We start from the raw sequence: 72,089 nt of genomic DNA on the forward strand, positions 1-72,089 counted from the left end.
CTAAATTCTTTGGAAAATTTTACATCTACTACTTACTAAAAACACCGACTAGCTATTTTAAATAAAAATCACAAAAGTTAGCACACGTTCTTTAGATAATCTTTAGCTAATAAATCCGCGCTACATATGAACATATAATTATCCTTGTTCTTTTCAGGGAGGGAGGGGACATTGGGCTGTTTATTACACTAGTCCCCAAAGTTTTATGATACTGTTTTCACATTCGTTGTTGGCTCAACAACTTTGAGTACTTTTATGAAATATCGATTGTTTTATTGAGTGTCCAAACGTTTCAACTAATTGTGACAGAATTTTGTGTATCATAATTGGAGATGTACCTCAACTCATCTGCCATTGTCTTATCCCTTTAAATCCATGGTTCTTTTACTGCGCCATCTCTGAGAAACCAAAAAACACGTATTAAATGATCAGGATCTAGTCCAAATACTTCAACCAAAGTGTGCATAACACAATAATAATAGTGTTTCCACAATCAACAAAACAAAATCAAAGAATAAAAGCGGGTCATGGAAAGAAAACGAAGTAGCGGGTTTCATCGTATTTTCACAGTAGCTTTTGAAAGGTTATTTTGGGTTAGGTTAGATTAAGTAAATGTTAATTATTGAAAAAAAGCTACTGTGAAAATCGACGAAACCCGCAACTCCGTTTTCTTTCCATGATCCATAAAAGCTAACAATTTAAAAAAAAAAATGTAATTCAGTTAAGATGCAAAACAAACAGTTAAAATAGTTTCAGACAGGCCTTGATTATGTAATAGCTGGAATGACAAAAAAAATTTTGAACAAAAGAAAAAAAACCAATATCTTATTTGCTATTTTGTAAGAGGGTCACAAAAATTGCGCTTGGAATTTTCCAATGATTTATAGATATCATTTTTACAAAGGTGTTTTAAAAACTTATTTGAGAATTAATTAATTAAACAAATAAGAGATATATAGCAATAAAAACCTGGCGTACTGTGTGTTTTTACTTTAAATAAGATTTTTTGTATATTTTTACTCTTATTTTATATGATTTATATAGTTTTTTGTTTTATGTCTACATATATACAGTTGAAATGTAGGTGCAAAGCGTTAACTAGTATTGGCAAAGAATAGCTTAAACAATCGGTGTTATCCTTTTAGGAATTTTTTTCCTAATTTGAAAATTTCTATATCCTCCTAACCCCAAGAGGTCCTTAAGTCTTTAAATTAAAAAAAAATATGTTAGGTTAGGTTATATGGCTAGAGAGCCGAGCGCTACGGCCATAGTCTTTACTTTGTAGACGAAGGGGGGGGGGGGGGGGGAGGGTATACAAAATTTAAAATTTTGAAGAAAAAAATTCTTTTAAAATACCCATCTGTAAGATATATTTCAGAGGTTTGACGCGCGGCGGCTTTTTTTATAATACAATAATAACTTTTTTCATAATTTCAAAATAATTATGATAAAAATTGTCATCAAAGCTTTCAGAGAAGCTTTCGATTGGTTCGGTGATGGTTTTAAGTTTTTTTTTGAAGGGTGTAAAAAAACAACGTTTTCAATGACAAAATAGAATAGGCTACCCCTATATTCCAAAGAACATCGGTAGAAATCTCTAGTTTTTAGAATGATACAAATCAAAGTTTAGGTACTATATTAACAAACTAGCAGCTACGCCCCTAGAGGCCTTTAGTGGCATTTATATTTTTTATTTATTTCAAATATCTAATTTGAGAAATAATTTGTCTATGGTCAATCAGCTGTTAAATTCATGTCTCTACGCAGCGCCACTATGCAGCGGTAATATTTCTTTATTTTTTTTTGATTTTATTGTGATTTCTCTTGAGAGGGTGGTGGTACCCTCCCCCAAAATAGTTATAAACCTTCTCAGGACCTATGAGAATCTACCCTGTTAAGGAGAACCCGAACGGTTCAGCGGTTAGCAAGATCCTTCGGTACAGACACACAGACAATCCTGTTACTTTAGTATAAGGATGTAATTTTTTTTTATTTGCTATTTAATTTTATCTGTATTATGTCCACAGTTGTTGAATGAAAAGCTGAAGAAAATCAGATTCACTGATAAAATAATACAGGTTTCTAAGTCAGGCCCCCAATAATATCAAATAATACAAATATACACTCTCATAGAATAATAATAATAGCAAATCAAAGAAAAAGTAAAATAAGACGAATTAAATAATTAATAAAACATTACATTGAATTTAACCCATTTAAATTGATAATAATTTCTCGGATCATACATTAGGAAGGGGATGGGTAGGTAAAAAAGACTTATATGATCCAAGATATTACAAAGCTTCCTATAAAAAGCACATCGCAATTGAGCCAGCTATTTCAAAGATATTTAGTTTGTCAAAAAATAGTCAAAAACCACCCCCAAGGCATCTATTAAGCTTCCTTGAAGAGTCTTTCCAATTGAGACCAGCAATTTCTGAGATCTTAAGTTTCAAATAAAAAAATCCTTACTTCTTTATATTATAGGATAAAAAAAATTCCAAATGTTATTAAAAAAAAGCATCCTAAGGTATGTTTAGTAAATGTAATGTTTGTGCTATGTGCATGGGCCTGGTGTACTGTAGATATGTTTATTATCAGTCTGCTATCTCCATGTGTTTCATAAGCTGAGTGATTATACAATGGAAATTAAAAAATAATTCTGTAAATAATGACAATTAATCAATCACTCCAACTCCAAGGAAAGTTGGGCGAGTGGTGGGGCAATATATTACATTTAGACTCAAGTTCGAGGAACCATAAGCCTCCAAAAATGTCTAAACCCGTAAAAAGTGCATGCTTCTAAAAATCAGGTACATTTCCTATCTCCATAAAAAAAATCTTGGTTGTCCCTATTGAATCTTCTAGTCAATATCAGATAATTAATACGTCCATTCAAACATACAACTAGAGAAGTAATTCCTTATAGGCGATTGAGCAAAATAATATCTCCATAATTACATCTAAATTAAATGTCAGGCCATTTATAATTTGGAATTTCAAGCTTTAAATTTTCTATGATTTTTAAAATATAAGGTGTATGACAAAGCAATTTATTTGAATTCAAAAAGTTTTTTTTAAGTAGTAACTACCTGAATTTTTGTCTATAATCATCTAAGAAAACAAAATATTGTCATAATATACATATATTTATGTTTTTCTCAGCCTATATTATGTTAGTGGCTACGCCTCCAGATGCTTCTAGTGGCATTTGAGGTGGGAGGAGGGAAGAAGTCGACCACCACCCCCCCCCCCCTATCTTTAATTATAGATATAACAAGGATGACAATATCCATAAAAGCGAAGCTCTGAAATGGAAGGAAAACGAACATTAACACTTGTAGATTGTCAGAACTGAATTAGCAAAATATTAATGCATCAGTACAAACAATATTGAAAATAAATTTGTTGCAAAATTGCATTAATAGATGATACTGTTTAAGGACATACTTACATTTTTGGGACTTGTTTATAGAGATGCTTTGCTTATAACATTCTACCTTGTTGTAATAGGAATCAGTTTTAAAAAAATCAGAAGAATTTTAACATACAAAAATTTGTTGTCAAAAAAGTTTGTGTTGGAATGATTTTCTTGTATTCCCTGGCAAGTTCGAACCCATTAATTCCCTTTTCCTTACACCAGAGAATGAGTGTGTTACGCGGCATTCCTAACTATCTCCGCGCTTCGCTTGTAAACAAACAAAGGCGCGCACATTTTTTCCTTGTTGATTCCCATGTGAAGAGCTACGTGAATAAAAATAATGTATTGGATGGATATACATGCGCTCTAATCCGTGGAAGATCTCAAATAAGCCTTCCTGCTTAGTTTGACATCATAATGTGGTAAGAATTTATCTTAATTCTTAATAATAAGTGTAGTATGGTATATTTTTACGAAGAAATTTAAAACATTAATTTTTCAACAAATAGACCATTTAACTGCTAACTTTTGACATACGAATATTTTCCTTAATTTTAATGATCATTTGAATCTAAAATTATCAATTTCTGATGCTATTTAATATGTTTCGTGCCAATTTAAAGTTTTTTAGAAATTTTATATTTTTAATTAAATTGAAATCACGCAACCTCGATATACAAAAATAATAAACCATTAATGCTATGTAATTAATCTTTATATTTTTGTTTTAGATTCACCGTTTTCATGGTAATAAATACACATTTGTAAACATTCACATGTTGGTCATTCGGAGGGCTTGGAGATTAAGATTTCGTGTACGGCAAGGCATGCGTACCGAAACAATGAAAACGAGACAGAACAGATGCGGCTAAGAAAATATCTGTGAAGTTTTGTAAATGTGTTGGTTGTGATACCTTACCACACACTATTATAATCGTAATCAGTACAGTTAATTATTGTGACAATCATGGGTCCTAAAAAGAATAAAGGCGCTCAACTGGGACTACGACTGCGCCCAGCCGTCGAGGCCCTAACCAGTGAACTAGATAAAGTGATGAAGTTGGTCAGTGAATCTTCAGAGCTTGATGTTAGACATTTCACTAAGGAGTCAATCCTTGTCCATGACAAGTTCGAGACATTCGATAGCATTATGGTCGGTTTTAGCAAGCTTGGTGTGAGAATCCAAGAGCTTGAGGAGTTTAGTGACATTTATTCTAATATAATTACTGTGCAAAAAGATTATAACGCTCTGAAAGATGCTCTAGATGCTATGGAGGAGCTTAGTGACATTCAAAGTGTTGTTGATTTAGTTGGTGATAATTTGCCTGACCATAAGGCTGAACTATATGATCGTTGCTTAAAGATTGTGAAGGTTATTAAAGGGTCATACTTTCCCTTACCAGAACCAATTATAAACACTTTGTCTGCTTTGATGAAACGGCTGGCCGAGGTTAAGCTTGAATCTGTGAAGCCGCCTACAACGACGGCGGGTGCTTCGACAGCATCGCCATTTGTGTCGCCGTTTGGCACACCACAGTTTGGCACCGGTTCTATGTTCACGCCAGGATATATGAATCGTGTCGACGAACGTCTTCTTCCAAGCTTTGACGGCTCAGAGTCAGCCTACGTAAGTTTCAAGGACAATTTTAAAAAGCTTACCGTAGGACAGGACCCGTCATATTTACAGTTATTGTTGAGCAGTGAAAAGGTCTGCAAAAATAAAGAGTTAAGACTTCAGTTAATTCAGATTCAATCACATGAATCTCAATGGGCTTACCTTGACGCACGTTTTAAGTCCAAAACACGTCAGATGCTCTGCCTTTTCAACCAATGGGAGAAGAAGCCTAAACCGTCGGACTCCAACCAGATTGTGACAGTCTTAGCAGAGTTTGGTGGTGCAGTTAGCCAGCTCGAGCAGCTGACTAAAGATGATGATGATGAGGAAGTCACCACAAGCCAGTGGTTGACCATTATTCTTTTGGAAATGTTATCCAAAAAGTTGCCACGTGATTTCCAGGACAAGCTCAACCTGGCGTTGGGCTCGATGGATACCCCAAATATTCCTAAGCTGTTGAAGATTATAGAGGAACAGCGTGGCGCCATTTTGATGAGGTGTTCAATCGATGTAGACACCCCCTCCAAGAAGAAAGGTAATCCTGCGGCCGCAGCTACAGCCGTTGGTAAACCTGGGTCTCCAGCTAAGACCAAGAAGAAACAGCCTTGCCCGTCGGAAGGTTGTAACTCTGATCACCTGTTGTTTAAGTGCTCCAAGTTTAGGGATATGTCTGTTCCTGAACGCAAAGTCTTCATCAAGAAGATAGGCGCCTGTTTGCTCTGCTTACAAAAAGGGCATCGGGTGGCCGATTGTCCCAGAGCCGATAAGCTTGGCAGCTGTACCATTGACAGTTGCAACCAGCCTCATAATTCATTATTACATGAATCAGTTGCTAGTGGACAAGTTGCGGCAGTGTATGAATCACAATTGTTTAGCAAGAACAATTTTATGCTGATGTTGCAGCAGGTCCCGGCGTTGGCGGCTGACAAACGTCAAGTCACCGTCAATGCCATGTGGGACAGTGGAGCAAATTTGACGTTGATTTCTAGAAGTATTGCCAAGAAGTTAGAGTTGCCATCAACTGGTCGCACAGCTACTATTTCTCTGGCAGATGGAAAGAGCCAAGCATGTCCTACAGTCAAGATTTGTTTGGTTGACCGCAACCGGAATTCACATATTCTGGAGGCGGCGGTAGTGCCCAGCATTGGTACTGAAGAAGGGTTGCGTTCTATTGATCCTACAGCCGCCGCCGACATTTTCAACATGAAGCCTGATAATTTTTCTATGGTCGACGGCAAGATTGATGTTTTAATCGGCCATTTAACACCAGCTATGTTCCCGTGTGCAGATAAAATGGTTGGTGACTCTAGACTGTACAGAAGCTTATTTGGTACAGGCTATTTAGTTGTGTCTGCAGATGGCAGGACTGTTGCTAATCCTGTCGCCTGTAAAGCTGTGAAGTTGGAGGTCAGCAAGATGGAGTTCCTGAGTACTGAGAGTTTGGGAATACAGCCGCCATCAATGTGCAGCGGTTGTAAGAACTGCCGTCATTGCGCCGCCATAGCCGCCGGGCAGTCCGCCTTGGACGTGCGTAAGCGGCAGCTGATTGAAGAAGGTCTGACATTAGATCTTGAAAACCATATTTGGACGGCCTCATATCCCTACAAGCAGCCGCCAAGTGTGTTATTTGACAATTCAGAGCAGGCCTATAAGATCTGCTTACGTGACCGGCAGAGAATGATTAAAAAAGGTGAATACAGCACCTTCTGCCAAGTGTTTCAAGAAGCTGTGTCTCGTGGAGTATATCAGAAAGCTTCGCCAGAAGACCTAGCTTATACTAAGCCCGTGTATTATTCGAGCCTAGTCTGCGCATATAAAGAGTCTATTTCCACGCCGTTGAGGATATGCGCTAATTCTAGCCTCTGCTGCAAGGGGCTAAGCCTCAATAGTATTATGATGGATGGCCCAGTTCCATTATATACTCTGATGCACAATCTTATCCGGTTCAGAAGTTATAAGTGTGCATTTGTGGCTGATATTCAGAAGTTCTATAATTCATTATTAGCTACCTATGAAGATTCTCAGCTGAAACGTGTTTTTTTCGCTGATACAGTTGATGGAGAGCCAGAGGTCTACCTTACCAAAACCATCAACTTTGGTGAGGCCTTGGCTGGAGATATGGCCGTGACCGCCCTCAGACTCACTGGTCGTATTTTTGGTGGACGTTCCCAGCAGGATGTTCAAGATGTTTATGGATCTGAGAAGATTAGAGGTTGTGACGTTGTAGCCCAGCAGGATGTGTGGAGAGATGTTCAGCAACCACTCAGTTCCGAATTTATTTTGTATCAAGATCCTCCATCGGTCAAATTGGAGACTTGTACTTACGTGGATGACTGTTTGAGCGGTCATAACAGCAAACCTGAAGCTGTCCAGCTGGTCCAAGAGCTGGAGGATATGATTGCACCTGGCAATTTCAAGTTTAAATCTGTTGTTTATTCTGGAGATGATGTTGACAGTGTAAAAGTTCTGGGCCTTGTATGGGACCCTAAACAGGATAAGTTGTTCCTACCTGTCAGAGCCAACCACGGCGAGAAGATTAAGGGTAGAAAGTTACTGGAGGATCTGGATCTGGAGGACCTCTGGAGAAGTCTACCTGAGTTGATAACTAAATGTGAAGTTTGGAGAATTGTGCAACAACTTTATGACCCAATGGGTCTAGCAGCGCCATTGCTGCTTAAATCCAAGCTTTGTCTACGCTCAGTTTGCATACATGGATGCAACTGGGATGATGTTATACCTGGAGAGTTGAGGTCGGAGCTCGTGTCCAGCCTCCAGGACCGTTCGGCACTTGGAAATGTGTCGTTCAGACGTTCGATGGTTCCTGATAAGCCGTTGGGGCTTCCAATGCTTGTTGGTTTCTGCGATGCATCTAACCAGGCCTATGCAGCCATCACCTACCTGAGATGGCCAGTTCCTGGAGGATATGATGTAGTTTTGTGTTGCGCCAAGTCACGTGTCGCACCAGTGAAGATTGAGTCTATACCAAGGTTAGAAATGCTTAGTTGTCTAATTTTGGCAAGGCTTGTGGATACTGTTGCCAGAGCCCTACCTTTCAACATTTCTGGCAAAGTGTTTTTTAGTGATAGCAGCTGCGCCCTAGCTCAGCTATCCAGTGACAGTGTTATGTTAAATGTTTTTAACAGTCATCGTGTTTCCGAGATACAACAGTTGACGAGCCCTGAAGATTGGAGATGGGTTCCAACCCAGCACAAAATTGCCGATCTGGCAACGCGTGGTTTGTGTACGATTGAGGATGTACAACCTGGATCTACATACCAGGAAGGTCCAAGCTGGTTGCGCCTGGAACAGGACCAGTGGCAGTTAAGACGGCGGGTGAGGTAAATGCATCCATTCCCGAGAGCGAGCTAAATCCCAAGATGGCGAAGCTCAAGGTAATGTTCACACAGGTAGTGGACAATGATTTTTGGAGGTCTCTGGCAAGAAGGACCTACAGGCAGGCAAGGAGGACTGTGGCCGCAGTTCTTAAGGCTGCCAACTGCTTTAAAACGCTGCTTATCAAGAAACGTGGCGTTGCAGCAAATGAGGATGGTGTTAGCAACAATGATAGTTCTAAGTATTATGAGAGCTATACTTTCACAAATACATACATGGATTCTGTTTGTGACCTGTTTTTGACTTCCTTCAACCAAGAGGAGGAGATGACCATGGACGCCGAGGGGAAATTTGACTCCCTTCAACCGTATCATCACAAGGTCCAGGTTTGTTGGCCCATTGTGGGTCATGATGGATGTTATCCTCTTAGGACATTTACAATATTGAAAATGTCCGGGAGAGGAGATGAGGCTCTTGAGGCCGCTGCTGGAGGCCCCAGGAAGATTATGAAGGACAGCCCAGGTGTTGTCTTGCTCAGCCGCCACAACAGGCTGGCGCGGCTCATCCTTCAACAGTCCCACGATGAATTGGGGCATGGAGGCCATCGTAAGACGTTAGCGCAAAGCCGCAGGTATGCATGGATCACACATGGCCGCATGGAGGCTATGAAAGTGGTCAAGAGTTGTGCTGCATGTTCCATTGAATATGCCAAGCGTTCGAGTCCCGCAATTGCTAATATTCTGCCAGATCGTGTCGAGCCCTCTGTGCCCTTCAAGGAGGTGCATATGGACCTTGCGGGGCCGATCGAAGTTATGAAGCCTGGCGTTGGTACCAGGAGTTCCAAGACCAAGTACAAAGTTTGGTTGTTGATTGTGGCCTGTAGATTTACACAGGCTGTGTTTGTTGATGTGTTGACTGATTATTCAACTGAAGCCGTGCTGGTCGGCTTGAGAAAACTTCAGGCGTTTTACAATATGCCTAGAAGGGTTACCACAGACAGAGGCACCAATATGGCCGGTGCCAAGCGAATTATGGATGAACTTTTGAAGGATACCCGAATGCATTTTGAATGGCATCTGGTGCCCACCGCAGCACACTCGTTCGTGGGTACTGTGGAGAGGCAGGTTGGGCTGGTCAAGCGTGTGTTGAACAAGAAGTTGGCTGGTGCTACTGTAACCTTCAATGATTTATTGGTATTGTGTGCTGAGACTGCAAAAGTCTTGAATTCTAAGCCATTGACCTATGCCACCCAAGGAGATGACGTCAATTGCTGGAGAATAATTTCACCTGCTGATCTGTTAGGCGGCAGGACCAACGATGCAATCTGCACCTTTGAGACAGGTTGTAAAGAGCCCATCACCAGGAGGCTGGAGAACTTGGAGGAGTTGACCCGTCAGTTCCATCAGGTGTACAAGGAGCAGCTCATGCCTGAGCTACTCAAGTCCGTCAAGTGGCGCAGCAACAAGGTGCTGCTCGAGCCGGGAGACGTGGTGCTGATCGACGATAGCACAAATTTGATGAAGAAGTTCAGATTGGGGCGTGTGGAAGAAGTGCGCCCAGGTGGGAGGACCGTGGTTTGCAAGTTCAAATTATCAGATGACGCAGCCGCCACGAGTAACGAGACTTCCGCAAGACGTCTGCTCAAGATCAATCTACCCAAAGTTTAGTATAAGTATCGTTCTTGTTTAACTTTGAATTTTATTTTTACGGTAGATTTATCAGATATTTTTTTCGAAAGACAAAAAACGCAAATTTTGACTCAATTTCGTTTAAACTTTCAAATCGACGCAAGATTTTTTCATTTGAAATGCAAACTTAAGTTATTTATACGTTTACGCAAGTTTTTTCAATGATTTAAGTCTTTCCGGGACCAGGGATTTTTTTCGCGGAAATTTTCCTAGGTACCTACGCAAATACGAACATTTTTATCCTTGTTTAATTGAAATTCGATATGATAAAAAGTAACACAATGAGATTTTTTACATCATACAAATATTTCTTTAAGATTTATTATAATCACATAGATAATTTAATATTACATATATATTAAAATTATTTCTATTTACCTCTTAACCGATGTACCTAAAGAAAAATGCAGATTTTTTTCGTCTTGAATTAAGTAGATTCTTTGAGTTCGAAGATTTAAGCTTAATAAGACCGCTCTATAGTGTATCTTAGCTCTGTTACCTCGGCCAGACATACTACAGAACGGCAAAACTAAAGCATAAGATAATTTTATTTTGATTGCTTTGATTGATGATTCTAAAGTTTCTTGAATTATTCATGATTCTTTTAATTTTTGATTTGATTTAAACATCACTAATTATGTTTATTTTCAGTTGATGGAGCCCTGCGCCAGAAATCCTGTCGGAAATTATGCAGTATCAAAAAATTGTGATGGAAAGACATAACGTCCGTCAGGATAGCTGGAACATGGCATTATTAATATTTGAAAGATTGGTTAGTTTGTATCTTGAGGGGTTCATTCTAACTGAGGCCCCAAATTGCCTTAATTTTGACTGTATGATTATGTACAAGTTGCTTTCTTCTTAAAACAGAGAGAAATTGCAAACTCAGCATTTTGAGAAGTTCTTTTCTTATAATTGAGCTTTTGTTTTATTTTTTGGTAATTTAATTTGCATATTTCAATTGCAATTTTATTTTACGCAATTTTGATTCACGAAGATTTAAAATTATGAAATTTTAATTTTCCGATGTTTGATGATTTTTTTTTACAGTCATATTTTATTTAGATTTAAGTATCTATTTTATTAAACATGTTAGATTTAAGGATTTACCTATTTTATCTAAGAATGTCTAGATGTAAGCCCGAGTATTTTTCCGCTGGAGAAAATGCTTAATTTTGAGAAGTTTTTTATGAAATTTTTACTTTTCTTTTTTAGCAAAAAGATTCAGTAGAAAAAATGTCATTATTTAATCTTTCTTTCTTTTGATCAAAAGTTTGAGTTGATTATTTAATTATTGATGCGATTTTTAATATAAAAATCATTTGCCTATTATTATGTAGGTACCTAATCAAAGTTTAGGTACTATTGATTATTAATTCATGTATTCGCAATTACATGGTCTGTAATTCTAACTTTAATTGAGATTATGAGGCCATGATATAATGAGATGTGTGAGTGGTAAATGTGCATTTCATGAATGTTGAATGCTTTTCCCATTCCTTATTCCTATCCTTATGTGGTAGTGGAGTCGGTTTGAGTTATTGTGGTGTTCGTAAGTTACCATAATTAATTTTAGGCCTGATGGCCATGCCATTTTAAACTCTTGTAATTTATGCGTTATGAGATTGTGATTTGTGGACACTGTCTGCACGCATGATGTTAAGATGAGTTATCATGTTCGATTCCCAGTGACTAGACGGGTGTGTGTTGGAATGATTTTCTTGTATTCCCTGGCAAGTTCGAACCCATTAATTCCCTTTTCCTTACACCAGAGAATGAGTGTGTTACGCGGCATTCCTAACTATCTCCGCGCTTCGCTTGTAAACAAACAAAGGCGCGCACATTTTTTCCTTGTTGATTCCCATGTGAAGAGCTACGTGAATAAAAATAATGTATTGGATGGATATACATGCGCTCTAATCCGTGGAAGATCTCAAATAAGCCTTCCTGCTTAGTTTGACATCATAATGTGGTAAGAATTTATCTTAATTCTTAATAATAAGTGTAGTATGGTATATTTTTACGAAGAAATTTAAAACATTAATTTTTCAACAAATAGACCATTTAACTGCTAACTTTTGACATACGAATATTTTCCTTAATTTTAATGATCATTTGAATCTAAAATTATCAATTTCTGATGCTATTTAATATGTTTCGTGCCAATTTAAAGTTTTTTAGAAATTTTATATTTTTAATTAAATTGAAATCACGCAACCTCGATATACAAAAATAATAAACCATTAATGCTATGTAATTAATCTTTATATTTTTGTTTTAGATTCACCGTTTTCATGGTAATAAATACACATTTGTAAACATTCACATGTTGGTCATTCGGAGGGCTTGGAGATTAAGATTTCGTGTACGGCAAGGCATGCGTACCAAAACAAAGTTAAAAATCGACATGTTTCAAATGGACGTACGGACATTCTGGTATTGAATATAGAGTTGCTACGCTTTCTAAAAAGTACTTTACTTCTACAGGAATCATGCAAAGTTTGGAATCGATAGGACAATTCTAACCTGTTTAAATTAACGAATTGAGTCGATTTCTCTTGAGGGGAAAGTAGTAGTATACTCCTCTTAAATAGTTATAAACCTTCCAGGATCTTCTAGAAGTTACACTTTAATGGGGAAAATATCGGTTCAGCGGTTAGCAAAATCCTTAAGTACAGACATACAGACATTCTTAGACAAATTATTAAATCTTAAAATCTTAATGATTTGATTATGTAAAACAAAATTGGTCCTCATTTCCAATCCTTAGCATGTATTAAATAACATATCTTATATGGAGTTTTCATGTTACTAGGGGCTTGGCGATTGAATAAAATGTCAATACCAAAATGTATCTTTCCCAACAGCGAATCGTACTTAATTTTCATAACTAGCAGCCACGCCCCTAGAGGCCTCTTAAAGGAAAGGGGCGGGGTGATTCGATCCTTATCTTTTACCTTTAGTTTTTAAAAGAAAAATAAGATCCAATGTAAAAATAGAAAATATACAGTCGAGATTTTAGGTTACAGACATAAAATGTAGAGTTTCAATCTGTTCAGCGGTTACCGATATTTTAAGCTTCAGATAGACAGATAGACGGACAAAAGGACAGATAGACATCTTTATACTTTGTGTCATACATAAAATATCCAATGTCGTTTTGTTTGAACAACAAAAAATCAAAAGTTGACTAAAATTCAACTTTTTATATTCTAGTAAAATCAATCTCAAAAATACTTTTAATATATTAGACCTCATAGCTTTATTTTTAACTATTAAAAAAGTCTCTTGCGAATTTTATAATCTATCTGTAGAAGCAGTCTTTTGTAGCCGGAGCCGTAATTTTCTTTAAATAACGGCTCCGGACTAGATAAATAAAGAGATACTTTATAAATTATAATTTGGTAACTCTGTTTTGTCATGTGCAAATGCCCTTTTTAAGTTTTTAAAGTATTTTTTTTATCAAAAATTGAACTTTTAAAACCTTCAAAAGTCAAAAATAAAAAATATTTTTATGGGGAAAAAAAATATGTCGAGTTTTTCTTGATTCTAGGTCGGAGCCGGAGCCGCCATCATCACAGACGGCTCCGGGGAGCCGGAGTCGGAGCCGCACCAAAATCAAACGGCTCCGAAACGCTGTGTAGAAGAAAAAGAGAAAATAACATTTATCCACAAAAATATTATGTGCCAAAGAGTATTACAGACGGACTGACGGACAAAGTGATTTAAATGTATTTAGATGAATATTGGTCATGAGAATCTTCACAAAAAAAATCCTCATTAATTTGTGTAATTATAAGTGCATTGTAGGGTAATTTTGCTTTCAAATTGGATATAGTATTTCATCTTTACAAAGTAAAAATTTTGTACATAGATCTATAATACAAAGTAGCTTGATGTCTGTGCGTCTGTCTGTCTTTTTTTAATTATTTTTAAATTACCTCATGGGGCAAAGCCCCTAGAGGCTATGGGCGTAGCGGATACTACCCAAGTGGCATTAAGGGGAAAATTGTTATAATTCTTCCCTGGACCTATGAGAAGCTACATTGTAAAGGAGAACCTTATTGGTTCAGTGGTGAGAAAAATCCTTTGGTACATACAGATACACATCCTGTTACTTTTATATAAGGATTTAAATTAATAGGTCTGATGTTATAGTTGTGTCACGTTAAATCCAGCATTCAATAAAAATGACTGCATTTAAAGTACAACAGAAAATGAAGATTTATTTCATATGATTATGCATTATCTATATTTTTACATGCAGTTGCTACTCTACAAGCATTTTTGAATGTTTGTAAAAAGAGTTTGCAAGTGTAATTTTAAACACAACTTCAAATTCAAGAAATATCCAACTTTTTTCTAATAATTTGCTGTTTTTATTTGATTAAATTTAGGATTTTGCCTTCAAATGTAGCTTATTCAAACACCAAAATTAATTCTGATTTTCAGCTTCCGTTGGGATGCAACACATAGTAGAATTGACGACTTTTTTATCCGACCCCCCCCCCCCCCCCCAAATATTAGTTTAGATTTATTTCGCTTGTTGGCTATACCTTTTTCTTATGCTAATTAATATTTATAAGCGGCGTTTCTTAAGTTCAGCGAAAGTTAAAAACTGGAATTTTGGCGGCAGTGAAGGCTCTATTATATCTTTTCTCATAACTTTTTAACTTCTGTATGCAGTCATCCTCGTTTTATTTTGATTAGCATAAAAATATAAAATTATGTCACCTCCGTTTATGATTTATTAGATTATTCGCAATCTTTTTTAAGGAAAACTTTTCTAGAAGTTGTCCACAATTCCGTGTGCACAAACTTTTATCGTTATTAGTGGCTTGTTAGTATTGTCCCTTTGAAATCAAACTTAGCATTATGGTTCCTATAACAAATGGGTAGAATTTAGAAAACTCTAGTCGTTTTTAAAAACTTCGTCGATCCATTTAAACCTTCTATATTATGACAATTTTCACTGGATATAATAATCTTATTTATCTGATTTTTAAAATCAAGATTTCTGGAGCGATAGGGCAATTTGTTATATAAAAAAAACATCTCTATAATGCATCATACAGAAAATCAGAAAACGCATAAAATATACCAGAATAATTATTTCAATTTAAGTAAAACTAGTGCATATTAAAAGACTTTTTCAAGGACAAATTTCTTAGAAATTTATTTTTTATCAGAATGAAAAATTTAAATGAATATAAAAAAACAATAACAAGTCTATTTATAAACAATATCATAATATTAAATCTTCAGTTGCCAGGCAATTATGCATAATGCTAATTATCCCTTTTAATAGTAATTTAATTTTAAAGATATCCTTCGTCCTTTCAATCATATCCGTCCCTCCGCTCCCTCACATAAAAAATTCATTTTGAAAGAGAAGCTTTTCTATATTAAGATTACTACATTAATATATTTATTTTTTATTATGATTCATGCAACAATTTAGAAACGTAGCACATCTGCCTTGAAGTGTAAATGGAAAACAAAAAAGGTCTGCCCTATAAGGAGAAAACAAAAGTTTTAGACATTTATATCAAGATTAAATCCTGATTTTTATCCCCTACGAGTTACAGCATTATCTTGACAAAAAAGCAAAGATTATTTATTTAAATTTTTGAACAACTTTGCTTTTATGAAGTCTTTCATAAAACTTCTCTATATAAGATTTATTTAAGGCTGAATTTCCGTGACCTTAGCAAAGCAACTGATAAAAATTGACACCATGGAATCTGTCCCGATTTTGTATAACTTTTGCGGAACATGTTCCAGTTACGTCATATTTTTCTTTCCCGAAAAAGGGAAGGGGGAAAGAAAAAAAAGGGAAGGGGGGAAGAAAAAAGAGATGGGAGAAAAGGGGTTTTCCCCATCTCTTTTGAAGAGATTTTCTTCCCCCCTTCCCTTTTTCGGGAAAGAAAAATATGACGTAACTGGAACATGTTCCGCAAAAGTTATACAAAATCGGGACAGGTTCCATGGTGTCATAAAAATGGCCATTAATTAACTCCCTTCAGGAGTGGTTTTATGAAGAACTTTATAAATGCAAACTTGTTCAAAATTTTAAATAAATAATCTTTGCTTTTCTTGTCATGATTATACGATAATTCCTAGGGGATGAAAATTGAACTTGAAATTTTCAAACCTAATTTTCTCAATAAACCCTCGTTAGAATATTTGAAAATTTCAGGATTTAATTTTAATATAAATGTCTAAAACTTTTGTTTTCTTCTTATAGGGCAGACATTTTTTGTTTTCCATTTACACTTCAAGACAGATGTGGTAGCAACTCTACAATCATTACCAGAAAGTATTTCATCCATTTCATATTTGACTTCTTTGACATAAATTTATAATTAACTTGAAATTGGAATGGTAATTCCTATAAAGATAAGGTACATTTTAGATGCGAATCTATTTTGTAAATATTAACAATAAATTTTGTAATCATTTTAAGATAATATTTTAGTTTTTCCGTCTGTGTTATGTTGCGCTTAGCTTATTTGGTGAATGTTGCCATCCTTGTCTTATATTTAGTTAATGAGATAAATGAAACATTATATGCAATTAACAATTTTTTAATGACTTACCTCTATGAAGTCTTCAAAATAATTGAACTGCAAGATGTAAATAAATTTAGAAGAAACCTAAATAAAAGTCAAGATTATACTAATTCTGTACAAGTGTTTTTTGATCTACATTCTTAAACGTTTTTCTTCTAATTATCATATCAAATTTTAAAGTATGTATTTCATATAAAATGGCCTTCAAATTTTATAAAAATAAGACAAAATAGACAATAGCTAATATTCTCTACAGTATAGATATCCATCTGAATGGGAGGCGTATTTTCCCGGCTTCTATCTAAGAACTTTTTTCTCGTATTCATTCGAATCCGGTGGATAGGAACTGGTTCTCAACCATACGAAAAAACCATGTCTAGCATCGTATTATAACCAGCTTTCTACGAATATAAAAATGTACAATCATAAGATTAAAACTAGTTTTTTAGCCGGTGCCTTCGGCACCACGGGGCTAAAAAAACTAGTTTTAATCTTATAATTGTACATTCTATATCCGCGGAAAGCCGTTTATAATACGATGCGAGAAATAACTATTAACATTCCCCCCACTAATTTGCAGAAGCAAATTAGTTTATTTTAGTGTTTTTTTGTGTATGTTGTCATCCTTGTTAATTAACTACGTTTGTATACAACAAATAGTTAGAAGTATTTAATAGTTATTCTCGCATCGTATTATAAACGGCTTTCCGCGGATATAGAATGTACAATTATAAGATAAAAACGAGTATTTTAGCCCCGTGGTGCCGATTGCACGGGCTAAAACAACTGGTTTTAATCTTATGATTGTACATTTTTATATTCGTAGAAAGCTGGATATAATACGATGCTAGACATAGTTTTTTCGTATGGATGAGAACCCGTTCCTATCCACCGGATTCGAATGAATACGAGAAAAATAATTATAATCATAATCAAGTTTAATGACAAAAACGAATGGAATAACTATAATGAGACGAACGGACAGTTTGACTCTGGTTAAAAAGCAGCTGCGCTTCTTAAAGAATCATAATAATGGAATTACAAAAATACATAATTATTTTATCTTTTTTGACAATTTTTTTTATCTTTTAAAGCATAGATAATTGAGAACAGTAATAACAGTACAATGTTGAATAAAACATTTATTGGTACTAATTTTAATTTTATACAATGTACATATAAAGATATATTTTTTTATTTTTGGGGCTTTTGAAGGAAGGGATGGTGCAAGTCGCCCCCTTCACTTTCAATCTTATAGTTATAAAAAGACAAAGTAAATTTTTTTGTGGGGGTGGGAAGTGATATGTTTTCCAGGAGCGATTTCTCTTGGGAGGGTAGAGATATTCAACCCAAAAAATATTTACGAATCTCCCTTTAATATACATAAAGGACACTGTAAAGAAGAACCATATCGGTTCAGCAGTAATCGAGATCTTAAGCTGCTGACACTTTTTTTTTATAAAAAATTGACTTTTACTGTAAATTAGAAAAAAATCTTAATCAAAATTATAAAGTGGGGATAAGAAATTTCATTCAATTACAATTTATATAGAAAATTTGGTTACTTGGTGGTGGTTAAACTTGGGTTCCAAACAATGATACTGGAAATGAGGGCGAATAGTTCTTACAGCTTCATTTATTTCTATCTCTGCTTTAAATCTGATAAAAATCATTTTGTTTTCAACTTTTCGCATGTAAAATGAATGTTAAAGACTTGATTCGCTGCATGCTTAAATAGTTATTAATAAAATTAAATATAGGGTAATATAAAAGGAAATATTTTGTGATTTCCATAATATTTTTGTGTGCTAGTTATCCTGTTCGGATTAGCCGCTGGTTATCCTGGAATAGTCGATGAACGAGGAGCTCTAACTCATTGGACTGATTATCTACATCTTGATGTTGCTAGGTTAGAATATGATCATTTATTATTGATGAACACCCTGTAGCGGTGTAGATATATCGTTTTATATTAATTTTTTAGAAGCATATTCATGGATACCCTATAGAAATATTATTTAAATTATATAATTATTTTTATGGTACAGAGATTATATATTATATTCAGAGTATATAATTATGTTTAGAAGTACAGAGATTATTAAAGGACACCCTGTAGATATTATATTCAGATTATATGATTGTTTTTAGGAACACAGAGATTATTTTTGGACACCCTGTAGATAGTATAATCAGATCATGTGTATAACTATCTTTAAAGTACAGAGATTATTTATGGACACCGTGTAAAATATTATCTAAATATTTTTAGATTCATTAAAGGACACCCTGTAGATATTATACATATAATAATTTTTAGAAGCACAGAGATTATTGATGGCCACCCTGTAGACATAATATTCAGATTGGCAAATTATACAGATATTTTGGACTCTGATTCTGATAAAAGATGCAGGTATGATGTAGGAGCAATATAATTCCAATTAAATATCAACATAATTTAAAATATGAAATGATAAGCTCTATTTGAATAGAATGGAGATATGTGGAATGATATATGAAGTAACTAATAGTTCTGTAATTGATCAAAATGGTAAAAGTTATTACTTTATTTGCTTTGGTCATATTCAACATATAAGGTAGACCTAAAAATAATTCATGAAAACAAAATTAGTTAAAATTAAAAAATTACTAAACCACTTCTTAATTGTGTCTATTAAAATTTCTTATTAAATCACTTTGTCTGTTTGTCCGTCAATCAGTCAATAACGCTATAGGAAAAATGTGGTTTTCTCGGCTTCTACCTAAGATAAACTGCTGATTTTTTTCAAAAGAGCATACAGTATACTACCCACTTGGTCCGTCGGTCTGTTGTCAATGCTAAGAAAAATTATTATATAAATATATTTTTGTACAAAGGTTTCGTGATTTTCTACTTTCATGTCCTTCGTTTTTCTACTTTATTATTTACTAGCGGCTTCGCCCCTAGCCTCTAGGGGCTTTGCCTCAAGAGGTTTAATCAAACCAATTTTTCGTATTTAAGATTTAATTTTTTTTTTTGGGGGGGGGTAGTCGACCTCACTATTTTAATTTTAGTTTTAACAAGATTTTTTTTTTTTTTTGGGGGGGGGGAGGTATTTTTCATTTTTTGGGGGGGTTGGGGGTGTCCCACCCCTAAGAAAATAGTTATAAACCTTCTCGGGACCTATGAGAAGCTACCCTGTAAAGGAGAACCAGATCGGTTCAGCGGTTAGCGAGATCCTTCGCTACAAACAGACATCGTTCTTCTTTGTATTATAGATGGAAGTTGCATTTCTACAACATCATTTTAGGTAATCTAGCAGAAGGAATAACTGCACACTGGCAAAATATGTTCCCATATATTTGTGGTGTTTCTGTTCAGAGCTATAATTCAGGAATCAAAAATTTTAACCATAAATTCATAATAGTTATTTCTTTCATCGTATTATAAACCGCTTTCCGCGAATATAGAATGTACAATTATAAGATTAAAACTAGTTTTTTTTAGCCCCGAGTCGCCGAAGGCACGGGCTAAAAAAACTGGTTTTAATCTTATGATTGTACATTTCTATGTTCGTAGAAAGCTGAATATAATACGATGCTAGACATAGTTTTTTTGTATGGATGAGAACCGGTTCCTATCCACCGGATTCGAATGAATACGAGAAAATTCATTCCTAATTTTGTTACAATGTTTTACTGGTAATACATAATATATTATTAGTTTTATTATTTTTCTGCTAGGATTTTATGATTACTCACAGAGGATAAACTGCATATGAGATATTTAGACTATGAAAATGTAATCAGTTACAACTTTTTTGCTTCTATCTGTTGAAATTTAAAAAATCAGGATTAAAAAATGTTTAAATTTTTTCTCGTATTCATTCGAATCCGGTGGATAGAAACCGGTTCTCATCCACATGAAAAAGCTATGTCTAGCATTGTATTATATTCAGCTTTCTACGAATATAAAAATGTACAATCATAAGATTAAAACCAGTTTTTTTAGCCAGTGCTTTCGGCACCTCAGGGCTTAAAAAACTAGTTTTAATCTTATAATTGCACATTCTATATCCGCGGAAAGCCGTTTATAATACGATGCGAGAAATAACTATTAACTCCCTAAATTTTAGACATGTATGTATATAGTATTATTTTGAAATTAATTCCCTAAAATGTCATTTTAAAATGTCGATAACTTTTGTTGTTGAAGCTAGAGGCTTTCAATTAGATTATTTGGTCTAAATATGGCAGTCTTTCAGCAGTTAAAGCATTGCATTGTATTATCTGTAACCTTCTTTTGATTTTAAAATTTTGAATTTTTTGAACATTAGAAGTGTTTGCTGATTATGGTTATACTGTCAAAGCAAAATTTGATGAACAAAAAGGTAGATTATACAATCTATGGTACTTTTTAGCAGGGCAGTCGATGTTTTGATTCAACAAAAATGAATTTAATGTGGTTAATGGATATTATGACAGGAGAAAAATGTTGCCAATATAGATTGCTAACATGAAACTCGTTTATTGGTCAGTCCGTTCATCGATCAGGGGATGGGGTAAAGTGGGTGGATGGAGGTATCGTTATTTTAGCCCGCTGCAAGTTTAATTTATTAAGAGAACATTAAAAGCTGCTGTAAGATTCAAGTAAAAGTATATACATTACAGCAAAGTGGTTTAAAAAGGTCGTTAAAATTAAGTGGATTGGCTTAGTCAGCGAATAATTAAATTACCGACAGCTGCGGCTGAGATTAAATTGACAATTAGTTTTATGCTTGGATCTAAATGGACAAGACAATGGAAGATAAATTGATGTACATCCCTGTTATTCCTGTTATTGTATAGTCTTTAGATTTAAGATTTTAAAACTTTATTCAGATCAATTAATTAAAAGTGTATAAATCCGTTTTTTTCAGTGTTTGGTTTTGTATCATTGGAAGATGAAGTCACTTCAGGTCTCAGACTATCCGAAAATGTTTTTCCTGCAAGGTATATTAGACAATATCCTATAAAATTACCCAGGTCATCTTGCAAAATTATTTATCATTACAAAGATATAAAGGAAAATGAAAGACATATGAAACTCTTTTAAATATTTTGTTATAAAAGGGAAAAGTAGGTTGCGCTAAAAATTCGTAGGTTGTTAGTTTTAAGTTAAAAACAGTATTAGAACGATAAAAATGTATGTTAACTTTTTTTAAAATTATCTATAGTTCTTTTCAATAAGAAATACACATATTTAGTGAATATTATCGTTCTAATACTATTTTACGCCTTTACGGATTTTTAGTACAACCTACTCCTCCCTTTGTCCAATTAATGCTGCTGTGTTGTGTTGTCTACAGTGTACATGAAAAAAGTCATGGATTTGGAGAGCAGGGGAATTGTGATAGTTTAATTAATTTACAACCCTCATTTCCCCCCTAAAACTTACTAAAGGCAGAATTTCATATACATATAACCATTTTATTGTCTATTTTATAACCCCTGAACACCTAAATATGGTAGACTTTCTTATCAATAATCCAGTCGAGTTGTTCCTTCATTGTGTTTCTATTGGCTAAATTAAGTGATAGTTCATCTACAGTTTATATATTTATGGCGCCCTTCTAATTCTACATCACAATGGATATAGTATATATTGACAGGGGAAAATTTGTAGTCAATTTAGCTTGCTAATAGTACTATGGACCTCATTTATTGGTCAGTTTCTTCAGGAGTGTAGGGAATTGGGTTAAGAGGGTGGATGGGGGTTATCGTAATTTTAGCCAGCTACGAGTATCACTATACCAGAGTAGATTGCAATCTGGTGCAACCTCCAAGTAATAATATTTAGATTTGCATCATGAAAATATTTTTATTTTTGAAGATTTGAATAGAATCTTAACGATTGTGATCTTATATAAAAATTCTTGTTATAATAACTAAAATATTATTGTTTCTAGGCAAGCTGTGTTTATAAACCCAGATTATTCATCTGGATTTGATAATTATGGAATTGCTATGAAATACACTGGCAGAACAGTGATTAATGTAACTATTATAGAAGAACCTCAGGTAATAGTTATTTATCGCATCATATTATAGACAGCTTTCCGCAGATATACAAATTGAAATTTTAAGATTAAAACCAGTTTTGTTAGACTCGAAGGGCCGGGGGCCCGGGCTAACAACTTTACGATTTTCATATCAATATTCGTGGAATATACAATTATACAAGATTTTTCAGTATGGCTGAGAGAACCGGTTCTTATCCAACGGTTATTATTCGGTTTCGAAGCCATACTGTAAAAAAGTTTTATCGTATATTTTGAACAAGGATGCAACATCAGTGGCTTGTCATAGGGTTTTGCTAGGGGGATGATGCACCAATCTTAAATCATAATCAAAGTGTGAATAGGCGGATGTAATAAAGACAACAAAGGGGAAGTATGGGAAGTGGATACACCCCCTAGGTGTTAATCTCTCTACAAAATCAACATAAAAAGTCCTTTGATTTATAACAATATTTAAAAGTTGTAAAATATAAAAGTTAAATTTTTTTATTCAATCTACCCCCACTTGATTTAATATCTAAATTCAGCCTTTTTTCTAGGAGTGCATTATTGTTCAAGCAGATGAAATGCAAATTAATGATTATAGAATTTCCGGTAAGAAATACTTTTATTTTCACCAAAATGTTTTTAAAAAATTTTGTTATATTCGTATTTTATATTTAGTTACAAGAATAAAGTTTTGACGGATAAAGTAAAAGGGGTATAGTCCCTTTTCTTCATATTTTCACTGTAGCTTGTCTTCTATTTCTATTTCTGCGGAGGGCTCTAACCCTGCGGGGCTAATATTACCCTCAACATCATGTTTAATTCACCAGCATGAAATAATTAAGGTTTTGAGAATTTGACAGTTGGATTGGATTTTCAGAGAACTTTTGTTTATATTTGTCCAGATAATGAACAACTTTCTCCAGGAGAATATCAGGTGTCTGTTTTGTTTATATTTTAGGTTATATCTACTTTTACAATAGATGCTTACGTCTTTATCTATTTAATAATGGTCGTACGAACTTTTAGGCAACAATTGTAGAGTAGCTACTCCTATTTTAATATAATATTCTTAACAGTTTTTAAGACTTCTCATATCAGATTTTTAACCCTTAACGTGCGGGAAGGGGGTGGGGGCATCGAATTCTCCACCACCTCCGGTATTTTCTGGTTCATTTTTTGTGTGCTTAATAAATTATTGGGAGTAATAAGACACATGTGGGAATTGTAATCCTTTGAATATCACAATCCTGGCGGACACAGTATGTCAGCAAACCTGGCAGGTTCATCCACCTCAAGAGCAAATATATTTTGACAAGGATTAACTTGTTTATTTGTGGAAAAATTTAACATTTGTAAACATTTTGCAAATGACGTACATACCTTTTTATTGAAATTTGAATTTTTTTCTCTTGGACAGTTAGGACTTTCAGATAAAGGTTTGATTTAATGTACTGGTTGTCTGATAGGAATTGGGCTTATTATTTCTGTTTTCTGTTCCAAGTTACTTAGCAAATTTTGCTTTAGCAATATAATTGAATAGTTTGCAGTAGTAAATACTTTTAGGGAACATTTGTTGTGCAATGTAAATGATCTTCTTTTTAATCTTGAACATTTACTTTTTTAGTTAACCCTTAATTTTACTGTGGACACTGGATTATTTCCAAGGAATTCATCTTTCTATCAATATGGTCTCTACTATAAACCTTGCACATCAGGTACAAATTGGTAATTAGATGTTAACTCTGTAAAACTTTGTAACAGGATGTTGGTATGTCTGTCTGACTATCTGAAGTTTAAAAACTCAGTTGCAGCTTGTATTAAAAAATAACTAATTTGGTGCTTTATTTTTAACCTAAAGGAACAACCAAAAAAAGGAAAAATATCTCCCCCCTCCCCCCCCCCCCCTCATTGTTTTTAATTTATTTTAAAAATAAGGGTTTTGGGGGAATTAGACTGAAGGCACGTTGAAGAAAACGCCTATAATTCTCATACATAATGTATTACTTTACTAGTGTACTTATTCCATTTTATACAAAAAAAAAGATATTTTTAGATGAATATGAAGAAAATGTATGTTGGTATACCCAAGGAGAGTCAACAATAGCTAGAAACATCATGCCTTGCTTTGATGAACCTAAATTTAAAGTAACCAATAAGTTTAGAACTTTCAATACTTTATATTATCTCATATGTACAGGGTGTCCCACGTAAACTGTTTTTTTTTAAACGCTTATTACATCCTTGATATTTGAGCTATCTTAGTAAAATAAAAAGTATTTCGCAGCCTACTACTGACCATTTTATAGGATAATGATAAAAAATCCACAAAATAAACAGGAAAAAATCTATGAGGTATTACATAAGAGGTTCATTTTATTGAATTTAGACTAACCCACAAGAAAATATTTGTTTTGTAAACTTTAAGATTAGTTTGGGTCCAAACTGCTGGTCGCTCAGACTTTCTTTGCACAAAAAAAGAACAATCTTGACATGGCATACTAGAAATTCTCAATATTCAAGAATCAGAAGTATAATATAAGTGAACAATATGTAAAAATAGGCATAATATTGATCTTCTTTGTTAATTTTTCATGTGAGCTCGCTTTAAATGCACACAAGAACCTGAAATATACCAGATTTTTTAATTAGACTACAATGCCAGTTCTTATAATGTCAGAGTAAGTCTTTGTGATCCAACGTTTGACCACCAGCTGCTTTAAAAGTTAACTAAGGCATATTTTTCTAGTGGATTAGTCTTATATTCACTAAAATCAGCTTGTTATGTATTACCTTGTAGATTTTTATCTGTTAACTTTGTGGATTTTTCATCACTATATCATTAAATGGTCAGTAGTTTGCTGCCAAATACTTTTTATTTTACGAAGATAGCTCAAATATTAAGGGAGTAATAAGCGTTTTAAAAAAACAGTTTACGTGGGACACCCTGTATTAGCGTCCCCTTATCTTTTGGAAGCTCTTCACTAAATCTCATAATAGTAAGGTTTTTATTTGAAGCTAAAGATTTTGAAAATGCTGTTCCGAAACTATTCAACTTTTCAGGGATGTTTAATAAATATTTATAGTGGGTTTTAGGCTATTTGGTTTTGTTGTGTCTGTCACTTGTATTGAGTTATTTTAGGCACCTTTCAGAACATCTGTAGCAAAACCCCCAGAAGGTTTTAGAATTCTGTCTAATATGCCTCTAGATGGGAAAGTACAAATAGATGATCAAGAATTCTGGATTTTCCAGGTATAGATAATAAAAATAAACATAAATTACTATATATTGATTTTACAATAAATTTGGTCGCCTTTTCTCAATGCGACTGTCGAGCATCCCTTCAACCCCCCCACCCATTCTTTAAATTTTCAAAATTAAGGGATGGGGTGAATTAATTTTCCATGCACCTAAAGCCTGAAGGGGTCCAAATCCTGTGAGGCTACCTAGTACCAAATTTAATTTAACCTAACCTGGCCCCTAAAATAAGGGATTTGGGGGCTTTTGTGCTTATCTGGGCACTTTATTCAAATTGTTAAATATTAAAACCCGTCAATAATGTACTCTTGAATATGGCAAAGCATTTGATGAGGTTTAGGAAGAAAATATACATTAAGTCGTATAAAGTTTTTATTATTTCTTATAGATAAGCAATAGGGAAAAAATAACATTTAGTGTTAATTCAAATACTTTCAAAAAATTAAGAAATTATTCTCTTACATTCAAGTATATTGATTATAAGAATAAATCTATACACATAATTTGGGTATAGTCATTTTTGATCGCCCCTTTCAAGGAGCCATTACATCGCCCCTTACGACAAGGGGTGATCAATTAAAATAATCGCCCCTTAAGGTGCGTTGCCACGAAAGGGACAATTAATCCTAAAAACTGTGACCATAATTAAGAGAACAACAGAAATATAATGAGCTAAACAATCAGTTCATAGTCAATAAAACTCCTCACCATTTTATTGTTTTCAGGAGACACCATTCATGTCAGCTTATTTGTTTGCCCTGGCTATAACAAACTATGCTCATGTGGACTCTACTGATAGACAAGTATTATAGTTTTTATAATCAAGGCTTATTGCAATTAAAGTTGAACGTCAGCTTATTTGAACTATTTCAAACAATTACTTTAAAAGTCGTAATTATTCAGGTATTTTTTTCTGATATGAAGGAAGGGGTACCTGTATAATTTACAGTCAAATGTTCCCTTTCTCCCTTTAGTTAATTTTTAGTTAGGATGTAAAATTTCTTTTCTTCATTACTCTTGAGTAAGTTACCCTTTACTTTTCCACAAAGCTTTAAAAAGCTTAAAATTCTGCACAGCAGTAAAATTTATGTATTTGTGAGGAGGCCTGATCATTTTTTTTAGCTTTAACAAACATATCAACTTTTTTATTTTAGGATATAAATATCTGGTGTTCAGAGGAAGATATTAGAAATGGGCGGGCAGATTATCCAGCTAATATTTCTGGAAGGTAATTTTACAATTTTTGACATAAAAATGCCATAAAACATAATTTTTTAAAATGAAGAAATACTTTTATATACTTTATGTAAAAAAAATATACCTATAACTATATCTTTTAGATATAATTCTAACTTTAAAATATACAATATACATCCTTAGACAATGTTTTAGACTTATGAATTTTTACGAGGAATATTTTGGAATCAAATATACTTTACCAAAATTTGATATGGTATCTGAAGAAAAGGTAAAATTTTTTAATTTAATTTACAACAAAATGAAGGGTAATTTTGGTATTGTAGAATACTTTTTTCACATTTATATTGTTATTTGATATTTTAGTACAAAGGGGCTTTGCTTTAGAAGTGGTTGTGAGGGTGCAAAAAATAGCTTCAAACCGTCCTGAGATATCACTCTATAAAAAAACTTAAAAATATAATTCAAGAACTCAATTGGTTCAGAAAAACCTTACTTAATAATGTAACATGTTTGATTTTAGAAATTTACTGCTATGGAAAACTGGGGTTTGGCTTTATTTGATCCGGATACTTTGCTCTTAGATCCTAATCAAGCAGGAACACAATCACAAAATTTGAAGTCCATTCTAAAGATTATCATTTGTCAAGATATCTTTTTTAGTAGTCAAGCTACTATTTTATTGTTTTTGTATGTCTTTCTGTCTGTAATTCCTTTTCCTTCACCCACCCATCAGTAGAGTTACATTAATTTTCCCTTTTTGCGTATATATAATTTCAAATAGCTTCGTTATTATTGGACGTGGTTGTCCTTGTTTAAATGTTAATTTGATTGTGCTTGATTTAGAGGGAATTTCGGATGTCAGGTATAATTTAAAAAAAAACTTATATTGAATCAAATTTATAGTTGATATTAATTGGTTTAATATTATTACCATTAATGGTTACTATATATACTATATACTATAGATGGAGAGTATCAACTTACATAGCACACGAAATTGTCCACCAATGGTTTGGTAATCTGGGTAAAATTAGATTAACTCTACTTTTGTACTAAAAACTATCAATAAGAATTTAATATTTAAGACTTTTAGCCCATATATAGATTTTCTCACATAACTGCTAAAAAATTGAAAAAAAAACATTGAATTATTAATTTTTTTTGTTTGTTTATTTAAAAATGAATCAGTTATAAAATCGTAAAATGCCCAAATTTTATTATCATATTTTCAAATTACAATTTTACAGTATTTTAAAGTTGCAACAGAATTTAAACGAAAAAAACTTTTCTCAGCACATATGTAGTCTTAGGTCGCACTTAGGTTCCATTTAGTGCGGATCAGTAAATAAAATCTCTTTGTGAACTCGATACTTTTGTACTTAATTAAATGTAAAGCCTTTCATTCTATTATTGGTTTTATAGTAACACTTTTAGGGACTATACCCACACTTTTTAGTAGCGAAGCTACTCTATAATTTGAAATGTCCATATGTCTTATGGAAACGTTTTGGGGGAAACGTGATTTTCTCGGCTCCTTTTCAAGTGATTCCCAGATTCCAACATTATCAATCATGAAAAGTTTCGTGATTTTATTTCAATATTTTTTTATATAAATACTTTATAGTTTATTTTGTATGTTCATCCTTTATTTTTGAGCTTCGCTACTTATGGATGTTGTCATCCTTGTTTCTATTACTTTTAGTAACCTTAAGCTGGTGGGATCAACTTTGGTTAAACGAAGGTATAAACTAATTTTAGATCTGGTTATTGAGATAATTCATGCACTATTCATGCATTTTTGGTTTCAATCTAATTGTCCATTTTAAAAAAGATTGATAGGACATCTTTACATAAATATCGAAAAAAACGTTTTAAAAATTAGATCAGCATTTATAATATAGGCATACAGGGTTGATTTTATAAATAGTTAACTGAAAGAATAAATAAAAGAGTAAGAGGAAAGGCACCTTGATAGAGTTTTCAAATTACATTTATCTCTGCAGGTTTTGCAAAGTATCTATCTATCCTTGGTGCTGAACTAGTAGATTCTACCAACCTACCATGGGCTAGATTTATCGCAGGTTTTAATTATTTGTTTTTTACTTTTAATTTGAATTAGGATTTAAAACTGAAAGTGCTGAGTGTTACTGCCATGTTTTTTTTTACTTGTATATTTTTAGCATAGTTTTATGCAGAGTTGTTAGCAAATGCATGATCAGATTTATTTTTATTTATGATTCGTCCTTGAATAGTAATAAGGCACCTGACAAAATGTATGTTCCTTACCTTGTAAACTAGTTAAAAGCAATTAAAAAAACATTAAAAACGTTAATTTTATTAATAGCTTTATAATCTATGCATATTTCTATTTTCTATTATCTTACAACTCTAAATATCCATATTTCTTAGAGGAAATGCAAACTGCTTTACTAGCAGATTCCGATACAGAACACCACTGGGCTCTTAGTGGCCCTGTAACATCCAGGTAAAAAAACACTATCTAACAGAAATAATATTATAGGCTGCTAGGACAAAAATTACACAAAACAAAATCCACGCAAAATGCACAAAGCAGTAAAATTTTATAGTTATGGGCATTGAGTGAGCTATGAGCATCTACACACACATAAAAAAAATCTGATCTTATTATACTTTCAATCAACCCCTTATTTACTAACTATATTTGCGATTACTTTTATTTAATGAAATCTTCTAATTTTTAACATGTACAAAATGGCCTGCTGTATTGCATCAAGATCCATGACAGATCTATATAGGAAATAAACGTCTATAATCAAGCTCGAATTCTCCAAGTAAAGAATGTTAAAAACTCATAGTGCTCCAATAATCCCTATTAAATTCTCATTGACCAAAACGATAAAACCCATTATTCTACTTTTAGCATCATTAATTCAGTTTTTTGAATTTATGTTGCTATTTGAATATCATTGAAGTATTTGATTTCTATTTATAACACAGAAAATTTAAATTTATAATATAGTAAATCTAAGAAAACTTAGTTTTGATATAAATTGATTCGTGCGACACTCCCGTAATGTGGTCTGATATTAAACTAAACATTTTAACCCTTTCAGGACGAAAATTTGAAATGAAAAATATTAGGTGTATCTTCTTTAAAAAATGTTAAAAAAATGAGGCAAAACGTTATATCGTGTATTGTTACATTAAATATAGATAAAACAAAAAAATACTGAATAAATCAGTTAAACAGATATTATAAAATAAGATGTTAAAGTCGTAATCTTTATGTGCAACTTAATATTTTTAAAAGAAAGAGAGAGAACGGGTCGAAAGAGAGAGAGGTAGAGAGAGAGAGAACGAGGGGATAGAGAAAAGAGAGAGAGAGAGAACGGGGGGATATATATATAGAGAGAGAACAGGGGGATAGAGGGAGGGAGAGGGAGAGAGAGAGAGAGAGAGAGAGAGAAAGAAAGAGAGAGAACGAGAGAGAATTAGGGGATAGAGAGAGAGAGAGAGAGAGAGAGAGAGAGAGAACGGGGGGATAGAGAGAGAGAAAGAAAGAGAGATAACGAGAGAGTATTAGGGGATAGAGAGAGAGATGACAAAATCCATAACTATAGAAGCTCTTGAATTAAAAAAATAAAAGGCAAAGCAAATGAAAGCAAAAAGGGTGCACAAAAGACAGACATACTGAGTAATGATACTTAGTGGTATTTGAATCTTTACACAAAAATATCTTCGATAAAAGCTGGGAAAATTATTTAAGAGCATTACCGATAGACCGACAGACAATATTATTCTTAGAGTATACATGCATTGGTCAGCAAACATAAAATAAGCCTTCTGTCTTAACCCTGAATTCTTAATACATCGGATTTTATACCTTAATATTTGCATCAGCCATCTACCTTTCCAGTACGGATATTTAATATTCTCAAGAACATTACAGACCAGTGAACAACGTGAGCTGTAGGCTAGTTGTAATATACTCTTGTTGTATTGTTAATTCATTTTAAAGGAATGATGTTCATAGAAAATTTGGAGTCTTCACTTACTCGAAGGTAATTAATCAAATCAGTAAACATTTATGAAAACATCAACAACAAAATAATAGGTTTAACCTTAAAGAATTAATTTAAGATTTTTTTATAATCTAAATAAATATACATATAGAAAAAACATTTAATTAAAAAAAATATAAATCTACATATATTTTAGGGTGGAAGTTTGATCAGAATGATGAAAGCCATTCTAACTGAACCAGTCATAAAACAGGTAAACGTTACAATGTTTTTTAGAAAAATTTCGTTAGTGTGGAGGGTGGCAGGTGTGTTATTTTTTAGATCTCTCTAACCCCGCCTTTAAAAATCTGATCCAAAAATAGTAAATATCACTTAACTTTGATTCACTTTTTCTAATGTTTTTGCAGGGAATGACCAACTACCTAAATGCATTTGCCTATGAGTCAACAACAGAAGACGACATTTTCTTCTACCTGGAGGCAGCTGCCAAAATGGCGGGAACTTGGCCAGGGATGTTCATTTACAAAATTTGAATTTTTAGGAAAAATATCATATAATAATATATTCTATTTAGTAGCATATACACTACTTTTCTTGGATTAAAAGTGAATTAGTAATTGGGAAAACTGGACAGTAAACAAAAAACAAAAATTAGATTATGTGTTTTATCTCAAATTTGGAATAAAATTAAAATTGTAGTTTAACTTTCTGATTGAAGAAGTGATTTACAAGTTATTGCGTATAATTTTGTCTTCTTTGAACACTTCAATCAGGATCATATGGAGGCTCTAAAACATTTACAGAGGTCATGGAACTTTGGACAAATCAGGTATGTTGTATATACAAAATAAATACATTATTGTTCAGTATTAAATGTAATCATAACTCGAGACTCTAGCGTAACACGACCCAAACCCTGACGTATAACTAAAATTTATAAAAGTTGTTCCTGGTGCTACCATGTTAAATGCTCGACATTGATAATAAATTTATGGGGAAGGTCTTTGCAATAAGCAGGCGCAACTGCAAATTTTTGACAGTTAGAATCTCCAGACATTTGTGGGATATCTGCAATAGGTCTCACCATACATTGTTATTAACCATCTCAAGAGGTAATAATCAGGTAGAATTAATCATCCACAAGTTTTAATTCATAAATTGTATTCAAGGCTGGATATCCTATCATAACTGCTGTAATAGATTGTGAAAATCCCTCCATCAAATGTCAAGCACATTTAAGGTTTGTGTTTTTCATAAAAATATACTTTCTACATTTAGGGTATGTCTATTTTTAATTATTCTCAATGCATCCTGTAGTGTACCGATAGACTAACATACCAAGAGATTAATTATATATGTACTACATTCTCATTGGTATTAGAATCTTCACAAAAAAAATCAAAATTCCCGTTTCTAAGAGACATACACAAGAACCGACTTACGGACATTTGAAATTACAAAGAAGCTTCGCTACAAAACTAATTACTACCCAAAAATTAATATTAAACTTTGTTAATTTAGCCAGACAATGTATGTGACCTCTGGACCCAATGCTCCTGACAGAACCTGGATTGTACCTGTATTTTCCAGCAATATACGACCTGCAGGATTGGTTACTCAGTCTCTTTTCTGGTTAGACCCAACTAAAACAGGAATTACACTTTTAAATAAAAACTTTGCTTACTGATAGACAGGCGGACAAAGGGAGTTATTAAGCAGAAGTTCAATTGCCAAACGATAACGATAACAATAAATACATTTTCCTACAGAAGTTTGATGTCCTCCAATGCATATAGACCAACTAAACAAAACATGTTTTAGAGTAAAATAAAATTTTTTTAAGCAATTGAGCCAACTATCTCTGTTAACAAACAAGTAAATCAAATATTTTTCATGTCTTTCAGAGTATGAATGACTGACATCGGACCACCTCCTAGATGTTCATTGGTAAGAGCAATATCCCACCAACTGTATTTTGAAAGGTGCTAGCGTAAAAGTTTCTTTCTAGATCATAAAAATGTAATCAATGTATAGTTGAAACAATCGATATTAGTAGCTTATACACCGGTTCTAATACAACTGAGGGACTTATTCTTTTCAATGCTCAATCTTATGGTTATTACAGGTTATCCATTAATATTCAAAAAATGTATTCATGATACCTATACAATAAACAGATTTTATTATGTTTTTTGACAAATATCTTATGTAAAAGTAACAGGATGACTGTCTATTTTTGTATACCAAAGGATCATGCTGACTGCTGATGTGATATGGTTCTAATTAACCGTGAATCTTCTCATAGGTCCAGGGAAGGTGTAGAACTATTTAAGTCGGAGGATACCACCACCCTCCAAAGAAATATCGTTCATAGGAAACAATATTTTTACTTTTTCTTATTGTAATCAAAAATGTAAACGGTCGCCATTAAAGGCCTCTAGAGGCCTTTAGTGGCGAAGCTACTAGTAATATTGATAAGTTGATAATAATAATTGATTGTATTTATTTATTTTTAACAGAGTAGTGTATGATACTAAACATTGGATGAAAATTGCAGATACCATCTCAAGAAATAAGGTATTTTTATAATTGATACTGAATTTTGTTTCATAAACCAAGTTTTTATAACTAAGTATTTGAATTTATGTTTTTGTTTATGTAGATTTAGGAAGGAAGGAACAATTTGCTTTTGATGGGAAGGACAATTCCTATTTATATATGGATCTTATTGATTTAGAAAAACTTTTGATGATTTATGTTGGTATCTATAAAAGACCAGTTAAAACTAATATCATTTTTGTAAAACTTAGTTTGAACTATGAAGTTGAGCATAAAACCATACCTGAAACCTTTTTGTTTGTTACTTTATGTTAGGTATTATTGGGTTCTTGGTAGCCCCGGAGGATTAGGTTCCTCTGCAGTGGTTAGGCATAGGAGAAGAAATGCCCTAGATTATTATTTTAAGTATGACTAGGGGGGCTTTAGTGCTTAACACTTTGAGGGAAAGCACCGTCTAAATAGACCACATCTAATGGATCTATTCGAAATCATATTGTAGACTAATAAAGAAATCTAAATCAGGCAAAAGAATAACAGTGGAGTAACAACTCAGTCATACTATTTGTTAGAAAGTGTACGGATTATAGTGAGAAAGAGTGGTTAGTTTTTCATCTCATTTTCAAAATGAGTCAGACATAAATAGTTGAATTACTTAGAATAGAGCGTTGCTAGTTTAAATTAAATCTATTTCTAGACTGAAGTACCAATTCTATCAAGACAAGCCATCCTGTGTGATTTGATTAATTTTTATAAAAATGGTTGGATTGGAGAGGAGCTATATGACCATGTGTTGTCTGCATGGAAGGTAATCCTTATAAAAAAAGTAATAGGATGTTTTTTGTGTTTGTCTGTCTGTCTATCTCAACCAAAGGATATCGCTAACCCTTGAACTGATATTGAACTCCTTTACAGTGTAGCTTCTCATAGGTACTGAGGAGGTTTATTATTATTTTGGGAAAGACAGCGTAAAGTTGCACCAAAAAAATGATGTCATACAATAAAATAAGCAATAAGAGGCAAGTATAAATATTACCATTGGTCAATTACAGTGTATACTGGCCTCTCATTGATCAACTTTATTGTATGAATTCATTTTTTGGTGCCACTTTACGATGTCTATTTTGGGGGATACCGAATAAAACGGAAAGAAGGATGTTTTCGCCACCCCTCCCCCGATCTTTAAGGGTTAATGACTGCAGCAAAAAACTTTTATTCTTTTTGATATTTCAGGAAGAATATACTCAAGAAGAACTTTGGACAATAAACAAATGTTAAATGTGTTCATTTTTTACTAAATAATTTGTTTTATTAGATAAAATTAATTAAAATTTCTTTTGGATTTAATGCAGAACTCAAATCAACAGAAAAGTAGGATATTTTTTTAATGTGTCACAATTAGTTATTAATTTTAAAATAGAAGGTTGACATAATCTACTCCTTCCCTCTTTAAAATGAAAGGTAAAATACAAAAATTAAAAATATGCACATAATACATTTATTGGAACTTTAGATTATTACAATATAGTTATAATTTAGATAAAAACTTAAAACAGTTTCACAATATAAACTTGACTAGAATATACTATAAATATTTTTTTAAAAACAATGAAATTTTAGTTTAAATTCTTTTGCTAATAAGTCTTGCAAGCCTCGTTACTGCTTCAACTACGTTCGTCCTAAAAAATATTTATTATTATATATAATTACTTGGATCTTACACCAGATTTTCATGTTCTCTAATAAAGAGAAACTTGCAGCGGGCTTAAATAACGATTACCTCCTTTCACCCCCTTTATCCCCTCCCCTCCATCTGGATGAACGAACTGACCAATAAACGAGTTCCAATAAACCAAGAATCTAAATAACTCATAAATAACTACAAACCTTGCAACTGGTAGGATCCATTTCTTTGGCAATAAAAATCCCCGGTCTTTGCCAGGAAGCTCAAATAGATATACATATCTGAAGAAAAAGATATATATTACCAGCATTAGCATATATTAGCATTAAATTAGGGGTTGGATTTTATAGCTGTTTATGGTCAGCAGGACATTTAGTTATCAGGTAATTCTGGTGCAAGGTACGGTTTTTCCCAGGTTCAAATGCAGCTTTAGTATGCTAAGCTTATCATCACTGTTTCTTTGTTATTTGAGAAAAAAAATATGATATAATAAATTTATGCCACTTCAAATGCCTTCCCCTCCCCTCTTCGGAATAGGGTAAAATTTTAATGAATATGAATTACCCTTGAAATAAAATTATTAATATATTAAAAGAAACTTACTTAATGCCCATAGAACCTCTCGCCCAATCAATAGAGGTTCCTACAGCAAAACAAAAAATCTATTAAATTCATTTTCGAAAATTCGGTAATCAAGTTTGGTAACACTTTGTACCCTTTTCCCATCTTTTGAAAGGCCTCTTTATATTTAGAATTTATTAAGATTTAACTAACAACATTTATAAGTTAATTATTTTGGTAGCATTCCATATTGAATAGATATTTGGTAAGGTTGTTAAATTTCTTTACACAAATTATTATTTTTTATAATTTAAAAAAAAGTGTGGAAGGTTTAATAAGATTTAGGAGATTTTGGACATCATTTTGAGCAATTCCTACCAAAAATAATTGATTCCGGCCACCCTATTGAATTTCTTGAATTTAACCCTTAGGGTTTTATTATACTAACCTACAGCCGTGTAGAGGTTCTTCCCAGAGGGCCCAACGTCATAAATATCTTCTCCGCCAGACGCGTGACGTATGCTTTTTGCTGGGTAAAGTCAAATTAAATTACTAGTTTCTAATTTTTGTATAGTGGTCTGTCATATTTCTTTTGAAAAAAAATTATTAAAAATTGGTGCTTTTTGCCCATACGATTAGTGATTCCCTCAGATTTAAGGCATAGAAAAAAACTGCATGCCCCTCCCCCACTTAAATTCATCTTAATAATTTGGGGAGATTCTGTAATCGCCAAGCATTTTAGGGGAAAACAATAAGCTCTTTAATTGTTTTGTGAGGGCATTGCTTAACTTTTTTTCACCAATATAAAAGAATAAAGAAATAAACCTTTTTTACTCAATTAAATTTATTTGACTATAACCTAAGTATTTGCCTATGTTGTCTAATTCTTTTCTATCTTTTATCTAAAATAAATATAATAAGAATTTTTTCATAATTTTATCATAATAGATGCATGAATAAGAATCTGCTATACTTTTTACTGCAGTATTTTGCCCATTGCCAGTTAGGGAATCTTCATGTAAGCCCCTCATCAATTACAAAACTTCTAAATGCTAAGAGACAGCAACGGTTCCACGCCAAACGTCAGAGTAGATAAACTCAGGATTTTTGGGACAAACGTTGGAATGGACAAACACAGGAGTTCAAAAAAAATTTCAATTTTGAATTTTTTTTATACAATCACCACCCCCCCCCCCCACTCTTCGGTCCCGTTATTTTTCTTAGTTAGGTTAGGTTAGGTTATAGGCCAGGGGGCCGAGCGCTGCGGCTAGGCAGGCTATTAGGGCCGAGCGCGCCGGCCATAGTCATTATTTTGTAGACAGGGGTATAAAAAATTTCAAAATTGTCATATTATTTACTTAAGCAATGTCCACTCCGACGTTTGGGACTCCTTCGTTTGGGGTAGAACCGAAGCAACTAGTAAGACCTATAATGCAGCTTTACTACTAAAACAACACACCTCCTTTGTATCAGTATATGACCAAGGGTAAAGGATCTTATTTCCAAAACTATGAAAAGCCAGGTATGATACAAATTTGCCAGGATTCGCCTCTATGAAATCTCTAATAGCCTAAAAACAAAATGTTCGTATATTTAATCTAATAGGAAAATCTTTTAATAGTTATTTCTCGCATCGTATTATAAACAGCTTTCCGTGGATATAAAATGTACAATTATAAGATTAAAACCAGTTTTTTTAGCCCCGAGGTGCTGAATGCACGGGCTAAAAAAACTGGTTTTGATCTTATGATTGTACTTTTTATATTCGTAGAAAACTGGATATAATACGATGCTTGACATAGTTTTATGTATGGATGAGAACCGGTTCTAATCAACCGGATATTAAAAAGTTTTCAAATGAATACGAGAAAATCCTTTCCTTAGTCTTATAAATATCTCATAGTATTTTCTTTAGATCATAGCCAGGGATTTTACGGGATCAGACAACTAACAATAAATGTAATTGTACAACACCAAATACGAGATTAAAATATATAAAAAATAATATGAGAACAGACAAAGTTATTGGGAGGGGGTGTTTTAACCTCCACAAAAATATAATAGAGTTTCACAAAATTATGCATTTTAATTAAATTTCAGTATAAGGTCTATGTAATTAAAAATTGTATAAATTAATATATAAAAGAGCTAATCCCATATCATATTTTAAGACGATATAGCTTAGAATTGAAGCTTCTTTATAATAAACAAGCGGCTACGGCCCTGGAGGTATCAGGGGAACTTGAAGTTAAGTCGCCCATCAACTTTTCATTTCAGTTTTAGATTCTCTTGGAAGCGTGAGATACCTTCCTCCAAATAGTTGTAAACCTTCCCTGGACTAGAAAACCTCACTTAAAGAGAACCATGTCGTTCCAGTAGTTGGGGAGATCTTAAGCTACAGAAACACAGACAGAGACACACATCCTGTTACTTTTATTTAAGACTGAAAAATACCTGCGATTCTCTGTCAGAAAATGGACGTTCACCTATGTATGTCTCTAAACAAGAGATAGGAGACCCAACCTTAAAAGTAGATAAAAATAAAGAAATAGAGAGAAACATATAAAAGACTAAAATATTCAAAAATTATGACAAAATCCAATTAGCGAAGAACAAACAAACTGGTCAAATTAATTTAACGAGCAAACGGTCAGTGGTCAAAATCCAAGAAAATATGTATAAAAAATCACTAAATCACATGTTTTTTTTATATTTTTGTTTTTTTGAAACATGACTCTCAGACATAAAAAATCAAGATCAAGATTATCCTTCAAATTGCCAGCAATCACAAAAATCCCTACCATTATTTTTTTTTTAAAGTAAGAGAAGTTAGTTTTTTCAAGCCCTTACCACGCCTTGCTTTAACCTACTCTGACTTATTAAAATCAAACACAAAACAACAAAAAACTACCCTACCCCTTATTTTAAATTCATTTCAAAACAAAGAAAGGTTTCTGTGCTCGAATAGGCACTTTGATGGAAATCGCCGTAGATTACCTTTTTATGAGTAAATAACCCAATTTCGCCCCATTTGAAACCAAAATTCCTATTCAAATCTGTTCCTCTGAGTTATAATCATATTATAGATGGATAGATGGATAGATAGATAGATAGATAGATAGATAGATAGATAGATAGATAGATAGATAGATAGATAGATAGATAGATAGATAGATAGATAGATAGATAGATAGATAGATAGATAGATAGATAGATAGATAGATAGATAGATAGATAGATAGATAGATAGATAGATAGATAGATAGATAGATAGATAGATAAATAGATAGATAGATAAATAGATAGATAGATAAATAGATAGATAGATAGATAGATAGATAGATAGATAGATAGATAGATAGATAGATAGATAGATAGATAGATAGATAGATAGATAGATAGATAGATAGATAGATAGATAGATAGATAGATAGATATATAGATAGATAGATAGATAGATAGATAGATAGATAGATAGATAGATAGATAGATAGATAGATAGATAGATAGATAGATAGATAGATAGATAGATAGATAGATAGATAGATAGATAGATAGATAGATAGATAGATAGATAGATAGATAGATAGATAGATAGATAGATAGATAGATAGATAGATAGATAGATAGATAGATAGATAGATAGATAGATAGATAGATAGATAGATAGATAGATAGATAGATAAATAGATAGATAGATAGATAGATAGATAGATAGATAGATAGATAGATAGATAGATAGATAGATAGATAGATAGATATGATTCCTGCATCCAAGTAGTTGAGAGGAGAGAGATTCATCTTTGGCTCTAAGTTCAATATTTTAAGATATCCGTATATTGTTTTGTACGAATTACTAGTTCTTTGAAATGGTTTAATTTTATGTAATTGACTTTTTGCAACAAAACAAAAAACAAGGAAAACTTTTACACAAGTTCGCAAATTGTGATGAGGTCATAATATAAATAATAATATCAGTTTTGTTATATCGGGCCTTCGGTTTTGATCTTATAATTTTTCATTTTAATATTCGCGGAAAGCTTTCTATAAATAAATTTTTATATAATTATTTTGTAATATTCCTGTTTTTTCTCCACAGCCTGTCCGAGTTGAAAGAATGGTAATATCTGAAATTATATATAAATAATCACAAAACCTAACTAGTTATTTCTTAGTAAGGAAAATTTCAAAAATGAAGATATATGATTTTTTTGTCTTTTCTGTTATGTTATTAAGGGGGGGGGGGGGGGGTAAAATGTAAAGAGATTAGAAAATTAAAGTAAGCATTACCAATTTATTTCAATTTCAAATAACTTTTTTTCAATTTTCATATCTCTTGTTTATGCATATCTCAGAGGAGGGATGGGGGAAAAAAAGCTCCACCAAACCTTTAATAGGGGGTAAGTACCCATAAGATTTTCCATGGATAGTAATATAATCTTTGTCTACCCTCTTAAACTTACCCATCAGGATTGACCACTGGCACAATATAGAAATCAAATCTTTGAACAAGATCTTCCATGTTTTCATTATAAACTGAATAATTAAACACTTCAAATTTTGATAATGCACCTATCGCTGACAAAGCCCAAATTGTGTTAAAATTGTGTCAAAAATGATCCATGTGACATAATAGAAATGAGGGATTATCCATCTCTTCTTTAGGGGGTTTCTTTCCCACTTCTCCTCTCACCCCCTCATTTTATTACGTCACGTGGATTATTTTTTACACAATTTGGGCTTTGTCCTATCGCTGACTATATTGACCCGCTTAACACGCAGCGCATCCACCACATGTCGAGGTAGAGGTGATGAGTTCGAATATCGGCTCAACATCGCGTTATAACTAAAGAAGTTAAAAATGGTTCCTTTCCTACTATTATGTCAGATGCGCGACATTAATAGACAGAGTATGGGGAATGCTTTGGTCCAAAACAGGCGCAACTCATTACCATGCACACAATTAAAACTTCCAGACAAAGGACGTGTAATCAAAGAGTTGGGTTTCTCTTGAATGTTATATAACCCAATACCTGGATTTGGACAGACAAAGAGAGGTTTGGTTTCCTACGGCTCCTCAAGGCTAAAAAACTTGTTTCAATCTTGTAGTTTTTTCATTTTATTATTCTCGGAAAGCTGTCCATAATGCAATGCGATAAAAAAACTAATGGAAATATGTCAAAAGGCTTAAACATTAAATTAAACGAATAAGAAAAAAATTGTTGAAATGATTTCCTAGTTCATTGATGAGGTAGGTAACACTAGCTGGACTAATCCATTCTCTAAAATTTTAAAATTAATTATATAATCACCTATATCAGGTATTGATACTTTTTTGGCCAGATACCTGGCCAACGTTCGATATCCGATAAATTACCGGATATCCGGCATTAGAAATCAGCCGTATATTCGGTGTCCGGATAGTTTCAATATCGGTATCCAGCCAGATATTGAAAATCTTTTCAATTAGTTAAACAGAAAAATCAGTTAATTATATAGAATAGATAGGCAGACATAAAGACCAAAATAAGACAAATATACTACATATTAGAAGATTATTAAAGTCCCTCAACAGATTATGACGTAATACGATAAAATAACCAAAGAGAGGCCAGCATAAATTTTACCATTGGTCAATTACAGTGTATACTGGCCTCTCATTGGCTATTCTATCATATGACGTCATAATCTGTTGAGGGACTTTAATCATCTTCATACTAATAGATAGGTAGACAAAAGCTAAATAGATATACAAACTGAAAAGACATAAGACACAGTAAGATAGATAGATAGATAGATAGACAGAAAGATAGATTGATTAATAGTCATACAGACAGACAGTTAAAAAGACAGATAAAGAGAAGGTAGATAGATAAATAGATATCTATTCAGGACCAAAATAATAGAAATATACCTAGCGTGTATTCCACCTTCAATAAATATTCCAGGTTTATTTATTTCATACCCATATCCAATCTAAAATAAGAAAGAATGTAAAATCCCTAAGCCAAAACAGAAGTGGAAGGGGTTAAATAACTGTATGTCCCCACTCCGTGGACCCTGTGCTGACTTTCATATGGGTCTTTGAATATCAGCCAATTGCATCATAAATATTAACACAGCCAAGTCGCTACAAAAGAGCAAAAGCGATTTGTTAGCAAACGAAAAAGATCCCCAAAACTGGGGCCAGGTAGTTGTCTACCAACTATCAAAAATCATTGATAATGTCAAAAACCCATGGGTAAATAAAATCGCAGCGCTGTACTGAAACTTTTTTTTTTTAAAATATCTGATTAATTGCTTTTTTGTTGGCGTTGAATGGATGTTCTTGGGCCTTTCAATAAAGTATTAATTTATTTAATCCAATCATTTTGCAAAAAACATTTTTTACTCAACGAGAATCAGACTTCATAATCCTAGTATACAAAGAAGTAAGCTCTTATTCTGTAGTGAAGGATCTTGATAACCGCTGAACTGATATGGGCCTCCTTTACAGTGAAGCTTCTTATGGTTCAAGGGTAGGTTTTTATGTATTTTGGGGAAGGGAATCTCCACCCTCCCAATAAAAAATTAATCCCCCCCCCCCTCCCAAAAAAATCTTTTTTTTTTAAACCTAAATTAAAAATGAACGATGGTCGACTTTTCCCCCTCTCACCTTCATTGCCCCTTTATGGCTTCTAGGGGCGTAGCCATTAGTTAAAAGAAAAATTATTTTAAATGTATGCCTTACCTTTAATAGAAATATGGGTCTGTTATGAATTGTTCTTCCTATTTCTAATAAAGAAACTTTGTTCCTAAATAATACAATATCAAATTATATTCACACTAAGCGCAGCAAAAACAAGCTATAACATAACAAGTTTTTTCTTACAGTAATAAAAACATTATCAAGGATAAATTTTTCAAGACAGAGTGAAAAAACCACGCAACTTTAAAACATCAATAAAGAATAAACTTTTTTCAAACCTTGAAACTCACATAGCATATTGCTATATACGATTTTGTTATTAGGTATCATATTTTTTCAGGCAATTTTAGCTTTCCAAAAAAGGTTGTTAAAATTCTTATGGTTGAACTTAATCTGATTTTGTGCTCTACAACGTACATACGATCATAGCTAAGCTTCTAATGGTCAAATAAATTTCATTTAACTTGTTAGCAAAGTTACTCCATAGTTGTAAGTTGGGTAGTCAAAACAAAATATTGTATATTCAAAATGGCTGTGTCAATAGTTCTAAATAAGAAAAAAAATAGAATTTACCTATTTTCAGCTGCAAGCCTATGAAGCCAACCATATATCACTTCTAAACTAAGAAAAAAATACACTATTTTTTCTCACATTATTATTTTAAAACTCTTTATATTGCCTATAAAGATTAGGTCATTCAATACAAATGACCAATGATAGGCCAATACCTAAACTAAATTACATACTGCTGGCAAGTATACATTTTAATTGACCAGTAGGTCTATATGACATAATTTCTTACAAGCACCATAAAAAGCTATAATAATGATTTCTTGTAATTTTGAAATTTAAAATAAAGGATGTTTTTTGCGAATATTTAGAGTTATTCAAGAAACATTTTAAAATGAAAATCAACTTTGCCCTAGGCGTTTTTTTGTGTCTTTAATAGCAAATATATTTAAAAACACCAATTGCAAAATTACATGACAAACTGATAAATTGAGAAAAAAAACATTCAAAAAAAAACTATACCTTTGATACTCTCTCCAATTCATATGCCCAATAATATTATCTAAATGAATCACATGAAAATAAAAATTATGCATATCCTAAATAAGTGTACCTAAGTACATTTGACAAAAGTACAGTAGATGTATTTTTGCCATTGCAATTTTAAAAAGTATGGATGTATTTTTGGCAAACTGAATTTTATCTGTATAAATTGCAAAAATATATTATTCAATTCATCCTGCCAATAATACATCAATAACTGGCAATTACATATCTGCATAATCTAAACACATGTCAGATATACATCCAACACTGACATTTTTACATCCATAGAAAGTATATATCACTATATCAGGCGTATGACATTATATATGTTACGGGGATTCACATGTTCAAAAACAGGCTCAACTCATGCACAATTAAGGACTTCCAGACAAATTCATGCAATCAAATAGTCTGTGGGTTGAAGGAAGGGAGGGGATATGTCCAGACTATAAATTATACTAGTACCCAATGTTTTATTATCATGTGCTCGCATTCGCTGTCTTGATGATTATATACCTTTGCAAAGAAAGAGGTGACAATTGGCTGTTTATTCTAGTCCTCAAAGTTTTACAATATCATTTTCTTATTCGTTGGCTTAACAAATATTGGGACTTTTGATTGGTTGGTTAATTAAGTTGAGTTTTTAAACCTTACAACCACTAATTTTAATCTACAGAGGAGGTAATTTTGTGCATCATCATTGGGGATATATATCAATTTATCGGCCATTGTCTTATCCCTGAAGATCCCTGATACCTTTGTCTGAAACTTTTCTAGCTCCTTGTTGACTCCCAAATGTGCTGTAAACATAATCCAATATTCCTCTTTTAATCAATCTAGAATAAAATATGAAGATGTGAGTTTATTTGTTTGTTGCTTAAAATCTCTAAATATGCTAGATCAAAGCTTCTGAAAATAAGATATTATGAATTTGGACGGTTAAATTTCTAAATAATATTTATCAAATGCTACATAAAAGTCTAAGTGATAATTAGTTTTTAGATTGTAACTTATTGATTCACTACTAAAAATTGAGAAGTTTAAAAATTACAAGGGCAAAAAACAATGAATTGCCGTTAAATTAATAGTTGGTTTTAAAAATATCATTTCTGCATATTAAAAACCTTGAAAAAATATTGACAAAAATCGGATTGAAAAAGCGTTTCATCTAAAAAAATGTCATATGTGTATTGTTTACCTTTTTTCATCTACACAGTTTTCTTCGTCTATTGCTTTTTGTAAGTCGTGAATTTTTATATCATAATTGATACCCTAGAACAAAAATATTTTTAAGTGCATCTTAAATTCAATAAAGATATTTTAACTTCTCTAATTACATTTAGTTTAATCAAAAACTTTGGGGACTTTGATTAAATCTTCGTAATTTTAGGGTAACCATAAAATTGTAGTTCTTTGTCAGTCCTGTATTATCTAAATGAAATAGTTGCTTATAATCAAAAAATAGCATTGAACTCAAATGCAAAAATCACCAATAAAATTGTTTAATGAAAACGATTGCTTAAATTTTAAAAATATAAACACAGTCATAAAATGTTTTATTAATAAGAAACAAGTGTAATTAATAAACTTTATTGCCAAAAATTTTCCTTTAAGATACAATTAGTAAGCCTCAAAAAAAAGTTTTTAAATTATACATGTGTGTCCAAAAAAAAACTTATACAAACGTTTTATCATTCGTTGGCTTAACAACCTTGGGGACTTTTAATGAATTTTGATTGGTTGGTTCATTTAGTTGAGTTTCCAAACGTTTTAATTACTAATCATAATCCACAGAAGGGATAATTTTGTATGTCATCATCGGGGATATATGAATGAATGAATATGTATTTCGAATCTACATGAAACAGATTACAATGTTTTAGAATTATCATCAATTTTTCTGCAATTGTCTTAACTCTTATTAAAAACATCTCAAATGAATTGTAATAATCAAAAATGGAGTTATTATTACTTGGATCTGACAATAAAGTGAAACTTTTATTTCATCCTTGTTAGATAATTAAGTAAATGACACTAATTTAAATTGAAATTGAGTACATACCTGGTGTTTTAAGTAGTTAAATACTCTTGATCTAAAACATAAATATTACTTTAATTTCGGATGGAAAATAGGTAATGCAGTCGTATATGAAATCGGAGTGCATATAAAATGAATCAGCTGTAGTAGTTAATTTTACTAGTCCCCAAAGTTCTTATTTGTTGGGTTGACAACTTTGGGGACTTTTATTGAATTTTTATTGTTTGATTTATTAACTTGAGTGTTCTAACGTTTCAACCATTAATTGTATCTACAAATCCCGTTACTTTATTATAAGGATAATTGATAAGTAATTAAATTTATGCTATACATATGGCTAAAGGCTTAATTAGCTGATTTTATTTCTTATTTCACCGTGAAAAAAAAACTTTTTATAGTACTCTAATCCACATTTTTTGGCTTGTCCATTAAAATCTTTTTTAAAAAATGCTCCATTCTTTGATAAAACGGAAAAAATTATAAACAGCTTTAATTAAACGACTATAGAGTTGCTACGCTTTCTAATTCGTGCCTAAATAATTCAGGAATCACCACCCCAAGTTGAAATTATTAAATTATTGAGTTATAACATGTCTAAATTAACTATAAGAGCTATCCATTACGGACTGACGGACGTACAGACCGACCATAGTTAATAAAAGTTGCACTTTCAAAAACTATAAAAATAATAATCTAACCTTAGTATTGGACTTAATGAAAATGTTATTCCAGTTAGCTCTTGGGGGTGCGTCCAAAAATCTACTCCTAAATATGATATAAAAGTAATTAGGAAGAAAAAAATTTAGAATATTGCTGTGCACAAGATTTTTACAGTGGAATGCTCAAAGGGCACCCGAAAACTATGACACCCTACTTAAAACAAAATCAATTGGTTTATGAGCTTCAGGGGGTGTATTACAAGAATACGAGATGAGTGTTATTTTATCGTTAAAATCTGCAAAAGTATAGTAATATTATTACTTTTTAACACAATATGGCTTTGATTATCTTTAATCAATGAAAATCTTAATGGCTTAAGAATATATTCTCTTTCCTTTTCCTATTCAAAACTAAAATTCAAGTGAATGGTCAACTTCCTTCACCCCCCATTACTTCACGTGTCCCTAGAGGCCTCTAGAGGCATAGCCGCTAGTGACTATATAAAATAATACTTACTATCATCTAAAAAAGCTACTTGGCTGGAATTGATTCTATCTGTTAATTCAACCAACTGAGAAAAAAAATAGATAGAAAAGATTGAATTCAATCGATAAATGCTTTCTTCAATATTTAGAAATGAAATTCAATATTTGAATGGATTATGACAGGGAAAAAATTTTCGTCAATTTCGGTTGATAACATGGAACTCTTTCATTGGTCAGTTCGTTCATACAGTAGGAGGGGAGAGGATCCATAAAATTGAAGCTCAAAATATATCGACAAAAGAACTACAATTTAGAAATCCTTGATTCTAGCATTGGGCTTTTAGTTATAATGGTACCCAAAGTTTTATAAACAAGTTCTCTCCTTTCTTGACCTAAAAACTTTAAATATTTGTGTATCATCATCAAAAATGTCCATAAATTTATGTCCTATCCCTGTAGATCCCTGGAAAACTTAGTAAATAAAGAGATATAGTTTGTGGGCGTGAGTGAGTAAATAAAGAGCACAACAGACCACTAAAGTTAAAATCAGGGCTTGGTAGCCGCGCGTCAGCCACAAAATCCTCAAGGAATTTAATCTATTAGAATTTTTAAAATCATATAAAAGTCTAAATCAAAATATGGCAATCCCTATTTTTAATTTAAAAAAATAAAAGCATCCAAACAAATTGAGGCTTAGTCGCGGCTGCCGCTCCTTGGGTATAATAAGGGTAGCTTTGCTACTAAAAATACCTGAAAACCAGAATAATTCTTTTCGTGTGTATATCCAAAACAAAATAAGCTTAATACCACCAGCTGATTTGATATATCACCCACCATTTTCTAGCATAGTATCTTGGTTTTTTTCTGAAATCTTTCAAAACAAGGATGAAAAGGATGATAACAAGCAACGCTCAACTCACACTTATAAAAAAAACAATAAAAAACACATATTACACCTTCCTTGGACCTAAAAGAAGCTTCACTGTAAAGATACCATATCAGTCCAGCGGTTTTCAAAATCATCAGAAAGATATCCTCTTACTTTTGTATAAAGATAATCACTTATTAACCCTTTTTAAATTGCATGACAGTAGAACTGTAAATTATGAGATGATTTGAAAAAAGTGATGACAACATAAAAACAAAATTGCAACAACACAATCGATATAGAATATACGTGGATATTATGACAAGGGAAAAATTGTCGTTAATTCAGGTTGCTAAAATAGACATTATTTATTGGTCAGTTCTTTAATCCAGTAGGAGGGCAGGGGGATGGGGTAAAAAGGTGGGGGGTTAGTATCTTTTTTTTAGCCAGCTACGAGTTTCAGTCTATAAGAATACTTGATAATCTGGTGTAAGTGTGGTAAGCCGAAGCGTTTCAGCTCACCGGTTGCGAGTTCGAATCCAATGAGCCCCTAGCCTTGAAGTATTCTACCAAAACAAACTAGCAGGATTTACTCATACAGAAATTATATTTAACTGAATACATTTACAATGGGTGGTTACTATATATATACAAAATAGATTATAACAATAAGTTAGGTTTGAAGGGGGTGTGGGAGACAAGGGCGTAGCCCGCGGCGGTAGACATCTGTGGGGTAAGCTGTAGTAAAAGGGAAGGCACCATCTCCCGGTTGTATAGTTGCCTGAGGGGCGCGGGGTTGCTAAGTGTCCGTGCCCCTCCCCTATTTAGCCAGTCCAATCTGACCGCTGCGCGACGGGGTCATCTGCGGTCATGAGGTGAATGGTGATATAATAGGATTAGTGCAGAAGGCTTGACTTGATAGGCCACTGCGTAGCAACTCTGTAAACTACCCATCCGTCTGCTGCCGTATTACCACAACCTCCCCTTCAAGGGCTGCGGGGCTCCCGAGCCACCAGGCCTTGAACCTGGGGATACGGCAGCCTCTGTCTGCGAACGACAACATCTTCCTGGGGCACAGCTCGGTGCAGGACAGCCCTGGCTATACAGGCCCCGCGGGACACTCGCTGCTCGGTCTGACTGTGGTTGGATATCAGCATTGTCAACTCCCGGTTGGCTTCCAGCTGAGGGTTGGCGACAGCCAGGCCCCGTCGTTGGAAATTTGGCCTTGTTTGCAGGACTAGCTCTGTCTCGGCTGGTAACTGAACACGGAGGCCTAGGCTCACTCTAGAGGCTCCCAAGGGGGGAACAACGATGGAAGAAGGCGCGTAGAATTCCATGGGGGCGCCCGCCTTGTCCAGGTTGCTCGTCCTCTTAGCTCCCACCCGGATGGGGACGGCTGTCATCTGGAGGGGACACATCGCTTCAGCTTCACCCTCTGGGGCCGCCACTTCCATCTCAGTGGCCGCTTCTTCTCCTGTAGGCTCGCTGCTGGCAGGCAGGGGCTCCATGTCAGCATCAGGGTTCCAGACTGCATCCCTAGGCGGTTCTGGGGCTGGCGGCGCCAGCGGTGGTTCGTTGGGTTGGTGCTGCAGGTTCTCTTCTACCGGGTCACGATCCTGGCCGCTAGGCTGTGGGGCGGCGGCTGCCGGCTGGTACACTGGAAACTGTCCTGGTTCACTAGCTGGCAACGCCACAGCTCCGGCTGGCAGCTCAGTGGCGTCCTCGTCGCCTACAGGTCGCCTTGGATGTATGTTGGAATCTGCTGGGCAGTGACATCTCCTGTGTATTTGCGCAGTCGGCCAACATGCGCGGTGATTTCCGAGATCTTGGCTGTTGGAGAGGCAGGTTTGATGACGTAGTGGACGTCCGTGGCCCGTCTCACTACCTTCCAAGGGCCAGTCCACCTCTTGGTAATCTTGGCTGACTTCCCTGGCACCAGGCGGGGGGCCAGATACCAGACCAGGTCTCCAACTTCGTAGTTGGCCGTGCCTTCGTAAGCGGCCGCGCTCCTTCGGATGGTTCCCTCCTCTCGCTGCTGGATTGCGTCGTACACGGCGTGGTATCGTTGCAGGAGGGCTTGGACGTTGGCTGGGACTGAGGCATATTCAGTGTCTGGCAGCCGGAGTACCAAGTCCACCGGGAGCTTGGCCTCTCTCCCAAAGTAGGCCAGGAAAGGGGTCACGCCCGTGGATCTGCAGGCCTTGGTATTGTAGGCAAAGGCGATAGCAGGCAAGTGTGGCTCCCAGTTGTTGTCATCTCTATCCAGGAACAGCCGCATGCCTGTGTTGAGCGTCCGATGGAACCTCTCAACCCGGTTGGACTGCGGGTTGTAGGGCGGTGGATGTGTCAGGCCAATCTCGAGCTTGGAGGCCAGTTCCTTGAATACCTGGCCAGTGAACTCCATCCCATTGTCGGAGTGGATCTTCAGGGGGCATCCAAACGTGGCCAGGTGGCGGTGCAGTAGGGTTTCAGCCACCGTGAGAGTGCGCTTGTTGGGGATGGCGTAGAGGCTGACAAACCGGCTGAACCCATCCTGACAGGTGAGGATGTAGCGGTTCCCGGCTGGCGTCTCTGGTAGGGGCCCCACCAGGTCAATGAACAGGACTTGCTGTGGATACCCCTGTCGGGAGGGCACGTGTATTCCTAACTTCAGCCTCTCCTTGGTGACCTTCTGTACACACTCAGGGCAAGTCTGAACCATCAGGCGGACGTCACGGGACAGGTTGGGCCACCAGAAATGCATGGCGACGCGGGCAATAGTGGCGTCCATCCCAAAGTGCCCAGCCATGGGGGCTCCATGGGCCAGGAAGAACGCGTCCTGCTGGAGGGCCAAAGGCAGCAGGTATCTTGTCCTCTCCCCTGTCAGGGTCTGGTCGGTGGTGGTGAGGCAGCCATGCTCGTCGAGTCCCAGAGCTGCGAAGCGGCTGGCATACTGCTGCTTGTTCCGGTCCTTGCCTCGTAGCTCAGCCTTAGTTGGGGCCTTTCCGTCGGCCACCCACTGGCGGACACGGAGCAGGATGGGATCCTGGGTCTGGGCTTCTAAGACTCAGGCCGGATCCAGCCGTGCTGCGGAGGGTCTGCCAGCTGCGGGCTCCCCTAGCTGGCAAAGGTGGTGGAGGTATTCAGCCTGTTCTGCTAATTCTTCGGCGGACGCTGCCAGCATATTATCATCCTCCCGGCGGCTGAGGGCGTCAGCATTGGTGTTCTGGGTGCCAGGACGATGGCAGACAGTGAAATCTAGGGCCGCTAGCTCCTCCTGCCAGCGGGCCACCATCCCTGTGGATGTGTTCAGTGACTTCATCTGTAGCAAGGCTGAGGAATCAGTGTTGATCTGGAAGCTACGGTAGGACAAGATGCCGTGAAATTTCCGAATTCCATACATGATGGCGGCCATCTCTCCCTTCCAGGACGGATAGCGAGTCTCGGGGTCGGTTGTCTTGCGTCCCACGGCGGCAATGAGCCTCTCCTTGCCGTCCTGGCATTGGCTGAGTATGGCAGAGATGGCACGGCTGCTGAAGTCTGTGGTGAGCTGGAACACGGCTGGTAAGTCAAACCTGGGTGGCGCTCGGATGGGGGCTTGGCGAAACTTGTCCTTGAGCTGTACCAGCTGGGCTTCCATCTCGGCTGTCCAGGTCAGTGTCCTGGCCGTTTTCTGCCGATTCATCTCGTAGGTGAGGTCGGCATACTCGGGGATGAACAAGCGGTAGTAGCCAAAGAACCCCAGGAGTGCCAGCAGGTCCTTGGGGGTGATGGGGGCCGGCCAGTCAAGGATGCGGTCAATATAATCCTCTTGCATGGCTATCCCCTCACGGCTGAGGGTGTGGCCCAGATAGTCTACTTTGGCTCGGAACAGCTTGGTCTTGGCTGGCTTGAGGTGGATTCCTCCCCTGAGGTGGGCTTCCAAGACCTCCCGGAGCCTAGCCAGGTGGGCCCAGGTGTCTTGGTGAAAGGTCAGGACGTCATCAAGATATGACTGGAGGTTGGCCGTGCCCAATGGGTTCAGGACCCCTGCAATAAATCTGGAGTAGACAGATGGTGCGGTAGCTAGGCCAAAGGGCATCCTTTTCCATTGGTACAAGCCTCTGGGGGTGGTGAAGGCGGTGCAGGGCCGGCTATCCTCGGACACTCGGATGGTGTAGTACGCAGCCACCGCGTCTAAGGCACTGTAGACGCGGTGTCCCCCAGCTCGTTCTACCAGCTGCTGGATCCTGGGCAAGGGGTAGCTGTCCAGCTCAAGACACTTGTTGAGGGCCCTGTAGTCGACGGCCCAGCGGGTGCTCCCGTCCTTCTTCTTGATGGGCACCAGGGGGCTGCTCCAGGCTGAGTCCGAAGGCTCTATGACTCCTTCTTGCAACCATATTTAGCCAGTCCAATCTGACCGCTGCGCGACGGGGTCATCTGCGGTCATGAGGTGAATGGTGATATAATAGGATTAGTGCAGAAGGCTTGACTTGATAGGCCACTGCGTAGCAACTCTGTAAACTACCCGTCCGTCTGCTGCCGTATTACCACATAAGATCCAGGTAAATATAAATCCATTAACAACACACTCACAATTAAACAGCCTCGAGTTCAATTAATCATTACGTCAGGATAATAATGCTATCATTTTATAAAAATAGCAGGATGTTTCTGGGTATTTCTGTCTGTCTGTTTGTATCGAAGGATCTTGTAAACCGCTGATACGATTTGATTCTCCTATAAAATGTAGCTTTTCATAGCTACTCGGAAGGTTTATATTTCTATTTTAGGAGGGTACCACCAACATCCTCACTGAAATTGCCTTCGAAAAATGACCCCCCCCCCCCCCCCCCCACTGTATCTATTTTTTTTAAACTAGCGGCTACGCCCTAGACGCCTCCAGTGGCACTTAAATATTTGTTATTGATTTCAAAAATCTAATTTGAGAAATAATTTGTCAATGTTGCGTTCAAGTCTCTACAAAAAAGCGAGAATATTTTAAACAGTTTGTGATTTCTCTTAGGAGGGTGGTGGTACCCTCCCCCAAAATACTGTAAACCTTCCCTGGACCTATGAGAAGCCACCCTGTTAAGGGGAACCCGATCAGTTCAGCGGTAAGCGAGATCCTTCGGTACAAATAGACAGACGCGGCAAATCTCTCTTATCGCACACTGTTTTAAACAGTTTATAAAACCCGAACTCATCTATAGACGTTAATTTCCTATATGGAACAAAGTAGACCATTTTATAAAAAAAAAAAGATCTGTATCAAAAATTAACTTGCTCCTGTTTCAGTGATCTTACTATACACAAGCACAAACAATCACAGTTTTAAAACAGAATTAGATGACAACTAAAAGCTATTTCGTTTACTAAATGGTGATAAACAAATTTTAGTTTAGACTTCTGAGGGGTGGCTTACGCTTTACGAAATTTAGAACTATCCTATTTGGTTCAATTAAACTTTAAATTCTCCCTGCTATAATTGTAGATTGTAGATTTTACAATAACATGGGTAAAGTTTGTAGGTATAATGCTAGTTAAAGATCATAAGACTATTTTTGCTGCTTTTTTCAGACATTATTGAAATACTAGCAGCTGCATAGTCATACCCCTTCCGTCTAGGGGAGGGATGAGGCAGGAAAAAAATGAAAAAAATTTAAGACTTAAATTGAGGACTCAATCTCTTAAGTAATAACTAGGTTTCAATAGACAAACGCACAGGCCGAATTTCTTTGATTCAACTAAAGTTAAAGGGATTTGCGTTAAACACACAAACACAAATGCGTTCGTAAACAACAAAAACTGTTTTTGTGAGTGTGTGTGAATGAGTGTGTGTCGTGACGCAAAAATGCGTACGGACAGCTACGCAAACAATATCAAGTTACGCAAATCGAAAATACTAAAAATATGTTGCTAAATAAATTCATTGATTTTCAGACTTAAGCTGTTAGCGAGATCTTAAGCTGCAGACGAGCAGACAGACATCGTTTTTATAGAAAATAAATATAGAATTGCATTCATTATACAAAGGTAAACTAACTCACATATTTTTATTTAAAAAGAAAAAAAATGAGTGGAGGATGTCATTTTTTCTTATGGCTATATCTTCATTGGTTGGGGGAGGGTTGTGCAGCTACTCTTCTCCCCCCCCCCCCCAGACCATAGATATAGCTGAAAATTGTATAAACTGTAAAAGTATATAATCCTTACGAGCTATGAATCATATTATCCTTGTTTTATGTAAATTAACTCAGAATATTTATAATAAATTGGTTAAGGTCCTTAATATAATAATAGGCAACACACCTATGGCTTTGTGAACTTGAATAAAAGGCTATTTATTAGTCGAGCAGCTACCCCACAATTAGAGTATTCCGTAAGTCCTTAATCCGCATGTCACAACGAAAAAGCTTTACAGGTTTCCTGATTATTAAAATATATTTTCTCATCCATTGCATTCCATCCTTGTGCTACTTATGGATGTACTTGTCTTTGTCTCTCTTTGATTTATAAATTAAACATAAACGAGGACAAGAGAATCCATCAGTAAATCAGCGATAACATAATTTTGATATGTTTGATAAAGAAAACCTTTCCAGTATGGCTCCAAAACTGATCAACATCCGCTGGATCTAAGCAATACTGAAAAATCATTTATAGCATCGTATTACAATATTTACCACGAATGTTGAAATAAAAATCATTATATTGATATAAGTTTTGTTAGTCCGAGCCTTCGGCCCCTTAGTGCTAACAAAATTGCTTTAAATCATATATCTTTTTATTTTAATACTGATTATAATAAGATGCTATACAAGATTTTTTGGTATGGCTGAGATCCATTATTTGCTTTTCTTTATTTCTCTTTCCATCTTCATATGGTCCACTACTAACGGATTTAACTGTCCATGTTAATATACTGTTTAAAAATTCCTTTGAATCTTATATCAAAAAGCTCAAAGCATTTTTTTTTAAATTTGGTCAACAAAAAAGCTTTTGTTTTGTTTGATTCCCATAAAAGTAACTCAGAATGGGAGCAAATTTAATTGTTGAATGCAACAAGGATGACAACATCCATAAAAGCGAAGCTCTACAATCCTCTTAAAACCATCTTAATATACCCCTCTCAACAAGAGGTACAGCCACCAGTATCATACTATTGTAACAGGATGTCTGTCTATTTATCTGGATTTCCGTTATGATCTCGTAAATGGTTGGACTTTTGGAACAAATTTAGGCTTGCATTGTTCCATGGAAGGTTTTAATCTATTGAAGCAGGAAGGGGAGGAAGTGGGGTACAAATCCCCCTTCCTCTGATATAAGTCCCCATAGAAAAGCGGTCTCCCTTTCTCAATTTTTCTTCAAATGTTCCTCTAGAATAGGGCGCAACCTCTATTCCTTTTAGATAAACAATTTCTGATCATGATTTAATAAAATGATATGAGGTGAGGATATTATATAGCAATCTTTAAAAGCGAAGCTTTTCTATAATTAGGGTCGGTCCGTACGTCCGTCCGTCCGTACGTCCGTCATAAACGGATAGCTTTTTTAGTAAATTTAGGCATGTTAGAATTGTCCTATCGATTTAAAACTTTGCATGGTGATTCCTTTAGTAGTTAGGTACGATTTAGAAAGCGTAGCAACTCTATAATCATTACTAGAATGTTCTGACACTATATAAGTGTTAATATCCGGTTGTCCTACAGTTTCAGTGCTTCGCTTTTATGGATGTTGTCATCCTTGTTTATATTACTTTTTTGCACATTATTTGTGCACTATAAACATTGTTTAACAAGTACAATATTCCTCGTAATTATCTGTTTGAACATTAAGTCCATGGAAGAAAAAAATCATAAAAAGCTAGAACAAATTGTTGGGATATTACGGGATGCTTGGTTGATATCCACTTGCAATTTATATCTTTTTATGAAAAGATTTTCATTGATTTTGTCGAGATTTAATTGCCTGCAATGGAAGAACATTTTTTGTCAAAAAGGACCTTGCCAGTATAATTAAATAAAAACACTAGATGGAATAGGAGATAGATCTATTGACGTCACACGGCTCATTTTTTAGGATACTTTGTAGAGCTTCAAACTTTTTACGTAAGCGAAGAAATGTTTGGACAAAAGAATAGGTGACTTATTATATGGATGAAAAGGAAAAAACTACACCAAAATATGTACACTTTCCAACCTATTACAAACTCGAATTATTCCTTTATTTTTTATTGGTCCAATTAAAGGGGGATTGTTCATCTAGAATTTTTATATTTATTAGAAATAATAAAGAAATGAATAAATGTTGTTTAGTTGCTTTTTCCATTACATCGTTAATTACCTCATACAGACGAGGGTGATGTCCATAACAATTTAACGTGAGGTGCAACAACCAAGGATAACTAAGGGGATCCATATCTCTTCTTTTCTGTCTGTATAAGGTAAAGTAACACCCATCAGACAAACAAATCTTTGATTGCATGACCTTTGTCTGAAATGATTAACTGTGCACGGTAAAAAGTGGCGCCTGTTTTGGGTCAAGACATTCCCCCTCCTTCAACTATAACAGTCGCGCATCTGACATAGTAGCAAAAGGAACCATCATTAACATCTTAGAGCCGAGATTAGAACTCATCACCCCGTAGCGCACCCGACGCCGTGCCACGGTCGAGGATTAAAAACCATTTTATCCCTGTATTATCAAATGGATCAAGAATGATGATTCACTAAAAATATCCCTTGCATTCCTGTATTATCAAATGGATCTAGAATGATGATTCACTAAAAATATCCCTTGCATTCCTGTATTATCAAATGGATCTAGAATGATGATTCACTAAAAATATCCCTTGCATTCCTGTATTATCAAATGGATCTAGAATGATGATTCACTAAAAATATCCCTTGCATTCCTGTATTATCAAATGGATCTAGAATGATAATTCACTAAAAATATCCCTTGCATTCCTGTAGTATCAAATGGATCTAGAATGATGATTCACTAAAAATATCCCTTGCATTCCTGTATTATCAAATGGATCTAGAATGATGATTCACTAAAAATATCCCTTGCATTCCTGTATTATCAAATGGATCTAGAATGATGATTCACTAAAAATATCCCTTGCATTCCTGTAGTATCAAATGGATCTAGAATGATGATTCACTAAAAATATCCCTTGAATTTCTGTATTATCAAATGGATCTAGAATGATGATTCACTAAAAATATCCCTTGCATCCCTGTATTTTCAAATGGATCTAGAATGATGATTCACTAAAAATATCCCTTGAATTCCTGTATTATCAAATGGATCTAGAATGATGATTCACTAAAAATATCCCTTGCATCCCTGTATTTTCAAATGGATCTAGAATGATGATTCACTAAAAATATCCCTTGCATTCCTGTATTATCAAATGGATCTAGAATGATGATTCACTAAAAATATCCCTTGCATCCCTGTATTTTCAAATGGATCTAGAATGATGATTCACTAAAAATATCCCTTGCATCCCTGTATTTTCAAATGGATCTAGAATGATGATTCACTAAAAATATCCCTTGCATTCCTGTATTATCAAATGGATCTAGAATGATGATTCACTAAAAATATCCCTTGAATTCCTGTATTATCAAATGGATCTAGAATGATGATTCACTAAAAATATCCCTTGCATCCCTGTATTTTCAAATGGATCTAGAATGATGATTCACTAAAAATATCCCTTGCATTCCTGTATTATCAAATGGATCTAGAATGATGATTCACTAAAAATATCCCTTGAATTCCTGTATTATCAAATGGATCTAGAATGATGATTCACTAAAAATATCCCTTGAATTCCTGTATTATCAAATGGATCTAGAATGATGATTCACTAAAAATATCCCTTGCATCCCTGTATTTTCAAATGGATCTAGAATGATGATTCACTAAAAATATCCCTTGCATCCCTGTATTTTCAAATGGATCTAGAATGATGATTCACTAAAAATATCCCTTGCATTCCTGTATTATCAAATGGATCTAGAATGATGATTCACTAAAAATATCCCTTGAATTCCTGTATTATCAAATGGATCTAGAATGATGATTCACTAAAAATATCCCTTGCATCCCTGTATTTTCAAATGGATCTAGAATGATGATTCACTAAAAATATCCCTTGCATTCCTGTATTATCAAATGGATCTAGAATGATGATTCACTAAAAATATCCCTTGAATTCCTGTATTATCAAATGGATCTAGAATGATGATTCACTAAAAATATCCCTTGAATTCCTGTATTATCAAATGGATCTAGAATGATGATTCACTAAAAATATTTCTTGCATTCCTGTATTATCAAATGGATCTAGAATGATGATTCACTAAAAATATCCCTTGCATTCCTGTATTATCAAATGGATCTAGAATGATGATTCACTAAAAATATCCCTTGCATTCCTGTATTATCAAATGGATCTAGAATGATGATTCACTAAAAAATATCTTCTCACTTCCTTGACCATGAACTGCGACGATAAACAGATACTAGTCAGGGAGGGAGGGGACATTGGGCTGTTTAGTAAAGTAGTCCCCAAAAAACTTTATAAACATTTTCTTATTCACTGGCTTGAAAACTTTGGGGACTTAGGTTTAAAGTTCAAACGTTTCAATCACTAATTTTAATTTACAGAAGAGATAATTTTGTGTATCATCATTGCGGAGTTGCATCGATTTATTTGTCATTGTCTTATCTTTTTAGATCCCTGGATATTAATTCAGATCAAGTAGGGATCTTAAGGAATAAGTATTTAGACGATAAATTGATGAACTAAACACCCCTACATGTGATAAACAAAATATTATTTAACCAGTCTGTGTATTAAAATCGTTGGTTGAAAAGTTGAACGCTTCAATCAAGGATCAATAAAAAAAAATTGTTCATTAATGAGAAAAGAATGATTATAAAACTTTAGCTACCGGTGCACAGTCCCCTCCCTCCGTGATATCAAGGCACAGTAGTAGTTTTTAAAAGCGAAGCTTTTCTATAATTAGGGTCGGTCCGTCCGTACGTCCGTCCGAGATAGATAGCTTTTATTCGTTAATTTAGGCATGTTAGAATTGTCCTATCGATTTCAAACTTTGCATGATGATTCCTGTAGTAGTTGGGTACGATTTAGAAAGCGTATAAGCAACTCTATAATCATTACCAGAATGTCCGTACGTCCATTTTAAACATGTTGATTTTTCTACTTTTTTCAAGTGTTTTAATTATTCGTTTGATCTGATTTTTGGTATACTGATTCCTGGGACAACAAAGAACAATATTATAAGCGAAGCAACTCTATAATCAAGTCCAAAAATGTAAGTATGTCCATAAACATTATCCTGTTTTTAAGCAGTTTTTCAACAAATTTACCTACAATTTTGATTCGACATTTATACATTTATGTTCCGATTTTTCAGTTCAGATACTATACAAGTGTTAATGTCCGTTTGTCCTTCCGTTTCAGTGCTTCGCTTTTATGGATGTTGTCATCCTTGTTAAAACATGAAAATTTATTCATTAATAGCGCATCCATATAAGGAACTCAAATTATATACCTAATATGTATAATAAGTATAATAATGACTAATGAAGCAAATTTATTTAAAGAAAACTAAAAAATCTCAAAAATGTACAATGATAATAAAGGAATTAAAAACATATGAGGTAGAGAGAAATATCCAAAAATAAACTACTCTTTTCTATACAAAGGAATACTGTTCCCTTAACTTCGCTTGTATGGATGTTGTCATCCTTGTTTTGTTTATATAGTTAGATTATATAATAAGGAATTAAATTTTTCTACTCATCGTATAAGTTCACTAACAAAAGTGTTTAATTGAAATTGTAAAATAAATTGTTAAGGGGTTGGCTTTTTACAGGGTGTGTAAACATCCAAATAAATGTGATGAAAAGTTTTTAAGCTTTTTACCCTTCTACCCCTGTACATTTTTCAAGCATTTTACAAAACTGTTAATTAAGTTTAAAGTCACATAAAATAACGCTTTTTGATTGCAAATTAGCTAAACTTAAACATGACAATTTTTAAGATTGAATAAACATCTTTCCAGAATGATAAGAGTTAAATATAACCCGTTACTTCTCTGGGACTAAGGGATTATTTTCAAGAAATCATTTTATACCTATAAAAAAATGACGTTATACAATACAAATGACCAATGATAGGCCAATACAAAGACTAAATAACCAATAGCAGGCCAGTAAACATTTAAATTGACCAATGGTTGGCCAGTATGACGTCATTTTTTATTCTTATATAAAAGTATCAGGGTGTTTCTCAATCTATTTGTTTTTGTGTATGAGTGAAGCTTCTTATAGGTCCAAGGAATGTTTTTTTTATTCTAAACTTTGGAGAAGATACCTACATCCACCCAAAAAAAAATCCAGAAAAAATATCTCAACCCCCTTCGGGCCCCCACACTGAAATTTCAAACCTTTTCTTATAAGGAAAATATGTCAACATTATTACAGTAAGTTCTTTTTCAATTAAAACTCGAATATGATTGACAAAGTAAGGCTCAAATTTTTGAAATTTCTATCTTTACTATGCATCCCCTTGTCCCTGAATATACTTTGATGTCCGTCATTCTAATTATCCCAGAAATCCTACATTATAAAATAGCAAGGTATATATACGCAAAGATCTCGTAAATAGCTGAACCGATAATTCCACAATTTTTAGGAAAGGTTATTATTTGTCCAGGGAAGGGTTTAGTTTAATTCTTTTTTTAGCTTCATAATAAAAATTTAGCCACGCCGCGCGAGAAGTGGCACCAAAAAAATGACGTCATACAATAAATATGACTAATGAGAGGCCAGTATACACTGTAATTGACCAATGGTAAAATTTATGCTGGCCTCTCATTGGTTATTTTATTGTATGACGTCATTTTTTGGTAACATTTTACGCTGTCTCGCCACGCGGCTAACTCAGCTAAGCTCAATGAACCAACAAATTTTTAATGTCAGCCACCATCAGCGCAGCCACATTAAGCCTAACTAGTTTTAACCACCCTCTGCCGCAGCCACCATCAGCCTTAAAAAGTCTCTGCTACCTATACCAAGCAGCTTTTTAGCAGCTGAAGCCACTGTAATACCCAACCAAACAGCTTAATTAAAACCTGTATTATTTTTATTTGACCACTATCAGCCTTTTCTCAGCCGCAGACAGCCAACTAAGCTGCTTTATTGTATTCAACCGCAGCTAACCCTAAATTTAATTATTACGTCTTTTAAAAAAGTCTCTTGTTGTATTTTTTCAACCAAAAATGTAATTAATAATCATATGTTGATTTATAAATAAAATGCACATTTGAAATTTACAATTAATGTTTAAAGAAAAATATAATATTGATACTGTAATTAATTAATTCACAAGTGTTTTGGGTCAAAATTAATATGATTATTTTTAGGCATGACCGTATACGGTCACAACATAAGATAATATCAAAATAATTTTATTTAGACATTATTATACATGATGTGGTAATTTTTATATATTTTGCATGGAATCGAACCTTTAATGTCAAGGTTTAAAATTTTGCCCTAGACCATGATTCACCGTGTAGTGCTTCCGCTCGTCGTCAGGAAGGGGTCTTCTAAATTATACCTTATTGTTTAGGATTAATCCTGAAAATTTTGCCTACACTAACTAAGAAGTATCCATTGACAAGAAAAAAGATGGCCGTCTGAATGAAAACAGTCAAAAAGTTACTAATGGACAAAAATTGTAATATTTTGATAAAAGAAATCAAGGTTCGATCAATTAAATAATTAAAAGTATTGATTTAATTACTTAATTATGTTAATAATTTTAATTTCCTGACGAGGTCAAGCAAAAACATATTTGATATCATAAAACTAAACTTAGGTTTAATGTACATACAGGATGGAAAAAATTAGATTTTTTAAACCACACCGCCTTCATTATAAGATTTGCAAGACTTTTATGGCATTCACCCCATAAATGAAGTCAAATGATTAGTTTCAAGATCTTAAAGAACGACAAACACTTTTTATGAAACGTTTGATAGCTTCCTCCATATTTGAAGATGATTAAAGTACCTCTACAGATTATGACGTCATACGATAAAATATCCAATGAGAGGCCAGCATAAATTTTACCATTGGTCAATTACAGTGTATACTGGCCTCTCATTGGATATTCTAACGTATGGCGTCATAATTTGTGGAGGGACTTTTATCATCTTCCCATTTTTCATCAGGACCAAAAATACACAATTACTAAATAAAAAAAAATCATGATATTTACTTAGGTTAGATAAAGGTTAGAGGAGCTCTTGAGGGCTAGTACCAAGTAAGGTAAGGGCCCAGTTTGGGCTGTAAATTGGTTTTTGGAAGTAATAAAATAAGGGTAAGGGGGGTTGGGTTTCGATGATGAGGTTTTTGCTAATCACCCTTCACGTCTAAATAATATTTCAGAATTCTTTAGTTTTTGCATACAAATGTGTTTTATTAATTTGAAAATTTTCCTTACAAAAACTTTTTATTAGATATGTATACTTATAAATTTAATCCTGTTCTTGTGTTCTATAGACTAAGAATTATTTTATAATTATCGGCTATGCCCCGGGAACTAAAGGGATAAGACAATGGCTGATAAATTGATTTACCTCCCCGATGATGATATAGAAATTACCCCTTCTTTAGATTACATTTACTGGATGAAACGTTTAGACACGGAATGAACCAACCAATCAAAACTTAATAAAAGTACCCAAAGCTGTTAAAAACATGTATTTATTCCTGTATACTCTATCCTTATTATAAAGTAAGAGGATGTGTGTTTGTCTGTACTGAAGGATCTCAATAACCGTTGAACCGATCGGGTTCTCCTTAACAAGGTAGCTTGTCCCGGGAAGGTTTTGGTACGGGTACCACCACCCTCCTAAGAGAAATCGCCCCTAGAAATTAACCAATTTAAGTTTCTATGAAAATTATTAAATTTTTATTTTTAAATTTCGGAGAAAAATCTTACTTAATTAAAATAATTTTCTTAAATTTTGTAATAATTGAAAATCTTATCTAAAATGTTCAATAAAATAAAATAATTTTTATAATTTATATATGTAGAAAACATCATCTTTTAATTGATATATTTTAAAAGCATTTATTCAATGGGTTAAAACAATTTTGCTTTTACACAAGTGTCTGTAATAGAGGTCAAAGTATTTCAATAAAGGTAGTCTATAACTAATGACACTTTTAGAAATATTTATAACAATATTTTTTTCAAAAGTCTATGAGACTAGCAACTTATTGTCTTATTTATCACTAGCGGCTACGCCCCTAGAGGCCTCTAGTGGCATTTAAATGTTTATTTTTATTTTAAATATCTAATTTGAGAAATAATTTGTCTATGTTATCAGCTGTTAAATTCATGTCTCTACGCAGCGCGACTATGCTAGCGACACTATATGGCGGAAATATTTCAATTTTTTTTATTTTATTGTGATTTCTCTTGGGAGAGTGGTGGTAACCTCCCCCAAAATAGTTAGAAACCTTTTCGGGACCTATGAGAAGCTACCCTGTTGAGAAGCTACCCTGTTAAGGAGAACTTAATCAGTTCAGCGGTTAGCGAGATCCTTCGGTACAAACAAACAGACAAACAGACAAACAACCTGTTACTTTACTATAAGGAATGTACATCCTCAAAATAACCCCTTCTGTATGGTACAATTTGTGGTGGAAATGTTTGGACACTGAACAATCCGATTAAAATTACAGTCTTAAAGTTATAGAGTCAACGAATAAGAAAACCTTATTCTGAAAATCTTGGGATCAGTGTAATAAATGGCCTAATGTCCTCTCCCTAGCTAAATGCCAATCAGTACTTCCACTATCTAAGAGACAAATGAATAGAATCAAAGAAACAAGGATGACAACATCCAGAAGTAGCAAAGCTTAAAGATTATGGATGGATATCCGGAAGTGGTGGAAACATTTGAACACTCCCTTAATAAACCAATCAAAATTTAATAACAGTTATTGACCCAACGAATAAGAAAATCTTATTATAAAACTCTTGGGATCATTGTAATAAACGGCCTAATGTTCTCTCCCTAGCTCCAGTACGACACCATGGAAACTGTCCCAATTTTGTATAACTTTTGCGGAACATGTTTCAGTTACGTCATATTTTTCTTTCCCGAAAAAGGGAAGGGGGAAAGAAAATAAAGGGAATGGGGGAAGAAAAAAGAGATGGGAGAAAAGGGGGTTTTCCCCATCTCTTTTGAAGAGATTTTCTTCCCCCCTTCTCTTTTTCGGGAAAGAAAAATATGACGTAACTGGAACATGTTCCGCAAAAGTTATACAAAATTGGGACAGTTTCCATGGTTTCTCCAGTACGTCCACTATCTAAGAGACAAACGAAAAGAATAGAAAGAAACAAGGTTGACAACATCTAGAAGTAGCAAAGCTAAAAGATTATGGATGGATATCCGGAAAAAATGAACTATATAGCAGTTTGATAAATAATATTAAACTAAAAAAACATGTAAAATTTATAAAAATCTAAAAAATATAGAAATATAAAGAGCACCCCAACCTATAAGCAAATCTCAATAAAACTTAATATAGTATGCAGAATATTAAGGTATTCAATCCCTGAAAATTTCAGCCATCTATCTTGAATAGGAGTTGAGAAAATCATGAAAACTTAAAAATGTAGGAATTAATCTAGCACCCCAATTAATTGAGGAATCTTAATGAAACTTGATGAAAATATGAAAAATGTTAACATATTCAATCTTAAAAATTTAAACCTTCTTTTATAGGATCCGAGAAAATCACGTTTTCAAATTATTGAGTAGCTTTGCTATTAAAAATTTACTAAATTACAAAATTACCTTTAGAGGATTTCCTTATTTGTATACAATTTATTATAGCTTTTTAAGGATAATATTTTACATATTCATAATTGGCTTTTCTATGCTTGTTTATCTTATTTGACGATTTATTAAACTTTAATGAGAAGAATAGCAAATAAGTAGATTAATCTTATGAATATTGTCCTTCTTGTTACAACCTGTATTTTTTATATTACTGAACAAAGAAATATAAAATTAAAAAACTACAAGTTTTAATACTTGATTAGAAAACTTTGAAATTGACCACGGTTGAGTAAGTAAAAATTAAAATTTTATTAGTGTTTATGTGAATAAGCCAATATTTCAAAATCAATCATAACACAAAAATAACAAAGATGGTCAATTCGGCGTTAGTTGCGGTTGTATTCAAATCTAAATTAACTTAAAATATCAGCCAAATGCCAATTTTTGCAACAGCAGTTGTTTAAAATTTTGCAGCAAGGCTGCACATGCAAATTGTTGCATTTCTTTAGCTGTTTGAGTATTGAGTAATTCAAAATTTTAAATTTTACAAATAGAATTCATTTTAAACATGAATATATAACACACCTAAACTACAGAAAAACATTTCGGCAGGGCCAATTGTCTAATCCTGCGGGGCAATTACCTAAGGCAATTTAACTTAACATAACCTTAAATAACCCATTAAAAGCCATTTTGAAAATATAATGAATCGCCCCTTTAAAGGCGTTGCCACGAAAGGGACAGTTTACAATGTAATTATCAGATTTAAGATTTCTTCATTAATTTGCTAAAAAAATAAATACTTTATATAAGGAAATTTTAATCTTAATATATGAATCTACCTAGTAGATTTAAAGATTAGACGCTATTACCACTTCACATACTCTTTATTTTTTCATTAACCCTTAACGGTCGGAAGGGGGGGCCTTGAACGGTTTTTTCAATCTCATTTTCTGTGTGTGAAAGATAAAGAGCCCAAACTGGGTGACTTTTTAAGTATGGGTATGACACATAACTGAGAGTTGGAATTTTTGAATATCTACAACCCCCCGACTAATTAAGGCGCGGCAAGGGGCCTGACTGTATATAAAGGGTTAAATGTTTTGTAAAAGTTTAGCTTTCTATTCTATTTAGATTTTATACTCTTCTGTTTTGCCTCAAAGTGATAACACTACCACATTCTCCCCCCCCCCCCTTTTTTTTAATGAATTTGAAAACAATGAGGTAGGCTTGGTTTTCGTTTCTTTGTTTATTATTTTAGGTCAGGTTAGGTTACATCGGGTACTGGGCAGCCCCGCAGATAGCAAAATCTTTAGAAATCTTATTTGGGGTATAGTCCCTTTCGTGGCAACGCTCCTTGAGTGGCGATTCTTCATTTTTTTCACGGTAGCTTTTCTCCTATTTATAGTCCCTGCGGGTGGCTCTAACCCTGCGGGGCCAATTGCTTAACCCTGTGGGGCAATCACTAAACCCAATATGACCTAACTTAACCTAAAATAACCTATCAAAAGCCATTTTTAAAATTCGACGAATCGCCCAATAAGGGGCGGTGCCACGAACTGACTATTCCCCTTATTTGTACTATATTTGCTAAAAATACCCAACCAAATATCATGCTAAATTATATGAACACTATTTCTTACCAATTGTCGAAGTGTAAGGCAAGCTCCCTGTAATAAAATCATGTTAAAATATTGTCAGTGTGTTGTGTTATTCAGCCACTACAGTAGAGATGTTGTTAATGTGGCATCTTTTTTCGGCGGCTCTGTTTGCAACAGGTTTTCAACTATTTTTGAAGTTTATAGTTTGGTTAAGTGTTTTTTTACCATTGATAGTTATTTTTGAAAGTAGCTGGTTGTCTATCTGTCACTGTGTCAAGGATTACGCTAACCGCTGGACCACTTAGTAAATTAGTAAATGGACCACTTAAAAACTGTCTGAGAATTTTTAAAATTCTAAGGTTGTTGATAAGAATACAGATAAGGCTAATAAATTTAACCAACAAAAGTATATGGCAACCCTGCTGGGACGTCCAATAGGGAGGGAAAGGGGGTGTTTAACTCCTCCCCCCCCCCCCAAATAAAAAAGCTTGGACGTCCTTGCTTATATGATATAAAGATAACCACCCTAAAAAAAATTTTAATACATTTTCAGGTTTATTGACGCTCGTCTACAAATGGGTTTATGCCTTATTTCTTTCCTGTCATAACTATATAATGTTTATGTGTTTTTTTGTGTAATTAGTACCAAATAAGATATTTTTAAATAGATGTATCATCCTTTATTATTTTTTCCTAAAGGCTTCGCCTTTTTTTCAGTACAACTTTTTGATTATTATACCTGGTTTTCTGAGAAGAAATTAGTGTGAAGTTTCTCTAATAAATTCCAAGTCTGTTTGTCCTTCTGTATTTAGACATTTTTAGTAGCGAAGCTACTCTATGACTTTTTTTGAGATTTTTATCAGGGTGAGGAGGATGTTATTTTTGCCAGCTACAAGTTTCACTTTATAAGAGTACATGATAATCTGGTGTAAGATCCATGAAATAATATATCCATTTTAATATCATTTAGGCACAGTTGTGCTTGCCCAGGATGGAGACCTTGTCATGGCTCCCCCCGAACCATTTGAGAACAGTATCCCTCTGCCAGGAGAACCTGAACTGGTCGAGCTCCCTCCACCTGAACTCCCATCGTTGACTATTGGTGGCCTCCAACCACTTCCAACTGGAACAGAGGTTCCTCTTATGAATTGTGAGTAGTGATTTATATTAATATTTAAGTTGTGGAGAGACGAAATTAAGAATAGTTATATTTCGCTTTGTATTAAAGACAGCGTTCCGCTGGACTAGGCTAACAAAACGTTTTCCAATTTATGACTTTATTCTATTATTCGTGGGAAATTGTCTATAAAACAATACTATGTATATTAGCTAACAAAAAAAAAACTGGCATTAATTTTATGATTTTAATCTTATTCTTCTTGGAAAATTGTCTTTAATACGATGCTATACATGATTTTTCAGTATAACCAAGACAATTTTTTGTCTATATTTCTTTTCAATAAGAAATACACTTATATAGTGAATTTTATCGTTCTACTACTATTTTAATCCTTAAAACTCACACCTTTTTTAGCGCAACCTACTCCTCCGATTACATTGTATTTAAATAAACCAGAATACCCACCAAACGTAGAATTTTCTTGAACAATAAAAATAAATCTAAATTTTCAGCTAATGGCGAGGAACTTTTTGTGGAAACTGGTGAGGCTCATCCTAACAGCTCAGAAATAGTGAACCCAATGACAATGCCTCCCCTACCCGGAGAGGTGGGAGGACCCTCTTCAACAGAGGTTACCACTGAGGTTCCAACTTCTGAACCAATTTCATTCACAATAGGAAAGTAATTGCAATGTTTATTAGTTCAAATTATTTTCATCTAGAATAGTTTTAATCCTATTTCCAGTATGGCTTCCAACCCGAATAATATCCGCTGGATTAGAATTTGCTCTAAACCATACTGAAAAATCATGTATAGCATCGTATTACAGAAAATTTTCCACGAAATTTGAAATAAAATTATAAAAATAATACCATCTTGGTTATCCCGGGACGTCGGTCCCTCAGGCCTAACAAAACTGGTTTTTCTGTCTATAATACGATGCAATATATAACTATTACACCCTCCCTGAAACTGATACTTGGCTATGAGCAATTACCTTGGAATGTACAGGAGGCTGGCCAACCTACAGCTGTGAATCAGCTGGAGATAGGACTGGTGTGAGTATCCAGGAGGATTCTATAGACAATGTGGCAAGGGATGAGGATTGTCTAAAAGAATGTAATGGGAGTCCCCAGGGATGTGACTTCTTCTCATGGAATAGAAGGACCAAAGTTTGTGTTTTGGCCAAGGTAACCAATTTAATACAAAATTGCCTAAAACCCCCAAAAAAATATTATTCTCCATTTTCCCTTTGTTTCGAGAATCTGTTACTTCAAACAAAAATGTATAAGTTTAGATATATAATCCATATAACTACCTGGACCTAGTCTAGGGGACCTTTTTCTGCTCTTCATTTAATATTTACGACGCTTTTGGCTAATATTCAAAGACCCAATTGAAAGTCGGCACAGGGTCCACGGGGTGATGACATACAGTTATTTAACCCCTTCCCCCATCTATTGATTTAATTTAATCTTCAAGAAAACATATTTCTTTTTTACATCATTACGTTTGTATGATTATTTTAATATGGATCAAGCATACACGTGGATATTTTGTGAGGGGGAAAATTTTCGTCAATTTAGCTTGATAACATGGACTTCACTTATTGGTCAGCTGTTCATCCATTAGGATTGGAGGGGATGATGTAAAGGGGTTGGAAGGGTGGAATCGTCATTTTAGCCTCCTGCAAGTTTTACTTTATTAGATGAACATCAAAAATGTTTTGTAAGCTTTAGGTAATAATATCTCCACGGATATTCAACACAATAATGATAAATTATTTATTACAGGCAATTTACCCGGGGAAGGGAGGTCAAGAATCTGGATTCTGTACCAGAACCTACAGAGAATGTGAATTTGAAGTGAAGGATAAAAGTGGGGATGAGAGAAGGAAAGTAAAGAAGAAGAGAGAGGTGAAGTTGAAGGTTATACAGACCAAGAAGGCAGACAGTGCAGGTGAGTTTAGTGTACTTTCTAAGCAGCTTAAACTGCCTTTCCAATGGGAAAATGTAAAATGGCCTACAATTGGTGATTTGTGTTATATGACGTCATTTTTTATATACAATATAAGTTGCTTCGGTGCTTTCGCATAGACTTATTTCTTAACCATTACACACCCCCCTCCTTTCTTTCAAATTTTGGAAAAAACTAAAAAGGATTTCTGGCTTCTAACTGGGGGTGGGGGGTCAAACCCTACGTGGCCCAGTCCCTACGAAGTAATATAACTGTGGGCTCTTGTAACTTTTACTTAACCTCACCTAACCAAAAAAAATAACCAACGATTCTTTTTTTTCAAAAAGTGCGTTTTTGGTCCAGATTCAATATTAGGGAAACTGCTAAGTTCATTAATCATTCTCTAAAATGTTTATTTTTATACAATACGGCCGTTTAACTGATTTTATAAGAAATAAAATGAGCAAAAACACTTTTTTTATTGATAGAAATAATAACCTACACTGATTATCTAGATGTATGCAAAGCCAAATGTATGGCTTTCCTTGAATCTGGCAAACTCTGTACAAACTGGACCTGTCTGCAAACTTTATGGACCCAAGTTTTCTCCCCAGCCTAGACTCACCAATGGCTATTGCTTGTAATTCAATTCAGAGAGAAAGGGGACAATGGGCTGTTTATTAAACTAGGTAGCTGTGTTTAGTGCTCTAGGAAAATGGGTATAAATGTCACTGCTTTTGGCCTACCTATTCTGTTGATGTCATAGTAGAGACAAAGAGAAAGGGAATTGGGAAAGAAACCCCCTAGAAAAGAGATAGGGTAAAGGGTATTTCCTGACGTTATTTATTAGAATAGGTAGGTCAAAAGCAGTGACATCTATCCCCATTTCACTAGGGCAATATAGACAGCCACTTACACTAGTCCCCAAAATTTTATAATAACTTTGGATTAACAACTTTGGGCACTTAAGTGAATTTTGTTTGGTTGGTTTATAAAATTGAGTATTCAAACGTTTCAATATCAATTTTAATCTACAGAAGGGGATGTGCATCAATTTATAGGCCATTGTCTTATCCCTTTAGATCCCTGAATTAAATTACAGATATATATTCATTTCTTCAAGAACCAAAATATTTTTACTTTAAATTTAATCAAAATGATAATGTAAATTTTGATGTTCAAAATTTATCCTTATTTAATATAATAGTAATTATTTAAAGAATAAAAGAGTTTATTAATAATTTGCCTGAAAATATGTTCAAATATGTCGCATGTGTTTAGCATATTAATTAGTATCTTTGATAATATATAATTATACAATAAAACTTTTAAAATAAATTTTTAAAAATTAAGTTTTTATTGCTTGGCTATTTGAATAATTTGTAAAGAAACATCTGTTTATGAAACAAATATAACATTATTAAAAGTTTCTTTGATAAAACAGGAAAAGTTCTTTGATAACAGATTATTATTGAATTAAAGTTATGCTGCTTTTTAAAGCAAAGCTTTTCTATAACACTGGTCGCCGGAAGGGAAAAGCAGTTTTTTGAAACAGGCTCTCTGAGAGTATTACAGATTCTGATATATACATATATAGACTAATGAAAAATGCAAAAAAGAAATCAAAAGCGTTCCTTCTTGGGAGAAAATCCGGGAAAAATATTTTAGCTATTTTTAACCTAAAATTCACATTGGCAAGCCTGCATAGAAATATACAGACATTTTAAACATGTCATTGCTCAGCACCTAGAAGTGGTAGAAAAATGCTACGCATAACATTGGAAAGCTCATAACCTCTAGTTTTCATATTGGTATATAACGTTTTTGTACTATTATTATTTTTTGAGCTATCCTCTGAAGTATACACCAGTTTAATAAATGCAGTTTTTTCATGAATTTCAAGTTAAAAATAGCTAAAATCTTTTTCCCGGATTTTCTCCCAAGAAGGAACGCTTTTGATTTCGTTTTTTGCATTTTTCATTAGTCTATATATGTATATATCAGAATCTGTAATAATCTCAGAGAGCCTGTTTCTAAAAACTGCTTTTTCCTTCCGGCGACTAGTGATAATTAGGGTCGGTGCGTACGTCCGTCTGGAATGAATAGCTTTTTGTCCTATCGATTTCAAACTTTGCATGGTGATTCCTGTAGTAGTTAGTTACGATTTAGCAAGCGTAGCAACTCTATAATCGTTACAAGAATGTATTGTCCGTATGTCCATTAAGTTTCGCTTTAAAAAAATTATCTATTAAAATTCTATATTTATTGACTAAAATACTTTACAAAACAATATATAGGTATTTTGTTCAACAAAATTACATGATTAATGATTTATATGAATATATTTAATTTTTGATAAATATGTAATTAAGATTTATATGGAATTACATTTCACAGAAATGCATATTTGTTGCACTATATGAAATAAAATATTACATGTACATGATTCATAATAGCTAACAAAAAATGAAATACAATAATTATTTATCGCATCGAATTATAGACAGCTTTCGGCAGATATTGAAATGAAAAAAATATAAGATTTAGACGTGTTTTGTTCCCTGAGGGGCCGTAGGCCAGGGTAAACAAAGCTGGTGTTAATATTATGATTTTTAAATTTTATTAATTGTAGAAAATTGTCTGTTACACGATGCTGTACATGATTTTTTAGTATGGCTGAGAACTGGTTTTAATCCAGCGGATACTAATCAGTTTTTCAGCCATACTAAAAATTTCATTAACCAAATTGAATTATCAATGATTTACTGAGTAAAGGATTATGACAATGAAATATGTTAAAATTTTATGTTCATTTAGATAAGGA

General features: G+C 34.1%; 4 protein-coding genes and 1 long non-coding RNA gene across 5 annotated transcripts; 2 read left to right on the forward strand and 3 right to left on the reverse strand.

Moving 5' to 3' along the window:
* The first annotated feature begins 17,719 nt into the window (after positions 1-17,719).
* Positions 17,720-35,009, forward strand: LOC145325402 (aminopeptidase Q-like). The gene is made up of 32 exons (XM_080168389.1): positions 17,720-17,777; positions 18,442-18,538; positions 18,950-19,045; positions 19,125-19,183; positions 19,923-20,004; positions 20,947-21,002; positions 21,531-21,603; positions 22,560-22,671; positions 23,210-23,264; positions 23,501-23,592; positions 24,283-24,373; positions 24,712-24,803; positions 25,798-25,908; positions 26,640-26,717; positions 27,069-27,142; positions 27,307-27,382; positions 27,635-27,708; positions 27,956-27,976; positions 28,080-28,138; positions 28,817-28,855; positions 29,118-29,195; positions 29,524-29,599; positions 31,115-31,157; positions 31,315-31,371; positions 31,526-31,625; positions 31,889-31,947; positions 32,288-32,358; positions 32,640-32,768; positions 33,151-33,243; positions 33,638-33,695; positions 34,372-34,482; positions 34,908-35,009. Exons 1-32 carry the CDS (start codon positions 17,756-17,758, stop codon positions 34,950-34,952), a joined length of 2,379 nt encoding a protein of 792 aa, XP_080024515.1. The 5' UTR covers positions 17,720-17,755; the 3' UTR covers positions 34,953-35,009.
* Positions 35,010-35,180: 171 nt separating this feature from the next.
* LOC145325683 (carboxypeptidase B-like) lies at positions 35,181-39,941 on the reverse strand. The gene is made up of 9 exons (XM_080168637.1): positions 39,914-39,941; positions 38,917-38,981; positions 38,374-38,442; positions 37,379-37,489; positions 36,779-36,821; positions 36,368-36,448; positions 35,962-36,001; positions 35,562-35,639; positions 35,181-35,353 (listed from the first exon to the last, which is right to left on the reverse strand). Exons 1-9 carry the CDS (start codon positions 39,939-39,941, stop codon positions 35,296-35,298), a joined length of 573 nt encoding a protein of 190 aa, XP_080024763.1. The 3' UTR covers positions 35,181-35,295.
* Positions 39,942-41,113: 1,172 nt separating this feature from the next.
* LOC145325685 (zinc carboxypeptidase A 1-like) lies at positions 41,114-45,751 on the reverse strand. Its single transcript, XM_080168638.1, has 8 exons — positions 45,726-45,751; positions 44,862-44,935; positions 44,420-44,499; positions 43,640-43,679; positions 43,181-43,228; positions 42,650-42,713; positions 41,834-41,895; positions 41,114-41,201 (listed from the first exon to the last, which is right to left on the reverse strand). Exons 4-8 carry the CDS (start codon positions 43,660-43,662, stop codon positions 41,114-41,116), a joined length of 285 nt encoding a protein of 94 aa, XP_080024764.1. The 5' UTR covers positions 43,663-43,679; positions 44,420-44,499; positions 44,862-44,935; positions 45,726-45,751.
* A 648-nt stretch (positions 45,752-46,399) lies between these two features.
* Positions 46,400-47,719, reverse strand: LOC145325470 (uncharacterized). Its single transcript, XR_013881493.1, has 3 exons — positions 47,597-47,719; positions 46,878-46,932; positions 46,400-46,466 (listed from the first exon to the last, which is right to left on the reverse strand). It is a non-coding gene; the product is annotated as an uncharacterized LOC145325470 (long non-coding RNA).
* Positions 47,720-66,271: 18,552 nt separating this feature from the next.
* Positions 66,272-70,617, forward strand: LOC145325944 (uncharacterized). Its single transcript, XM_080168968.1, has 6 exons — positions 66,272-66,366; positions 67,160-67,339; positions 67,822-67,984; positions 68,319-68,499; positions 69,103-69,268; positions 69,781-70,617. The coding sequence occupies exons 1-6, from the start codon at positions 66,321-66,323 to the stop codon at positions 69,882-69,884; spliced, it is 840 nt and encodes a 279-aa protein (XP_080025094.1). The 5' UTR covers positions 66,272-66,320; the 3' UTR covers positions 69,885-70,617.
* Positions 70,618-72,089: the final 1,472 nt, after the last annotated feature.

This window comes from Acartia tonsa, chromosome 8, assembly GCF_053477335.1.
Source record: "Acartia tonsa isolate MP-2025a chromosome 8, ASM5347733v1, whole genome shotgun sequence".
NCBI classification, from domain to species: Eukaryota; Metazoa; Arthropoda; class Copepoda; order Calanoida; family Acartiidae; genus Acartia; species Acartia tonsa.

Excerpts from the sequence above, each read along its gene's own strand:
- LOC145325683 (XM_080168637.1), bottom strand. The coding sequence starts at position 39,941 with ATGAAAAATTATAAGATCAAAACCGAAG. Across the intron at positions 38,982-39,913 it reads TTATAAGATCAAAACCGAAG|GAACAGATTTGAATAGGAAT; the intron begins GCCCGATATAAC and ends TATAACTCAGAG. Across the intron at positions 36,002-36,367 it reads GAACCTCTACACGGCTGTAG|GAACCTCTATTGATTGGGCG; the intron begins GTTAGTATAATA and ends GTTTTGCTGTAG.
- LOC145325944 (XM_080168968.1), top strand. The coding sequence starts at position 66,321 with ATGTTGTTAATGTGGCATCTTTTTTCGGCGGCTCTGTTTGCAACAG. Across the intron at positions 67,340-67,821 it reads AGAGGTTCCTCTTATGAATT|CTAATGGCGAGGAACTTTTT; the intron begins GTGAGTAGTGAT and ends CTAAATTTTCAG. Across the intron at positions 68,500-69,102 it reads AAGTTTGTGTTTTGGCCAAG|GCAATTTACCCGGGGAAGGG; the intron begins GTAACCAATTTA and ends TATTTATTACAG.
- LOC145325685 (XM_080168638.1), bottom strand. The coding sequence starts at position 43,662 with ATGAATTGGAGAGAGTATCAAAG. Across the intron at positions 42,714-43,180 it reads AGGCTTGCAGCTGAAAATAG|GAACAAAGTTTCTTTATTAG; the intron begins GTAAATTCTATT and ends TGTATTATTTAG. Across the intron at positions 41,896-42,649 it reads GACCCATATTTCTATTAAAG|ATTGGATATGGGTATGAAAT; the intron begins GTAAGGCATACA and ends TTCTTATTTTAG.
- LOC145325402 (XM_080168389.1), top strand. The coding sequence starts at position 17,756 with ATGTTGAATAAAACATTTATTG. Across the intron at positions 31,626-31,888 it reads CAAAATGGCGGGAACTTGGC|CAGGATCATATGGAGGCTCT; the intron begins CAGGGATGTTCA and ends GAACACTTCAAT. Across the intron at positions 32,359-32,639 it reads AAATGTCAAGCACATTTAAG|CCAGACAATGTATGTGACCT; the intron begins GTTTGTGTTTTT and ends TTGTTAATTTAG.